The sequence below is a fragment of the Panthera tigris genome, chromosome A1 (genome assembly GCF_018350195.1).
Source record: "Panthera tigris isolate Pti1 chromosome A1, P.tigris_Pti1_mat1.1, whole genome shotgun sequence".
Lineage (NCBI taxonomy): Eukaryota > Metazoa > Chordata > Mammalia > Carnivora > Felidae > Panthera > Panthera tigris.
In genome coordinates this window covers 59752091-59824179 of record NC_056660.1, presented here as the reverse complement: position 1 = coordinate 59824179, position 72089 = coordinate 59752091, and the positions used below count along the sequence as shown (strand labels likewise).

Below are 72089 nucleotides of genomic sequence, written 5' to 3'. Positions count from 1 at the left end.
GCATCTCAGTGTTGCTTTCTTCTTAAAAATTAATATATATGTGTAAGTTATTTGAAAGTCCCTATGGAGAATAAAGAGACTGAAACTATTATAGTAAACATCCATAGTGAAGGTAGATCAGAAAAAGAAAAGACGAATGTATTAGGAAGCCCTTCCTTATCAAAATCTTTTTTAATCTACATATATTTTGGACTTACTTATAATTTAAGATACACACAGATATATGATTCTCATTGCTCCTCTTTTACCTGAGGAAAATAGATGTTTCCAAAGTGATTTTCAGCTTATTTCCCCAATTTACTTTCATGTGAAATCTCGATCCCTCGGTTCCCAGAGCTGGTCTACCAGGACAATTCAGCAGATTCCACTCTTTCTGAAACAGTTGATTTAATATTATAAATTATGTGAACGTATATATTGGCTCCTGAGTTGCCCCACTGTCCTTCTAAGATAGGGAACAAGACATCTGAAGTTAGGAAGGCATCTTGAGTTTTCATACATCAACCGGTGTCAGAACTGCAACTTTATGGCTTCTTTCAACACGTTCAATCCCTTCGGCTCTTTAAGAAAAGTACTCTTGTTAGAATTCTTTCCGCATGAGATTCCACATACGGTTAGGATCTTAAAAGTCACAAGATAGTATCAACCGCATCCTAACAATGAGAAAAAGCCAGATAATCTACAAAATCATAACCTAAAGATTGACAAGTCCCTTCTAGGAGAGATAGGATGCACAGATATATTTTCCCTTTGGAAGAGTGTGGGTGACAACCATAAAAGTGGGGAAGAAGAAAACTAAAGTTAAAACAAAACAAAACAAAACCCAAAAGATTAAAGGCCAAATATGGGCTAGTGTAAAGTTTTAGAATCCGCTCTAACTACAGACACAGTAGGGTCTCTGACCACCTGTCACCTCTTTCCACTGGCTTCCTCCAGATGCACTAGAGAAAGTGTGAGTTCAGGGAAGAAGACCTGACAGAGTTTTCCTCAGTGATGCAGGTGTATAAATAGCAATTGACTTCTGAAGCATAGTTGCAAATTATTGGACTCTTCTGTATAAACAACTATCTGCCACCAGGAGAAGGGCAGAATTTTTTTTTTTTACCATCAAACTTTTCACCCTCAGTCCCTAGAAAACCTCGTGACCACTGTACTATTTGGGGGGGGGGCATTTAAAAATGTATGATTGAATAAATACATATATATGGGAGAAGAGACCAATTTCCCATGCTTAGGAACTCAGTAGTAACTTTCTAGGGCTTCTGTAACAAAGCACCATGAACTGGATGGCTTAAAACAACACAAATTTATCCTCTCACAGTTGTAAAGGTTAGAGGTCTGAAATTAAGTTGTTGGAAGGAGCATCTCTCTATCAAGACTGTAGGGGTGGAGTTGTCCTTGTCTTTTCCTACTTTCTGGTGGTTGCCAGCAATCCTGGCATCCCTCCAACCCCTGCCTCCATCATCAATTTTCCTTCTTCCCTCTGTGTGTCTCTGTCTCTGTGTCCCTTTTCTTCTTGTAAAGGCACCAGTAATATTGGATTAAGGGCCAAATCTAGTATGGCCTCATCTTAACGAATTATATTTGGAATTGCCTTATTTCTGACCAGGCCATATTCTGAGGTTCTGAAAAAGACATTAGCTGCGAGGGTACACTATTCAACCCGGAACAAGTTCCAAATAATTTATGTAAATATCATATGAAACCCTCAGGTTTCACATCCTTCAGAAGTTAACCTTCAGGATAACTTTCCACTCCTTGTATGTAGGCTGCACATAGTGACTTCCTTCCAAAGAAGACAGTAGGGTATGGGGTTGGGATAGAGATGAACTGGACAACTGAGGAAATTGACAAACACCACCTCAGCTAGGTGATCAAGGTCAACATCAATAGTGATAAGTAAAGTTGACAGTATGTACCCTTGCATGATGTGATAAAATGTCAATAAACCTCAGTGAACTTCCTCCCCCAAACCCATAACCCCAGTCTAATCATGAGAAGAATCATCAGAAAAATCCCAATTGAGGAAATCATGTAAAATACCTGAGAACTACTCTTCAAAACTGAAAAGGTCATCAAAAACAAGGCAAGTGTAAGAAACTGTCACAGCTAAGAGCTAAGGAGACATGATGACCAAGTATAATGTGATATCCTAGGAGGGGTTCCAGGCCAGAAAAAAAGGTCCTTACATAAAACTTAGGAAATCAGAATGCAGTATGAACCTTAGTTGATAATAATGTATCAGTGTTTGTTCATTTATTGTGATAAATGTACCATAGTAATGTAAGATAATAGTGGAATCTGAATCTTTAAATATTTCTTTAAATGTAAAACTATTGTAAAACATTTATTTAAAAATATAAATGAAATATAAGTAAGAAAATAATAGAATAAATTAATTTGGATCAAAATTTCCTTTAATGAAGAATAATAAATTAATAAAGCTCGAGCCAGATTGATGAGGGATTAAATTGAGGACACAAATTACCACTATCAGGAATGTCATTATAGATTACACACACTTTAAAAAAGGTAATAGATGAATATTATGAACATCTTTATATCAATATATTCAACAACTTAGATAAAAATATAAAATGATAAAAACTCTCACAAAGAGAACTAGATTACCAGGTAAGCTATATACCTATAAAATAAGTTGAATTTTTGGTTAAAATCCCATAGACAAACCACACTCAGATATTTTAATGTTGCATTTTATTAAATATTCAAGACAGAAATAATACCAATTATGCATAAACTTTACAGAAAACAGAAAAGGGAACATGCCACAGTCCATTCTATGAGGCCAGCATTACCCTGTTTGCAAAACTAAAGACAGTAGAAGAAGAAGGTGACTGCACAATAATATCCTACATAAACTGGGATTGAATAACAAAATATTAGCAAATAAAATCAAGCAAAATAAAAGGATAATAGATTATAAACAAGTTGTTTCCGAAACTGCAAGGTTGGTTCAATATTTTAAAAAATAATCAATGTAATTAGCCATATAAACTGACTAAAAGCATAAATAAATAAATAAATAAATAAATAAATAAATAAAAGACAATCTTAATAGATACAGAAAAATCATTTGACCAAATGAGATATTCTTGCCTTTTCACTGGAGTGGCTAAAATCAAAATGGCCAATAATAACATGTTCTGTCAAGAGTGTAGTGAAAATTGATTTATCATATATTGCTGGTGGGAATGCAAACTGGCCCAGCCACTTTGGAAAGCAACTTGGCACTCTTTTGTAAGATGAAACACACCATATGACCACTGTAGGGCCCAGCAATTTCAAAAGAACCGAAAACACAAGTCCATGCAAAGACCTCCTTGCTAATATTCATAGCAACTCTAACTATAATTGTGAAATGAACTCAAATGTGCACATGCTTGTGAATGAATTAAGAAATTGTGGCCTACTCATAAAGTGAAATATTACTCTGTAACCAAAAGGAATAAAGAAATTACTGACATATGCAACAACGTGATGACTGCCAATAGCTTAGCACTGGTGAATGAACACTAAATATGCATATACTGTGACTCTTTATGTGACGTTCTGGTAAAGGAAGAATTGTGGAGACAGACAACAAATGAGTGCTTGTAGATATTTTGGGGCAGCAAGAGGTATTGGGTGCAAGGAGGCAGGAGGAAAGTTTTGGGGCTATGAACCTATTTATATATTGTTAATGTTGGTGCTGACAAATTCTTAAAACTGTGCTCTTAAAGATGATGATTTTTATTTAGGCCTATAACAGCTCAGTAAACCTGACTTGTAATAAAAAGTTCAGTCTATAATCCTACAGACTGCATCCAAAACACCTGGGGATCTAGGGGTGTCAGTAATTCAGACTTCTGGATCCCAAACAAGCCTACTGATTAAGAATCGGAGTGTGGTTCCTGAGAAGCCACACCTTTTAAAATTACCCCTCCAAGCCCTTGCTTTGACTAAGTACAGGTATTTGTTTCATTGTTAAAAGCTTGGTATTGCCAGCTGAACTTGTTAAAAAAAATCAATTCATCATGTCTCCCTGTGACCAGATAGTAGTTACACTTTTGCTAGTAAGTACAGAACATTATTATACAATACAGTTCTTGCATCTGCTTTCTGGGGACAGATCCATTGATTCTGATGCGGCAAGTGATAACCATAGACTTTTTTTTTTTTTTTTTTGTATCTCATTGGCATAAACAATGGACTGGATTTGAACCTAACTATTTTTAGGGATGCAGAAAACTTCTCACTCTGTCTAGAGCTTCATAAAGATCCACTTAGAAGCATCACGGAGAAGTAAATATAGCAGTTTATTCTGTTTAGGGGTCTCAGATGAATTCAGCACATAACACCTGTGCTCAGCAGCATGCTGGTGACTTATCTGTCTGCAGGTGCAAAGCAGAGTGATAGCTTTGATGTTAAGTTTATTTATGTTACATACAGACTATGTCTAAGCTTTATTCTTTATCTGGATAATTCCCTTTTCACAGTCTTTATATCTTTTTTATACTAAAACTTCAGAATTGTGTTTCAGATTATAGTGGATAAGGAGTTATTTTTGTGGATTTTAATATCTGCATTATGGTCGATGAGGCTGAGGCACTATACATGAAAATACCCTGTCTAAGGGCATTGACTGGTATGGTGCATGGGAAATACGGATGAAAGGAGGCCCTGCTTTCATATTAATGCACATCCTAGTGGTAGAATGGGAAGCATAGTCTACAGGCAACTATCATTCTATTGTGTAACCTCAAAACCTTTTGTACAAATAGAAAATACCAGATGCCAAGGTTATAATGGGACATTCTATAATGACCATGATTTCATTAGAAAAATGGAACTGGTAGTTCTTTTCCTTTAGCATAGATCAACATCACAACTTCCATGAGAATGACAACATTAAGTGCTTATGATTTTCAATTATAGGATGATCTCATTTATGTGTGGAACCTAAAAGAGTTGAATTCATAAAAGCAGAGGTAGAATGGTGGTTTCTGGAAGCTGGGACATCAGGGAATGAAGAGATGGTTGGTTAAAGGGTACAAAGTTTCAGTTACGCAGAATGAATAAGTTCTTGGATCTAATGTACAGCATGATGACAATAGTTAATTTAAACTCTACTATACACTTGAAATTTTCTAAGAAAGTAGACCTGAAGTGTTCTCACTACAAAAACTAAAACTAATAACTGTGCAAGGTGATGAACATGTTAATCGGCTAGTTCGTGGTGACCATTTCACAATGTACACCTTTATCAAAACATTGCATCGTTCACATTAAGTTGCATTTTTATTTGCCAGTTGTATCTCTAAGCTACAAAAATAAAATTATAGTTATAAATGTTTACATGCCATGAGATATTGTCTAATATAAATTGGAAATATCATTTGAAATAGTGTCGAGCCAAACATTACAAAATTTTAGCAGTCATAATAATACCCAAACAGATTTGAGACATCTTTATAACATGTTTTACTATAACTTTAACCTGATTTATTGTTATATCCATAATGTATTTTGCAAACCTTACATAAGGTAATGGGTAAAGAGCTGCAAGACAACAAATATGTCAAGTTAATCTCAGGTAATTTTCCAGTGGACAGCAATTGTGTTTTGACCAAAACAGATGGGCATCCTATTACATTCTAGCAAATGTCAGCCTTACTTGACAAGAGCGACATTCGGCTTGATAAGAAGCCCACATTTCTTCTTGTTCCTAGTCTTCGCTGTCTTTCACTTTCGTGCCTTGGGCTTCACAGAAGGTGTAGAATTTAAGCCCATGTGCCTATGCTCTCTGCTCCACAACTCATGATTGCTGACAGTTGTGTGGACACCTGACTTAAAATAGCATCTTTTTAATCACTTGCAGATAGATAAATAGCAGAGGCACAGACATGAATCTTCCAATACAATGTCATGCTTGAAGAAATAGCATTTAGAGTTGCCCTTAGCAACCAAGCTACTTTATTTTCCTCCTTCCAGGTACAAGCTATTTATCTGGTAAAGAAGAAGTTTCCTATTTTTCAGGTGCCTTCCCCCTTTGAGTTCACATACTTTTTCTTACAGACCTTGTGATCACTCACTATTCCCCTAAGGTTCACCTAGCATCAGCCTCTGTCAATAGAAAGACTATAATACATTATTGTAAGTTTAATAATATTTCTCACTTTTTTATTATTTTTGCCACTGTTATATTCTTACCAGAAATATTCTATGGTATTTATCGAATAAGTTTTTAACATGTGTTTATAAGGGTGGATGGCTACCTAACAAATCTAATAATTGACAAAGAAAAACAAAACCTGAGCTTTGCAAGTAAATGTGAAAATAAAGTTTTGTTTGTTTCAAAAGTAAATGACTCTGTTGATTCCAGGTTAAGTATATATTTGTTTTATTATACTGATCACTACACCAGTTTTTGCCTTGCTAACTATCTTACAAAATATTTGTAACAATAATAATGCATTATGCAAGTAGATATGTACAAAGTAGCTTTAATATGGAATTATGAGAACCTATCACCAAACTGCATTTTGTTAGGCACAAGACTTCTAAGAAATGTTATCAGAGATGAATAACACCTGACATCTAATGTCAGGACAGACTTCTCATATCATCTTCTTTGGATTTACATTTACAATATCCCAGCTTCATTACTGAAAGATCCTATGCCCCTTTTCCTCTTGGGGGATAGATAATTATACAATAATAATATGTTGTTCAAGTGTTAAAAGTGTTATTAATAAGGAGCGCCTGGTGACTCAGTTGGTTAAGCGTTGGACTTGGCTCAGGTCATGATCTCACAGTTCATGAGTTGAAGCCCCACATCAGTCCATTGGGCTCTGTGCTGACAGCTTGGACAGAGACTGGAGCCTGCGTCAGATTCTGTTTCCCTCTCTCTCTGCCTCTCGCCCCCCTCAAAAATAAATACACATTAAAAAAATTAAAATGTATTATTCATAAAAATTTTAATTATCTGTACTTTAATGTAGTCATGCTGAACATTCTCTGAAGTTGGAGTCATTCATCATTATTGAGCTTTCAGTCTGCAAACCTTCATTCTTCTTACCTTTCCAAAATGCAACATCCAAAATAATCTTCCTAAATTTATAGCAGGATAATTTTATTTCCATTTTTTTTATTTAACAATGTGTGCTAGCAGCAAGGACGACAATGGACATAAAACAGTGAATAGCAACCAGTATCTCCATTGTCTCAAAATGTGTTATTCATGAACCAAACATTTAGACATCTAATCCAATCACTGACATACTTAAAAACAAAACTAACAAGGGCACCTCTCTAAAATGCCTTTTTCAAGGTCTATAATGTAAGATTGCCATGTAAGTGAAATTATCCTAAAAGAGGTTTCATTGCTTCTAATATCTCATGTAAAAATACCCACTATCAAAGATTTAAATCATGTTAGAGGATAAAATTATCTCCTGGGTCAAATTTTTCTTAATAGCTTATGCATATGCTGCTTGCTGCAAAGATTTTAGAGATGTTATGAGAGTATAGGAATGTGTGAAATATCCTAGGTCTTAAAATTATCAATAGGTACAGTACTGCATCTAAATACATAGTAATTCACATAGAATGACTTAGTCAGTGGCGAGAGTGAACATTCTTAACCAAAAAAGCTTCACATTTTTACCTAAAAGACCGAAGCCTTATGTATTCACAATTGTTTTAGATTCACTTGGGAACTGAGTGTATATGGCAACCCTGTAAGATTTCTTTTGAAGAAGAGAAAAGGAGGGTTAATAATTTTGTGGGTTCAGAATTAAAAATAGGATATATAGTCAATGAAAATAAAAATTTAGTATACAATTGCAATACTTATTTGTATGTAACTTACAATATATAAAATATTCTCAAAGGTATGATTTTTATTATGAAAACACAATAAGCTCTTTTTTTGAGATTCTAAATTTATACATAAGGATGCCATGTCACTGATAGATTAAATACTTTTTTCCTGATTTACAGAACTAGAAAGTAGAATGACCATGTTAAACTCCAGTTATTCTAATTTCAAAACCAAAGGATTAATTTTTATTTTATTTTTCTATCTAAAATGATTTTGGTAATATGATTCTCTGAGTGGAAGAACCCGAGGCAACTTTATTGGAACAGAATTTACATTAAAAACTTCCCCAACTAGAGTTATTCTGAATTCATTCATTTGCACATTGAGATTTTATGTACACTTTTATCTCAACAGAGGATTCAGTAGCTTAAAAAATTTTAAAAGCACATTATGTGTATATAAAGTGTAAAAATCTTTGCATATATTACTGAAATGTTTACATGTCTATCTTCTGGTGTTGTAACCAAATACTGGCTAAGGTTATCTTAAAACAATTTGTTCTCTAATATTCCTTTAATAATATGAGCACAATTAGACTTGAACAAAGGAATATCTAGACTTAGCATAGTAATATAGTACTGTTCACTGGTTTCATTACTCAGAGTAAAAACAATTCAAATCTGTAGGCTTGGTTGTTCAATAGTAAGCAGACAATACTTAGTTGTCATTGTTGTCTTTAATTATTGTCTTTCTTATTACTTTCTCAAAAATAACAACAACATGATGTCAGCTAAAATAACTTACCTTGTTGTTGGTCCTAAAAACATGAAGAAATGTTTTTGTAACCTTCTATTTGAAATGGAAATACGACTATACATTTGTGATTATTTTTCCTTTTAAAACATCTTACCTGTGTCTATCTAGGGAAAAAAAAAAAAACAGTAAATGAACCATTCTCATCCGTCATTACCCAAATTATGGTTTCTAAATCTCATTTCCAAAAAACAAACAAACAAACAAACAACTAGTGCTCTAGTGCTCTTTGTATAGTGGTTAAAATCAGGTGGTTAAATGTAGGGCAGGGAATATATAAGATGATGCTGTGACACCTTTAGGGCCACCAGGACAAGAGAGATATAAAACCTCAAGGTTTAGGATGCATAAAGGATGCATAGGATGCACACGCCAATTGGAAGAAGCTCCTACTTTCCTAAGATGGTATAATTTAACCAAAAAGAACAATAATTATTAATTATAACACTTCACATATGTATAAATGCAAGAGAAAATAAAAATGGTTTAAAAACAACTAACCCATCCATCAATATTTGAGATTATTTGCAGCACAAACTAGATAGTCTAAATTTTTTTTAATACCCAAAAGAGGGCTTTCTGCCCAGAGGAGGCAAAGGTACAACTGTTTTCAGGCATCCTGAATCCAGGTTCATCCAGACACCAGCCACATCCACTATGAGGCCTAAATTTGATCCCAATGAGATCAAAGCCATACAGCTGAGGTGCGTCAGTGGGAAGGTTGGTGCCATGTTTCCCCTGGCCCTGGAGATAGGCCCCTGGGTCTGTCTCCAAAAAAGGTTGGTGATGACATTGCCAAGGCAACCAGTGATTGGAAAAGATGAGGATTACAGTGAAGCTGACCATTCAGAACAGACAGGCCCAGATTGAAGTGGTATCTTCTGCTTCTATTCTGATTATCAAAGCCCTCAAGGAAATGCCAAGAGACAGAAAGAAGCAGAAAAACATTAAGCACAGTGGAAATATCACTTTGGATGATATTGTCAGCATTATCTGACAGGTGTGGTACCCATATTTAACTAGAGAACTCTCTGGAACCATTAAAGAGATCCTGGGGACTGCCCTATCTTTGGGCTGCAGTGTTGATGGCTGACACCCTCATGGTACCATAAATGACATCAGTAGTTGTCATTGTTGCCTTTAATTATTGCCTTTCTTATTAATTTCTCAAGAATAGCAACAATGAGATGCTAACAAAAATAACTTGTACTTGGTCAGTGGAATGCTCAGCTGGTTCAAAACTACAAAGGGAAATGTTTCAGTAAGGATAATTTGACAACCAAAATATAAATGAACAAACAAACAAACAGCCCCCCCCCCATATAAATACATTTTCTAAATTAAAGGGAAAAGTCAAGTATTTGTCCTGACATTCTTACGTTAACTATATTTGAAATAATCATATAGGTGATGATCATTCATGTAGAAATTTGGGATTAAAAATTAACTATTTTGGAGCACCTGGGTAGTTCAGTCAGTTGAGCATCCAACTCTTGATTTTGGCTCAGGCCATGATCTCAGGGTTCATGGGATCAAGTCCCATGTCTGGCTCTGTGCTGACAGCTTGGATCCTGCTTGGGATTCTCTCTCTCCCTTTCTCTGCTCCTCCCCTGCTCGCTCTCTCTCTCTCTCTCTCTCTCTTTCACTCTTTCTCTCTCTCTCAAAATAAAATAAACATTAAAAGGAAGAAATTAATCATTTTGTAATTCCTAAGGAAATAATTGATTCATGTAAAAATAATCTATATCCTAAAATTTTAGTTGAAAGTTTGATGTATTTTTTTAATGGAGTGTTCAAAGTAACACCTGCACCCAGAAAACCCTACAATTCCCAATGCCATTTAAAAATAAATTTTAAGAACTAATAATTTATACTGAAATTCCATTTTGAAAATAGATTTTTCAAAGTTTATACATACAAATTATAAAATTTGGGGGGAGTGAATTCTGCAAAGCCATTATAGACTTACCTGATGAGTATTTGGTAAAACATATTTCTCCGTAACACTTGAGAAGTTATATCACTTTTTGAAAAACCACTTTTTATTATGGAATAATGATTTCTTTTTACCCCCCAAATATGCCAAATACAATCTCTATAAGCAGTGTCATTTTCACATTATTGTTTCAAGCAGTTACACTCCTCCATTTACTCAACACAACAAGATGACAAGATAAATGACTAAGACACATAAATATTATAATGAAAAGACAAAGCTATGTCTTTTTATACAATATATAATTGTCTTTTTAAATTAAAAAGTCAGAAAATAATTGTAGTATATGTAAATTATGAGTAGAAATATCTAGGAATTACAAAGATAGCTGGAAAAATAATGGAAAAGACAAGTAATTCAAAAGAATACTGAGTACAATATATAAACAAACACTTCTGCAAAGAAGAAATATAATTCAATGATAAATATTTTTAAAATATTTAACTTAATTAACAATCTAGGCAATAGAATTTAAAACAATATGGAGATTGTTTTGAGCACTGTGTATTATATGTTAAGTGATGAATCACTAAATTCTACTCCTGACACCAATAGTACATGATATGTTGACTAGATTTTAAATATTTGAAAAAAAGTATGGAGATATAGTTGTTCATTCAATAGATCTTTAAAAGTAAAAATATGCTTATATCTTATTTAATATTGTCGAGGGAGTTTAAAATGGGCACTTTTATGTGCTTGACTAGAATATAAGGAAATATATTTGAAAAAACATTTTAACTATCTATTAAAATTTTTAAATGGTCAGATTTTTTTGTTCTTGCAGTTCTACCTGTTGGAAAATTATATATATTTTTACTCGTATTCGTCACAATATAGGTACAAAAATAATCAATGTAGTATGTTTGGACAGCAAAAAATGAGGAAACATTCTCATTGTGTAAAAGGGGTCATGTGAGCATGGGAAGAAGCACCTGGTTAGATGTGAGAGTAAGATTGTTCAGGATAAGGAAAGGCTTCTTTCCCAAATAAACATTAACTGAGTTTTTTTTTTTTCAATTTTAAAGATAGAGAAAAGGTAGATGCAAATGTAATGTCAATCTCTCTCCATTGAAAATATACAACAACTGATTCTAGCCTCTTTCACACCTTAATGAGGTTTACCTCATTAAGAGAAGTGATTTTAATGGGAGTGTGTCATAAGCCTCTGACTTTGGGCAGAATATATGCTAAAAATAACTACTATTGATGAAGTGTTAAATTATTTTTAATACTTGTAAAAGATTGATATTGTGTTCTTAAATTCTCTTAAGCCACAACCTTAATTTTATTTTTTCATTTATGACAGGTATTAAGTTTATAAAGTTTACAACCCAAGTTCATTATTTATGCTGCATTGTTACTTTCCTTCCTCATTCTTCTTTAACTATTAAATTGATTGCCTGGGTATGCTCCTTCTTTTTCCAAAGATTATCTTTGGGGAAGTGCAGAAGTATTCCCTGTTCAGAAATTAAATTGACTAGTTAGACAAAATTCTGAGAAATAGATGATATAAACCAATCACATCTTCACAGCTACTTTATTATTTTGTATATAACTTCTTTTCACTGCTTTTACGACTAATATGCTCAGTGGTGTAGAAAACATTTGCTCAAGCTTCTCATAGAAGTCTGCCACTTGCCTATTTGTTACAGACCTGGTCTTCAGTAGGAGGCAAGACAGTTTCCCATTATTGTACTCTGTAGAGACTACATTTTTTTCCATGAACCTGGTGAAATGTTTTCCTTAGCTGCTAATGAATTACTCATGCTCTGGTCTTTGTTTCCCAAAGGGTAATTTGAGGAGGGCATGTGAGAACACAATTCTTTCTTCATTACTTTATTCTTTCATGGAGTAAATGTGAGAGTTGAAAGGGCAAAGTGAAGTTTGCAGATTTGAGAGGCAGAAAATGACTTAAAATCCAAGACATACTTATTTTAAATGTGTGATCCTGGTCAGTTTAGCCAACTTCTCTGAACTGTTTTCTCCCGTTCATAAATAGGGATAACATTCCCTGATTTATGAAGTTGGGCTGTTGCCAATTTAAAATAAAAGAATCTATTTAACTTGTCAAATCACTTAAAGATCACATATTCAAATGTTTCTAATTTATACATCCTAGTGCAAATAGTGAAAAAATAAGTGGCTTGAGCCTTTTTCAGATAAGTTTCTTAATCTTTAAAATGTTCTAATGAACCGAATGTGTAGGTTACTGAGGGATTAAATAATAAATACAAATTAATAGTAATAGTAATTACTTTTACTATTACTAAATTACTCTTACTATTACTAAATTACTAAATAACTATTACTAAATTACTCTTACTAAAAAACCTCTCAATAATATATGATCAATAAATGTTAACACTTTTGCTTATTAAACAAATATTTATAGGATGCCCTCTAAATGAAATGCAATGAGCTAGGTTCCATAGGGGGGGTCGGGAGACTGACATAGGTTTTCCCTTTACATATTTGTAAAAGAGTTGAAGTTATAAAAAAGTAACAACAGCAACGCTGCATAAAAATTAAATACATTGTCTCAATAATCAAACCAAGCAGGTTTAAATTGCTTAAAAACTCTGTGGATTGGTTTTCCAATCTTTAAAATTAGATTAACAATAATACCTATATGATAGGCTAGTTTTGACAATTAAATTAATATTTGTAAAGCACTTAGAATAGTGTTCAGCACATTGTAAAGGTAAAGTGATTTATAAGTTAAAAAATAAAACACATAGTAGGAAATAATATATGTAATTTGGTTACAAAGGTGTAGCTGGATGACCCAGGGAAGTCATGTAACATTTCACAGAGGAGGTTGATTTGACCTAGGCCCCAACTGCTAGGGAAGAGGTGAGTGAGTGGAACATTAAAAAAGAGAGTGCCATGTGTGAAAGAAAATGAAAAGGTACAGATTTGGAAATCCAAGAGTTTCCAAAAGGAACAATATGTCTTTTCTTTGGCTGGAGTGACCAATTTTAAAAGATAAGGGAGGAAAAGAAAAGATTGAAAAGCTGAGTTAGAAAAGAGATCCTAGAAGCTGTTGAATGCCTTTATCTTCCTGGCAATGGGAAGTAGAAGATAATTAATCTAGCAGCACAGTGTAGTATAAAGGCATAAAGGTTGTAGGGGAAAGACCAGTTTTGCAGGATTGCAGCAAACTGGGGCAAAGAAGGCTCAAAAGGAGAACACAGGAAGTAAATGAAAAAGTAAATATAAAATATTGCAGATGTGAAGCCAATAGAGTTTTGCAAGTGATAAAGGAGAGAGAGAATTCAAAAATGATTCTAATGTTTTTAGACTATGAGTGGGAATAGGGTTCTATTACCATAGGAACAGTAGATAGATGGCTAATATTTCTGATTTGACTCCGCAGTAGTATTTTCCTGTTTTTTTTTTCTTCAAATTTTAGTTCTCTATAAATACCAGTAAGAGAATATTTTTCATTGTGATACACCTACTCATTGGAGAAAATGCACCCACATATAGACACACCTCTACTGCCATTTCCATCATAAACACTGTTTTCTAAAAGAACAGGAGAATACTCTAAAAAGTATTGAAATTTCTAAATCAACAACAAAATGGCATTTTGAATAATAAAAATAAAAATATTGTTTCTTTCCCTCTCTCCTTTCCTGTTTTTCCCTTTACCATTCTAAGCAATTCAGTCCCAGAACTATGGAGTGACTCAAGGTGCCAAGGGCATGCAGACTTATGGTCTGAGCTGGGAAGGCACAGAGGGCTAGAGATGATTACCAGAGCTGAGTGACAGAACATGACCAGTGTGAGAGATTACAAAATTTGATACAGTTAAAGGGGATCTTCTTCTGGCCAAAGAAATAATATTAAATGATTTTAACTCATTGAATAAAATAACACTCATGAGCCCATTTTGATATAAATAAACAAATAGAATAGATCAAAAGTTCAATGGGGAACTTGGCTATTTACATTGTTTCATTATACCTGTCTACAAAATAACTGTCGATTGTAAAAGAGAAAATGAGAAACTCTACAATGGAGAATTCTGTTGGATACCTCCTTAATCAACCAATCAAAGTGATCATCATCAATATAAGAAAAAAATAAAAACCACATGCCACCTAATAGGGCACTAAGAAAATGTGGCATAGCTTCTGTGATATTCCTGGAAAAGATAATCATGTATAGATGATCATGAGGTAGCATCAGGCAAACTCAGATTGAGAAACATTCTACAAAATGATTTTCTTATTCTTTGAAAGTTTTAAGATCATGTAATTCAAGGAAACACCGAGAACTATTCTAGTTTGAGGGAAACTACAGTCATGACAAGTGAATGCCATGAATGGTTCTGAACCTGATCAGTTTGCTGCAAAGAACAATATAAGGATAATTGACAAAATTTGAGTGGGATTTAAGGATGAAATGGATATGGTGTATCAATGTTAATTATCAGATTTTGACTTTTGTATTGTGGTTATGTGAGATCCATGTACATGATTACAGGAGATACATATTTAAGAATTTGGGGGTGATAGGGCATCAGCTTAGCAATATACTCTCAAAATTTTAAGAAAAAATATTTGTGTTTTACTTATTACTTTTCTATAATTTCAAAATTGTTCAAAAACCAACTATTAAAAATGAATAGCATTTCCACATATTGCCTTAATAGGAGGTATTGAATAATTACTTTACTTTTTTAAAATTCCTTATTACCCTGAATGAATGAAATGAATGAATGAAAATGAATATTTTCATTCATTGCCAAGTATATACATATATATTTCTATGTTTTACTGAATACTGTATACATTTTATGATAACTTATTCTTATACATAATCTACTGTACACATATGTAATATTTCTATGAATATAGCCACGTAGATATTTTCAAAAAAACTTTCAAATTCACAGTGTTATCAAGCCCTAAATTTTCTATGATTCACTGGAGAGGAGTAATATAATTCTCCGTCAGAGAGGGGAATATATGCTTAAAGAGGAAAGTGATAATAGCTTGTGTACAACCAAATGGTACCTTTATTTTGTGCATCTATGAAATTATGGAACCTCAAATTTAAAAGGACCTCCAAGAGTCTTCAATATTCTATTAAGCTTAAATAGCCAAGCACTACTTTCCTCAGGGTAAATAAATCCTTTATGGAACCCCAATACATAAAATAGTTAACATCAATATGCTCTGCCTAACATAAATGCAGGCCCCAGAGCACCTCTGCTTGGCTTTTCCTTCATTCCCTCAGAGGTTGCTTTGCAACCAGAAAAGAGTCCCTACAAATTCATAGACTACAGTTTGAAAACCATTTTCTATAGCATTTCATATTTAATGTATGAATCCTCTTTCAGCATATCCAGGTCATAATTCTATATTTCCCAGCTTTATTTTTTATAGTTCCAGTAAAAAGAGCTCACTAATTCCTAAGACAGTTCATTCCCATTTAGACAGTACAAAATATCTGTCACTTAAAAGACAAAAATAACTAGAGAAGCCACCTTTGTGATAAAAATAACCATGTTATTTTCTATTATCTATAATTAGAGGAGTAACAAGAGCCAAAAAGAGACATAGCACAAAATGAGCCAAGTCTAAGGTCAATAATAAATCTTATTTTTAATTCCAAATGCATTTTCTATGCATTGTAATTTATGGCTAAAATTTGAAAATATGTATGTATTACAAAATATGATGTATATTCCTAAATAACTGCAGTTTATTAAAGTTTCAATTAATGCTAATAAATAGTTTTATTAACAGTTAACTTGTTCATATTTAATATTCTATACATTTTTGTTCAACTTTGTAATGATGGAATTGTTAATTATCAATTGCCGTTTATTGTGTATTTACTTAGTGACAGGTCCTAATCCACGTGATTGGGATGCACCACAGAGGATAAAGCAAACAGAGTCCCTGGCAGCATGAAGATTAAAGACCAAAAGTGAGGAACTACTGAAAGCAGATATATTACTAAACACATACTATGAATTACAATTTAGTAAACTTAGAGATAGATATTATACATGGATTTAGTTATTTTCCATCTTTTAATTTCTTCATTATAATGATATCACCACAATATGGGTTTTCATGATAGATGTTATATCGTAAATACTAAATGTTTTTATACAGGGTATCTTTGAGAAGGTACCAATATAAACATCTACATTTGCGTTTTCACATTTATCATTCATGCTTATTTTTAATAATTGTAGCAGAAGATTAATACTGTTCTTCAGCATGTCAATTAAACATGCTAAGGCAAATTCCAAAACAATTCATTACATGCTGGGCCTACTTATCTGAATAACCAATGCAGACCATTGAAAAACAAGAGAAAATAAGTATCCTATAATATATATTCCAAACCATCTTTTATTTTGGAATTCATTAACTTGACAGATATTATGTCTAGAAACATGGGAGCTCTTTGTTACAGATAATTTATTCATACAATTTAACTGATTCAAAGTGCAGTATGGTGTTTCCCTTGATACTAAAAATTTTAATGATCAAATATGAGAATGGGAGAAAAAAGGCATTTTATTCTTAAAATAACTTTTATATTAAACTCTCCCAAAACACCTTTTAAAAGAAAAAGCAATTAACAAATGAACTGACCTAATTTTATAAGCCATCTAAACTACATCTCTTTTCTTTTGTTAATAACAAAGCTCTTACTTTAGTACTCTTACTATGAGCTGGTTCTCCATCCTTTTGTTCTGAAATCTCATTGATTCTCACAGTTGTCCTACTGCATAGATAGATAGATAGATAGATAGATAGATAGATAAAATCTATATCTATGTCTATATCTATATCTATCTATATCTATATCTATCTATATATATATATATAATAAACTATATTTGATACCAGTTTCTAATCCTTCTTTTTGAAACCTGGAAAACTATTCTTGCTCAATAAAAAACATATCACAGGTTAATAAAGTAATTGTAAATACATAATCATTTTTCACAAATGTTTCCCAGAGATTTTTGCATTTAATTCTTGCATCAATCACAGCTTATCTTCAAGGATCACGGAGTATGTATATAACTAAGAAATGCTACTGTAGAACTGTTAATAGATTTTGAAAACTAATTTAAATTACATATGAAGAAGAAACATGTATTTAATAGCAATTCTACTCATTAAGTAAATTTGACTTTCTAGTTTTTAAGAAGGTACGTTCTCCAAAGTCTCAGTCTACAATAAAAATAACTTGATGTACTCTTGCATATTAAAAACACAACAGCATCTATTTTTAAAGGATAGTAAACCTCATATCTATCTATCTACCTATCCATCTATCTGCCTATCTATCTATCTATAGACTAGACTGATGTATACAGTGACTCAAGATTCTAAGCCTGATATGTAAAGTTGGGCAAGGCTCAGATGTGTGTCCCTTTGTTTGGTAACCATTTATACATTGAAAAAAGTAATATGAGAGATTAAAGTTCATTTTAAAAGAATTAACTTTGAAATGATCACAATTACACAGATAATCACACATGACTTGAATTGCAATGCAAACCTACATCAAATCTACTAGAATAATACCTGATGAAATCTCAGTGATTGGTGGATAGCTTCCACTGACCTATTAATTTATGCTTGCTAGCTAAGTAGGTAAATACATTTTTCTCAATATTTCTGGGTAAGTCTGGCTGCATCCGTTCCTCAATTTGTTTTTGATAACATGTTGTTTTGATAATATTGGTACAAAACTGGCCATTTATATTCATGATTTATAATTTACTTTGAAAACCAGTCCCAGTAGTCCTGTTAGACGTGATTTTTATCCCCATTTTATAGATGTGTAACCTGAGGCTCAGAGAGAAAAATATTTAGTCATTAGGTTTTTAAGAAAGTAAGCTAAGATCAGGCCTTTGAAATAAAAATGAAATTTAACAAGATAATTTATATGTCTGGAGATGGTGTAAAAGTGAGTGTCCCTAAAGAAAATCTTCTTAAATGGCTTGTATTGAGAAGATGGAGAGAAAAACTTTTGACACTTCTGTGTACACAATAATGGTGACGATCTTATTAATCGCTTACAGAAAACAATATTTAAGCCACTTTACATTTGTCATCTCTCAGCTCCTGCACAAACTTATGAGGTAATCATTATTATCTTCATATTGCAGGGAAGAGAACTAAATCTGGAGAATTTAAGCAATTTGCCCCTAGTAAAAACTTAGTGAATGTGTAAGGTTTCAAGCTCATCACTGACTCTAGAACTCTGGGCTCTAGAACATGAGATCATGAGTTCAAATCAATCCATGTCATGTTATGGACACATTTCAGCCCTGAGATAATGTAATGTCCAGTCATAAAGCTTATGCTTAATTTTAAATACCTTGAATTAAGGTCAGCATGATGACTACATGCCACACGGAAGAGCCTGGGAAAATGTTTTTATTTTGTAGTTTGTCTTAATTTTAGATTAATTAAGTTGTAATAAAAACTATTTTTTTTAACATTTATTTATTTTTGAGACAGAGAGAGACAGAGCATGAACGGGGGAGAGTCAGAGAGAGGGAGACACAGAATCTGAAACAGGCTTCAGGCTCTGAGCTGTCAGCACAGAGCCCGACGCGGGGGTCGAACTCACGGACCTCGAGATCACGACCTGAGCTGAAGTCAGCCGCTTAACTGACTGAGCCACCCAGGCGCCCCTAAAAACTATTTTTAAAACATTACATATATGAACAAATTTATAGAAAAAGGTGATCATGGAGACATTAAATTGAAAAATAGAAGAAAAATATCTAAAAATAATATTGAATACAATGATAAACAAAATGTTAAGAAGAGTCATAAACTGGGAGGAAGTCAGGAAACTGACTACATCCCTCAGACTGAACAAAGCTGTCTTTCTCAGCAAGTCAGACAGAGAGGAGAAAGGGCTTCAGCCCTGGTGCACACTCCAGGGCGCTTGCAGCCTCTGCTATCCTCCACTTGGCCTTTTTAGAGCTTCATCCTCTACCCTGAAAGATATGTTGCCAAAGATAAAGGTTTCTACAACTTGGATGGTAAAGTCAATATAGTAGAAACTCCAAAAATAACTAGAACTGCGTGGACAGAGGTTTAATTTATACCTAAAACTGTTGTTTGTTTTGTACTTCACATTGTATAGTCTGCAAATTCTGAGTTTGGGGGTTAGATGGGGTGAGAATAGACAAAGTATCCCATATAGAATACTTTGAGGGTAATGATCTGGAAATAGTCTTGGAAATAATCTGCCAGAGCCAAAACTAAATGAAAAGTAATGTGTTCACTCAGCAAATCCATGATAACCCCGACTACCTCTCTCTCCCTTCACCCAACACAGACACAAAGCATAACAAGACCCTTTTGTATTATACTGCATATTAAATCATCAGGTCTAAACTACTGGCTGCACACACGGGTACAAGGGAGAGTGTTGTGGGGGAAGTCTTATTGTTATGGGGGTCACTCAGTTCTTGTCACAGATGCACCAAAAAATTAGGGACCCAAGACCAGAATGGGAAGATAGAGTTTATTGAATAGATAAGTATAGTGCATTTCAAGCGTGAAAGTGGGCCACTGCTGGAGAAAGAGTGGCAATGTCACTCAGAGGCTCCAGCTGAATCCTTGTAAGCCCATTTTGGGCATGCTTAAATTTGGCTTTGATTGGCATTTTTGACTGACAACTGGTGGTTATATAATATTTTGGCTTCTGTGCATGCGCCTACCTATGACACCTTCTGTCATAGTTGTCTTTATATATTGTGTATTTATGAGTGTCTAATGGGCTTTTGTTGTGACCTTAAAGGTACTTAAGGGCCAGTTGCAACTTTGTGTTCATGCTCAGCTCTTAGAAGTCCCCTTGTGGCTCTTGAACCACCTCTGTAACTAGGATTTTCCTGTTATTAGCCCTTAGAGGTGTCTCTGAACTTGTGGCTGTTAATCCTCAGTGGTGGCTCCAAGGGGGTGGCCATATCTGCGTTATTCCTCCTTGCTCCTGCCTAGCTACTGCATAACACTATGATCTTTTACAGATGGTCAAAAGCACGTTCTGTTTGTAAAAATACTCATTTGTTGTTCATATGTTGAGAAGCCGAAGATCCAAAGATCATGACATTATTTTTAATTTATTCCAACATTTATTAAAATACAGGACTGAATTACAAAACTTGATACTGTTATGGGTTAAACAGAGCCCCCCCCCCCCCTTCAAATTAAGTGTTGAAGTTTTAACTCTCAAGACCTCAGAAAATGACCTTGTTTGGAAATGGGATGTTGGGGATGTAAATCATTAAGGTCAGGTATATAGGGTGGGCCCAAATCAGAGGGGCAAATTTGTGCACAGGCACATGTACAAGAGAACACCTTGTGTGCATGTAGGCAGCCATCTAAAAGCGAAGAAGAAAGGTCTGGAACATATCCTTCCCTTTCAGCCATCAGAAGAAACCAACCCTGGTAACATCATTGAACTGTGAGACAATAAATTTATGTTGGTTAAGCGACCCAGTTTGTGGTACTTTGTGAAGGCAAACTAATACATATGGCATTATGTCTAAAAGAATTTGAAATAAAAAACTCCAGTATCGCCCTAGTTTCATGGGAAGCACACAGAATTGATCATTAGGAGACTGGTCCTAGTTAGAATTAGTCTTCACTAATTTGCTATAAACATTGTGAAGTCAATTGCTTTGAAATAACTAAACTTCAGTGAAAATATAAAATTATTTAATTAGTTCTCTTTAAAATGTTTCAGAAAGAATGTCATCATAAATGTGCAGTGCTATGTAAAGGTTGGTAATGGAATTTAATTTATTAAACATCAAGATTTCTCCATTAGAATAATCATTGAAATGGAAAACATGGTATATGTATTTTTATAAAGTAAGATTTTTTTAAACTTCTCCTTTAGATTTGCCTGACCAAATCATCTGCTTCCAATTTGGAAGGCGGTGAAATTTATTTCTTAGTTTTCAGAATCAACAATACAACTATTTAAATGGCATCTTTCAATTAAAAACACATCCTTTTATTTCTTTACATTGGTCCTCACTTGCCAAAAAATGCTGATTGAGAATATCACCTCCTTATGAAGGGCTAGGAGGTACAATCGAAAACCCACTGTGCAATATTTTTTTTTATGTAGAACAATTTACCCTCTTTTGCAATGTATTTGCTTATATGTTTATTCTCTACTAAACCTGAGTCCCTCAAGAGAGCAGTACCAATGGCAGTGTGGCCAGCATACTCAGCATTCAGTGCTTAATAAAGGAGAAATGGGAAGTCCTGAAGGATTGGATAGAGAAGAAAAGGAAAAGCAATATTTCTCTTTTTTTTTGTATCATGAAAGATTATGTTTACATTTTTAAATTTTACTTTTAATTTTTTTAAAATTCACATCCAAATTAGTTCGTATATAGTGAAACAATGATTTCAGAAGTAGATTCCTTAGTGCCCCTTACCTATTTAGCCCATCCCTCCTCCTACAACCCCTTGAGTAACCTTCAGCTTGTTCTCCATATTTATGATTCTCTTCTGTTTAGTTCCCCTCCCTGTTTTTATATTATTTTTGTTTTCCTTCCTTTATTCATAGGTTTTGTCTCAGTTCTCATATGAGTGGGTCCTATAATTTTTGTCTTTCTCTGACTAATTTCACTTAGCATAATACCCTCCAATTTCATCCACGTAGTTGCAAATGGCAAGATTTCATTCTTTTTGATTGCCGAGTAATACTCCATTGTATATATACCACATCTTCCCTATCCATTCATCCATCGATGGACATTTGGGCTCTTTCCATACTTTGGCTACTGTTGCTCGTGCTATAAACATGGGGGTGCACGTGTCCCTTTGAAACAGCACACCTGTATCCCTTGGATAAATGCCTAGTACTGCAATTGCTGGGTGGTAGGGGAATTCTATTTTTAGTTTTTTGAGGAACCTCCATACTGTTTTCCAGAGTGGCCGCACCAGCTCGCATTGCCACCAACAATGCAAAAGAGATCCTCTTTCTCTGCATCCTCGCCAACATCTGTTGTTGCCTGAGTTGTTAATGTTAGCCATTCTGACAGGTGTCAGGTGGTATCTCATTGTGGTTTTGTTTGGATTTCCCTGATGATGAGTGATGTTGAGCATGTTTTCATGTGTCACTTGGCCATCTGGATGTCTTCCTTGGAGAAGTGTCTATTCATGTCTTTTGCCCATTTCTTCACTGGATTCTTTGTTTTTTGGGTGTTGAGTTTGATAAGTTCTTTATCGATTTTGGATACTAACCCTTTATCTGGTATGTCATTTGCAAATATCTTCTCCCATTCTGTTGCTTGCCTTTTAGTTTTGCTGATTGTTTCCTTCTCTGTGCAGAAGCTTTTAATTTTCAAGAGGTCCCAGTAGTTGATTTTTTCTTTTGTTTCCCTTGCCTCCAGAGACGTCCTGAGTAAGATGTTGCTGTGGCCAAACCAAAGAAGTTGTTGTCTGCTTTCTCCTCAGATTTTGATGGCTTCCTCTCTTACATTGAGGCCTTTCATCCATTTTGAGCTGATTTTTGTGTATGGTGTAAGAAAGTGGTCCAGGTTCATTCTTCTGCATGTCGCTGTCCAGTTTTCCCAGCACCACTTGCTGAAGAGACCATTTTTATTTTATTGGATATTCTTTCCTGCTTTGTCAAAGATGAGTTGGCCAAACGTTTGTGGGTCCTTTTCTGGGCTCTCTATTCTGTTCCATTGATCTGAGTGTCTGTTGTTGTGCCAGTACCGTACTGTCTTGATGATTACAGCTTTGTAGTATAGCTTGAAGACTGGGATTGTGATGCCTCCTGCTTTGGTTTTCTTTCTCAAGATTGCTTTGGCTATTCGGGGTCTTTTCTGGTTCCATACAAATTTTAGGATTTTTGTTCTAGCTCTGTGACGAATGCTGGTGTTACTCTGATAGGGATTGCATTGAATATGTAGATTGCTTTGGGTAGTTTCGACATTTGAACAATATTTGTTCTTCCTATCCAGGAGCATGGAATCTTTTTCCATGTTTTTGTGTCTTCTTCAATTTGTTTCCTAAGCTTTCTATAATTTTCAGCATATAGATTTTTCACCTCTTTGGTGAGACTTATTCCTAGGTATTTTATGGTTTTTGGTGCAACTGTAAATGGGGTCGATTCCTTGATTTCTCTTTCTGTCACTTCATTGTTGGTGTATAAGAATGCAACCGATTTCTGTGCGTTGATTTTATGTCCTGCAACTTTGCTGAATTCATGAATCAATTCTAGCAGTTTTTTCGTGGAATCTTTTGGGTTTTCCATATAGAGTATCATGTCATCTTTGAAGAGTGAAAGTTTCACCTCCTTCTGCCCAATTTGGATACCTTTTATTTCTTTGCGTTGTCTGATTGCAGAGGCTAAGACTTCCAATAATACGTTGAATAACAGTGGTGAGAGTGGACATCCCTGTCTTGTTCCTGACCTTAGGGGGAAAGCTGTCAGTTTTTCCCCATTGAGGATGATCTTAGAGTTGGGCCATTCATATATGGCTTTTATGATCTCGAGGAACGATCCTTCTATTCCTACTTTCTTGAGCATTTTTATCAAGAAACGATGCTGTATTTTGTCAAATGCTTTGTCTGCATCTATTGAGAGGATCATATGTTTCTTGTGTTTTCTTTTCTTGGTGTGATGAATCACGTTAATTGTTTTGCAGATATTGAACCAGCCCTGCATCCCAGGGATAAATTCCACTTGGTCGTGGTGAATAATTTTTTAACTGTATTGTTGGGTCCGGTTGGCTACTATCTTGTTGAGGTTTTTTGCATCCATGTTCATCAGGGAAATCGGTCGATAGCTCTCCTTTTTAGTGGGGTCTTTGTCTGGTTTTGGAATCAAGGTAATGCTGGCTTCCATAGAAAGAGTTTGGGAGTTTTCCTTCCATTTCTATTTTTTGGAACACCTTCAAGAGAATAGGTGTTAACTCTTCCTTAAATGATTGGTAGAATTCCCCTGGAAAGCCATCTGGCCCTGGACCCTTTTTTTTTTTTTTTTTTTTTTTTGGCAGATTTTTGATTAGTAATCCAATTTCCTTATTGGTTATGGGTCTGTTCAAATTTTCTACTTCTTCCTGTTTCAGTTTTGGTAGTGTTTATGTTTCTAGGAATTTGTCCATGTCTTCCAGATTGCCCATTTTATTGGCATATAATTGCTCAAATATTTTCTTATTATTGTTTTTATTTCTGCTGTGTTGGTTGTGATCTCTCCTCTTTCATTCCTGATTTGATGTATTTAGGTCCTTTCCTTTTCCTTCTTGATCAAACTGGTTGGTCGTTTGTCAATTTTGTTAATTCTTTCAAAGAACCAGCTTCTGGTTTCATTGATCTGTTCTACTGTTTTCTGGGTTTGATAGCGTTAATTTCTGCTCTAATCTTTATTTTTTCCTGTCTTCTGCTGGTTTTGGGTTGTATTTGCTGTTCTTTTTCCACCTCCTTAAGGCATTAGGTTAGGTTGTGTATCGGAGACCTTTCTTCCCTCTTTAGGAAGGCCTGGATTGCTATATACTTTCCTCTTATAACCACCTTTGCTGGGTCCCAGAGGTTTTGGGTTGTGGTGTTATCATTTTCATTGGCTTCCATATACTTTTTAATTTCCTCTTTAACTTCTTGGTTAACCCATTCGTTCTTTAGTAGGATGTTCTTCAGTCTCCAAGTATTTGTTACCTTTCCAAATTTTTCCTTGTGGTTGATTTTGAGTTTCATAGTGTTGTGGTCTGAAAATATGCACGGTGTGATCTTGATCTTTTTGTACTTAGTTAGGGCTGATTTGTGTCCCAGTATATGGTCTATTCTGGAGAACGTTCCATGTGCACTGGAGAAGAATGTATATTCTGCGGCTTTAGGATGAAATGTGCTGAATATATCTGTGAAGTCCATCTGGTCCGGTGTGTCATTCAAAGTCATTGTTTCCTTGTTGAATTTTTGATTAGATGATCTGTCCATTGCTGTGAGTGGGGTGTTGAAGTCTCCTACTATTATGGTATTACTGTCGATGGGTTTTTTTGTTGTTTGTTTGTGATTAGTTGATTTATATGTTTGGGTGCTCTCACATTTGGCGCATAAATGTTTACAATTGTTAGGTCTTCTTGGTGGATAGACCCCTTGATTATGATATAATGCCCTTCTGCATCTCTTGATACAGTCTTTGTTTTAAGGTCTAGATTGTCTTATATAAGTAGTACTACTCTGGCTGTCTTTTGTTGACCATTAGCGTGATAGATGGTTCTCCATCCCCTTATTTTCAATCTGAAGGTGTCTTTCGGTCTAAAGTGGGTCTCTTATAAACAGCATATAGGTGGATCTTGTTTTCTTATCCATTGTGTTACCCTATGTCTTTTGATTGGAGCATTGAGTCCACTGACGTTTAGAATGAGTACTGAAAGATATAAATCCATTGCATTATGATGCTTGTAGTGTTGGAGTTTCTGGTGGTGTTCTCTGGTCTTTTCTAGTCTGTGTTACTTTTGCTATATATATATTTTTTTTTTTTCATCTTTTCTCCCCTCAGAGGGTCCCCCTTAAAATTTTTTGCACGGCTGATTTAGTGGTCATGCACTCCTTTAATTTTTGTTTGTCTGGGAAACCTTTAATCTCTACTTCTCTTTTGAATGACAGCCTTGCTAGATAAAGAATTCTTGGCTGCATGTTTTTCTGATTCAGCACATTGAATATATCCCGCCACTCCTTTCTGGTGTGCCACCTTTCTGTGGATAGGTCTATTGCGAGCCTGATCTGTCTTCCCTTGTAGGTTAGGGACTTTTTTTTCCCTTGCTGCTTTCATGATTCTTTCCTCGTCTGAGAATTTTGTGAATTTGACTGTGATATGCCTTGTTGATGGTTGGTTTTTGTTGAATCTAATGGGGGTCCTCTGTGCTTCCTGGATTTTGATGTGTGTGTCTTTCCCCAAGTTAGGAAAGTTTTCTGCTATGATTTGCTCACATAACCCTTCTAGACCTATTTCTCTCTCTTCCTCTTCTGGGACCCCTATGATTCTGATGTTGTTCCTTTGTAATGAGTCACTGATTTCTCTAACTCTTAAATCGTGCTCTTGCCTGCATCTCCCTCTTTTTTTCTGCTTCATTATTCTCTATAAGTTTGTCCTCTATATCGCTGATTGTCTGTTCTGCCTCATCCTTCCTTCCCACTGCAGCATCCATCCATGAATGCAGCCCAGTTATAGGATTTTTAATTTCATTCTGGCTATTTGTTACTTCTTTTATCTCTGCAGAAAGGGATTCTAACCTATTTTCTACTCCAGCTCATATTTTTATTATCAAGATTCTAAATTCTGGTTCAGACATCTTTGTTGTAACTGTGTTGGTTAAGTCATTTCTTCGTGCTCTTTTTTTTGACGTGCTCATTTCTTCGTGCTGTCATTTCTTCGTGCTCTTTCTTTTGTGGTGAATTCCTTCGTTTTGTCATTTTGAAGGGAGAAAAGCAATTAACGTGGTAGAAAAATTAAAATTAAAATTAAAGTTAAAAAATATTAAAATTAAAAAGTTAAAACACACACACAAAATCAAATAAATAATGATAAATCCTAGGTGTGTTTTTGTGTAGGTGTTGAAAGTGGTTTGACAGATTAGAGAAAAAAAGGGGGGGGGAAAGGATATCATTTGAGATTTTGAAAAAATGAATACACTGAAGTAGACTAAAATGAGGTGATGGGAGTAATATAGAATTTGTAAAAATTTACACGAATGTAAACAATGTAGTAGAAAAAAATTAAAGAAAAATATTTTAATAGAAATTGAAAGTAAAAATTAAGTTTTTCTCTTTCTGTTTTCAAGAAAAAGAACAGAGAGAAAAAAGAGAAAAAATAAAAAATTTTAAAAAAGGAAATCCTTTGAAAATTTGAAAAAGGGAATACACTGTAGTAGACTAAAAAACTGATGGAAGTAAAAAAGAATTTGAAAAACATTTACACAAAAATAAAAAAGTATACTAAAAAAATTAAAGAAAAATACTTTTAATAAAAATTGAAAATAAAAATGATTTTTCTCTTTGTATATTAAAGAAAAAGAAAAGAAGTGAAAAAGAGTAAAAACCAAACCAAAACAAAAAAAAGAAGAAAATTGAACATATGGACCTGCTAACAGATTGAAAAATGACTAAAATTACTTTATTATCCCCTAGAAGTCAGACTATGAAGTGCTTTATAGTCCATAAACTAAGTAGGTGGTGAGACTGTTGTTCTTGAAGAATGTGGTTGGCCAAGTTGGGCAGGGCTCAGTGTAATGCTCCATTCTCCACTAGATGGCGCTGCCACCCTCCTGGGATGGAGTGTTGTGGTGCTTGTAGGTGTATATGCACATGCACGGGAGCGGTGACAATGGTGTCACCCAGCTACCCTGTGTCTTGTATAGGAACTCTGTTTTCCCCAATCAGCAATCGTGCACCCGTCCTGCATCTTCAGCTTTTATCCACTCCCTGCTTTTTCACTGTCTGTGACCAAGCCCCAGGGATTTCCTCTCTTCCGAGTTTTGTCTCAGATGTGGCTCTTTTTGCCGGCCCCTTACTTCTGAAGGACTGTGGCTTTGACCCATTCCACCCCTCTGTGGGAGAGTCTCACTGAGCAATGGCCGAATGCCAGCTGCACCCAGGAACGCTTGGGGGACCCTGTTGTTGCCAGTGCCTCAAGACTGTGGCCAGGTGCTAGCCCACCCCAGAAAATGTTCATGAGATAGTGTAGCAGCAGTGTTTCAGGGATTATGGAAAATCACAACACACATCTGGCACCAGGCTTTGCCCTAACGACCTTGTCCCAGCACCAGTGAATGTGGCCATTCTTTGGGGTCTGCTGGGATCAGGTGGCTTCAACAGTCTCTACCAAATGTCCTTCCTGCAGTGGAACCGCTTTTCCCCGTACAGCCTGAGAACCTCCCGGACCCCACTCTGCTCCTGGAGATTCGCCCTTCCCACCAGAGCACTGACAGATACCGAGCTGTGGAGTTGTAGACTTTGTGCTCCCCTTCTTTACAGTCTTTTTTTTAATGTTTATTTGTGAGAGAGAAACAGAGTTTGAGCGGGGGGGTGGCAGGGGACGTGCAGAGAGAGAGGGAGACACAGACTCTGAAGCAGGTTCCAGGCTCTGAACTGTCAGCACAGAGCCCAACATGGGGCTCAAACTCACGAACCATGAGATCATGACCTAAGCCGAAGTCAGATGCTTAACTGACTGAGCCACCCAGGTGCCCCCCCCCTTGTTTACAGTCTTAATGGAATTTAAACCCTCTCTTTTCTTCTTTCTCCCTCTTTAGTTTAGTCCCTGTGGCTGTTTCCAATTTTCCACTTTCTCTCCAGCTGCTTTTGTGGAGGGGTGCTTTTCCCATATTCTTTCACCACCACCCCCATCTCTGTCCTCTCTCTGCCCTCAAAAGCACCTCCCTGCGTGCTGCGGCTTCTCGCTCCCCAAGTTCACCTCTCTGTGCCATATTCCTGCTTAATTCCGTGGTTCAGGTTGTGCAGATTTTTGTGTTAATCCTCAGATCAGTTTTCTAGGTGTGCAGAATGGTTTAGTGTTGGTCTGGCTGTATTTCATGGATGCGAGACACACACAAAAAACTTCCATGCTGTTCCATCACCTTGGCTCCTCCCAAAGCCACAGAATTTCTAAGGGACTATTGACTCATGTCCAATTAATTTTTCCCTTATATAAGTCTGCATTCTAATTTTCAGTTATCAGTAATCTTCACGTGACACAGTATGACACATTTCTTTCTGAAAATGCAGGAAAGCATCATAACGTCTGCAAGGATACATCCACTGTATGGAACCATATGCTTTATGTATGAGAGGGAGAGACGAGAAGGTTAAATGGGGGTAGGGAGGCTGGTGGGTGTAAAATAACTGTAGACCTTATGAAAAGAACATTGTATTATTTTGGTTCAATTCAGTGTCCTTTTCTATGCTACATCTAATTTTTAATTATGTAATTCCTCCACTTTTGTGTGAATAACTTAGGAAAGAGAGGCCATGGCAAAAGTTACATAACGTTGCACTCCTTCAAGAAAAACTCAATAAATGGTTTTTACTCACTATCTGCTAAGGTTAATTTTGAAATTGCACAATTTATAGCCATAGCATCTCTTCCAAAATTATTGATGCAAATCAAAGATAGCCTATTGAAGTTAATAAATATATTTTCAAAAATCACAGTTCTCAAGCAAATAAAAGGTTTTTGGGCTTAAAAGATTGATAGTGAAGGAGATTTTACTTTACTCAGAATCCGTTTAAAATAGTTTCAGCCTAGTCCTTTAGACAAGGCACAAAATTATGTTTAGGATTAAGAGTACGGTTTCTGTAACCAAACTACTTGTCTTTTAAGTCTGATTCAATACTGATTTTATCAATTTCTAATTATATGATACTGGCCATATAGTTTAATGCCTAAGTCTCAGGTTTTAACAAAAGCAGTACCCGTCATACAGAGTTGTGTAAGTATTAAATAAGAGAATATCTGTAACATACCTAGCATAGTGTATGAGTGTAATAAAATAGTTCTTGTAATTGTTTAGAGCTATGTCCATGTGAGCCTACCATCAAAGGTAAAAATACCTATATTATGCTTTTCATGTTTTTTTTAAGTTCACTTATTTATTTTGAGAAGAGAGAGAGAGAATGGGGCAGAGAGAGGAGAGAGACAATCAAGCAGGCTCAGCACTGTCAGCACAAAGCCTGATGTGGGGCTCAAACTCATGAACCTAAGATCATAACTGGAGCTCAAGATCATGAAGTCAGGTGCCCACCCAGGTGCCCCTTCCTATTTTTTCTTATAAAATATACAATTAAATTCCATTTTGAGCAGACATTTGCAATATAGGAGTGGCAAAAATAAATCAGCAGGGTCTTCTCAAACTGGAATAGGAGTTAGCAAAAGAAAATCCTTTTTCTCTGTTTAACTATTAGGTAACAAACAGGCAGTGATCCTTATTTTCCCAATTAGCACCTCATGCTTCTCCATAAATAATTGAATCTAATATTTATCTCTTAAGATGTCCTGCCACAGACTAGTTGAAGAAACTTGAGTCACTTGGTAGATAGGGAATGCGACTTTCAATCCCAGGGTAAGAGAATCAGAGGTTTGTCACTGTTTCTTACTTCCAAAGCACACAGGTTTTCTAGACCTGGTCCTGCAGAGTAAGGAAGATGAAGCCTGTCCACTGCTGCTGTGGTGCGTGGCTGGTCAGCAACTGTCCAGAACCACAAAGGTGTCCACCAGTAAGGACTAATTTGGATAGTTGTCATTGCTTTCCCTAATCTTCAGCTGGGAAATTATATGGCAAATGGAATATTATGAATAGTGAGTCTCAGTAGTGTTTAGCCGTAAACATAGGCTAAGATTCCCCACAAGAATTGGCAAGACTTTCCCACCAGCTCAGAGTACTCCACTCACCCTGTTAACCTCCTTTGGTGTACTTGGGGTCTCCCCTCACCAAATATATCAGACGTGGCACCCTTTCTCCACAGAAGGTGTTATTGTAACATTGGATCTCAGAATCCAGCAATTCAAGGCAACCCTCCTTGATTTTGTCAAAGCCCTAGGGCTTCATAGATGATCTATCCAATGCTTTCATAAAGCTGAGACACTGAAATGAGTAAGTATGATAATCTACAAGATCTGTTCCAGGTTACTTTCAGCAAGAATACTTCTTAGCAACTGGAAGCCCTTCTCACTTGTAAAAAGGAGGGGGGGCACCATGGATGGCTTAGTCTGTTGAGCATCAGACTCTTTTTTGGTTTTTAAGTTTATTTATTTGTTTTTATCCAGAGACAGAGAGACAGAGACAGAGAGAGAGAGAGAGAGAGAGAGAGAGAGAGAGAGAATCCCACAAACTGTGAGATCATGATCTGCGCAGAAATCAAGAGTCTGATGTTTAACTGACTAACCACTCTGCTGCCGCTACACCTGTTTCTTGGTTTCAGCTCAGGTCATGATCTCATGGTCACAGGTTTGAGCCCCTCCTAGAGCTCTATACTCACGGCATAGAGCCTGCTTGAGATTCTCTCTCTCCTTCTCTCTCTGCCCCTACCCTGCTCACACACATGTGCTCCCTCTCTCAAAATAAATAACTAAAGATAAAAAAAAGTGTTAGTGGTTGTCCTGTTTCATAACTAACCAGATGTTTATAATGCAAAGATGTGTATTGTCATAGAAGTAGGTATGGGGTATTGTGGAGCACTGATGAGGGCACCATGTTTGAATTACAGTAGTAGGCTCTAGAGAGGAAAAGGGGAAAAAAAGCTTTCTTTTAAAGCAGGGTTGAGAGATCAATTCTGGAAGTAACTGTGATCAGCAGGAGAGCAGCTTAAGCATGAGAACTTGAAAATCCTTCATCTTGGCAAGGGAAAAGGTCAATGGCTTTAAGTTTAGACAGATTTGGGGTCAAATTTAGTCTCTACCATTTACTATAAATAAAATGGAAGTCATTTCTCATCTCCTCTAAGCCTCTGTTCATCCAAAATATTAGAATAATCATATGTACCTTATTATAAACATTGAATTTGTCTTATTGAAAAACAGTGGAGGTCATGAGATTGGCTTGCCTGAGAGCTCTCACAGGTTAGGTGAAAAAGTATAAGATCAGATAGAGAGTAGAGGGTAGTGGCTAACCACTTGATGCTGGAGTCAGTCTTTCCAGGTTCCATTGACTCCTGGTTCCATCACCTACAAAATGGACCTTTGACAATTTACTTCATCTCTCATCTGCAAAATGGTAATTTCAGTACTTCTGCTTCCTATGGCTATGGATTGAGTGACTTAATAAGAGTGAACATTTAGAAAGGATTTTAGAGTGTTTTAAACATTCATTTTTAGGATGTGTACCTGTCTCTCTTTTGCTACTTCTCAGGAACAAAGAAGTTCTGCATTTAACTGCTCCTGCCTCTTCTTGGCCTGATTAATCACTTTTCTACATATTACATTCTACCTCTTTATCTTTTCCATTGCCACTGATACAGGCTGAAATCTATCTAGCCTTAAATGATATATATATATATATATATGTATATATATATATATACACACACATATATATATATACACACATATATATATATGTATGTATATGTGTGTATATATATATGTGTGTGTATATATATATATGTGTGTATATATATATGTGTGTGTGTGTGTGTGTGTGTGTGTATATATATATATATATATATATATATATATATATATCCCTTTTCAAGGTCAATGTACTACCCAACTACCACCCTGAATTCTCATATTTAGGGCTCAACTTAAGAAACTTCTTCATGATCACAAGGGAAATGAGGCTGGAGCTGTGGGCACTTTTTCTGTCCATGGTGTCTCAGATTCATTCTTAAGGAACTGAGAACTTAATCTCCCAAAATGTCAAAAAGGCCATCATATGCCCCACTACCTACCCCAGCTACTTCAACACACATGCCCAGTAGGCCAGGGTTTGTGGGATGCAATCCATACAGTCACCTCCCCTACAACAACTGCAGGCCTGGAGGGAACCCAGGCACCAATGCCAGGCCATGGCATCCTCTGGTATTACAACTCCAAACTGTCAAAGCCACCAGATAAACCACTGATGGCCTATGTGAGGTACAGCAGAAAGGTCTGGGACCGAGGAAAAGCTTTCAACCATGATCTAAAGTTCAGAGAAGATTGGCCAAGGTTATTAGTGGCATGTGGAGAGATCTCTGATGAAGAAAAACAAGAATATGTAGACAATACAAAGCAGAAAAAGATAGAATACAATGAATCTGTGAAGGCCTATCATATTTCCCCCCAATACACTGCTTACATAAATGTACAAGGTTGTAAAGAAGCTTCTTTAGAGAAAGAAAGTCAACAGAGACAGTCTTGCATGGCGAAAGGAGAACCTTACATGAGTATTCAGCCTGCCAAAGATCCAGAAAATCAAGATGATGGCTTTTCAGGGAAGTATACAGCCACTGTCCATTTCCAAAGAAACCACTGTCTCATCTGTGAAATCCTTAGTGAGAGTGTGGTGTTTGATCAGTTGTCACGACAACTAGAATGCACGTTCTCAAATGAAAGGCCCAGTCCTTAATGGCTCATCAGCAAACACCAGAAGATGAACTTCAAATAGAGGAGCGGCACCAAGAAGAGAAGAGGAAATTCCTGGAAAGCAGAGATTCATTTAACAATGAACTTAAAAGCTTGTGTGGTTTCAAAGTAGTAGTGGATATGGGGAAAAAATGCTCCTGAAATTGCACAGGCAGAGGAACACACTCACAAAAGGCAGGAGGAAAGGGAGAAAGAGGCCACAGAACAAGCTGAAGGCAGCCAGAGTAGCATGGTTCCTGAGGAAGAGCAAGCTGCCAGGAAGACTGAGGTAAAGAGAGATGACGAGAGCTTCCCAATGGAGACAGAGAAGACATGTCTTGAACAAGGGACAGAAAGCCAACAGAAGGTGAAGGCACATCTACTCCTGAGGACAAGGAGAGTAGGCAGCAGGGAGGACAAGGAGAGTGGACAGTATGACTGAGGAAGGGGCCAGTGATGGTGACACTGACTCAGAGAGCAATAATGCAACAGGGGAGGAACCACCAACAGACTCCCCCTGGAAGATGAGAGGAGAGAGTACATGTTGCCTTGTTCTATGTGTTCTAAATACTTCTTTAGGGGCACGTGGGTGACTCAGTCTGTTAAATATCCGACTTCGGCTCAGGTCATGATCTCATGGTTCATGAGTTTGAGCCCTGCATCAGGCCCTGTGCTGACAGCTCAGAGCCTAGAGTCGGCTTCAGATTCTGTGTCCCCCTTTATCTCTGCCCCTCCTCTGCTCATGCTGTCTCTCTCTGTCTCTCAAAATTAAATAAAAATGTTAAAAAAATAAATAATTTTTTAAATGGGGGGAAAAAAGAAATTTCTTCATCACGGTCTCATTCTTCACTCCATTCTGTCCTGTGTACTCCTGTACTGAGAGAGCTCTTCCTTTCTAGATCACTGTTCTTCATATCACTAAGTTCAACTTTCATCTTGCCTGATATTTCAGAAGCACTTTGTACTACCTTTAAGTTAACATTAAACCACTACCTCTAAATAAAATAACATTCATAATAACAACCATAATAAAAATGATAGCATCTTGCTTCGGTTTCTCTGATACCACCCTCTACTGGCATTCCTCTAACCTTTTAATTCTCCCTTCTCAACCACATGGATGGTCCATTTTTTTCTATCCAATGTTTTTTTGTTTGTTTTTTTTGTTTTTGTTTTTTTGTTTTTGTTTTTATTTTTTTTTCTATCCAATGTTTAACTGTTGAATTTCTTCGCAGTGTGTCATTGGTCATGTATCTTTTCTCCCTCAGTGTCCTTCAGTTAAGTGTGCATGCAATACCCATGGCTTCAGTTGTTAGGAATACGGTCTGACTTTAACTATATAAATATGTGTCTGCATCTCAGCCCTTTTGAATTCTAACCCCATATATCTGAATAACTGTCTGTTTGTATGTTTCCATGTTCAATAGTGAACTTGTAGTGTTTTCCTATAATGTCTCCTATCTGAATGAATGATAACAGCATCCATCCAATTGTACAAGTTGGAAACCTGAGAATCCTTCAAGACACCCTCCTATCTCTCATCCCCCATATCAGTGAGGCCTGATGCTCTATTGATTTTGCCTCCTAAATAGCTCTCAGGCTCTGCATCTCTCAGCATCTTTTCTGCCAGGATCCTAACCCAAGTGATCATCTACTGTTCCCTGAATTAATGCAACATCCTTCTAAGTGGTTCCAGTTTCTGTCTGTCCTGCAAATTTTTTCTCTACAGTACAGGAAAATTGATCATTTAATAGTGAAAATCTGACTGCAGCTTTCTTGTTCATAATTTTTCAGTGGTTTCCCCACTTTTAACATGTGCAGGGCGCATCATTATCTGGTCTGCATTTCACTCTTCAGCTTTATCACTAACATTTTCCTAGTCTTTCTTTTCACTCTGACCTTCCTTCATTTCCTCTAGTGAGCAATACTGCTCCCTGCCTTAGGCTGTCACAAGCACTGTACCCTCTGCTCTGACCATTCTGACTGTTCCCTTTTTTGTCAGTTAACACTCATCCTTTGGATCTCAATGAAAAAATCAAAGTTTTTATTTTCCAGCAAATGCTGAGGACATTTACCTAGACTAAGTGAGATCTTTCATTGACAGCACATTGCATTTGTCCTTCATAACACTTACCTTATTTTAATAACCGCTTCTCCCACTAGGCTGTACTTTTTGATGACAGGCAAAATGGTGTCTGCTTGACTCACAATTACATTCTTGAATTTTTAAAGGGCTAGAAATCCCAAATTCCAGCAACATTTATTAAAGTCATTTTTTTCCCTCTCCTAGATTCTCCTAGAAAAATTTGTCTTTGCCATCTGGGTGTGAGACAAACATACTTTCCCTAAAACTTGTATTCTAATTTATATTCCTTCATCTAGGAAAGTTAGGTCACTGTTTTTCATATCATGTCTTTCTCCTTCATACATTCTCAGGATAAGGAGTTTGAATTCCTCTCTCACTTTAGGGGGACCTTCAATAACAAAGGTACCTACAGTAGAAAATAGAGTAGTATATTCAAGGAATTTCTTGGATATACTAACATATGTAAGGAAAGATCAGATTCTTTTTATATTTTAATAAACTTTCCTAGTGTTAACTTTAAAGTCACTTACTGAATGATCCTCTCGAGCTTTCCTGTAGTGACATAGTGATATGCCATTAGACTTTAACTTGCTTTATTTAGAAAGCAAAGGCGCAAATCTCACCTTAAATAGTTCAGGGACACACACGTATTGGAATAACCAGGGAGATCCCAGCAGCCTCCAGAATCTCAGAGGTTCAATTTCAGGTGACTAGCACCATCCTAACTGTTGGCATAAGCAATGAGATGAAATCCTTAACAATGGCAAATTGCTGTGGACACATAAAAACAAGATTTGGGGTCCACTTGCTAAGACAATGACCCTGGAGTTAACTTTCATTCTTTACCAATTTGTAACAAATCGAAACAATGTAAACCCCAATGGGCAGAAAAGAGGAGGACAGAAAAACATAGATTGGTGTAGAAAAGTGAGATAAATTAGATAGGAAGAAAAGAAAGAAAGAAGGTTTTGTAGGCTGTAGAAATGATAGCACCATCTCTATGACCCAAATAACCACCAGTTTATATTCTATTTATATTATTCTCCCAGAGCACTATGTTTAACTTTTATTTGGCCTGTTTATAAAATGTTTTTTTGCTGTCATTTTTGAATATGTATTAATTCTTTGATTTTAGCCAATATTTATTATGTTTCTTTTATATATATCTTGAGTACAATGGTGTATATATACGTATATATATACGTACGTATATATATATATACGTATATATGTATAATAGTATATATGTAACATATAAGAATACATATTCTCATACGTGTGTATATATATATGTATACACATATACTGAGAAAATAATAATAACTCAGTGGATTCAATAGCTCTTTAAGGGATGCTTCAGTTGATAAAGGGAAATAAAGGACATAAGGACTACAAAATGGACTTCTTTCATGGCTTCAACTGAGCTTGTGTATATACTCTTCTTGGATAGCCACCTTAGGAACATCTCTTGATAAGACTTTATGTAACTTGTGACTATCTAAGGAACAATGGGGAAAGATTTCCAAACAGCTCATAAAGTGAATAGCTTGATTTTTTTTCTAGGTTTCATAAAAAACAAAATGGTATAACTATATACAATTGACCCTAAACAATGTGGGTGTTAGGAGCTCCAATCCCTCGCTCAGTTGAAAATTTCTGCATAGATTTTGTCTCCCCACAAACTCCATTACTAATAGCCTACTGTTGGCCAGAGCCTTACTGATTCACATAAACAGTCAATTAGCACATATTTTGTATGTTACATGTATTTTATGGTGTATTCTTATAGTAAAATAAGGTAAAGAAAATAAAATGTTATTAAGAAAATCATATGGAAGAGAAAACACATTTACAGTACTGTACTATATTGAAGAAAAACACTGACATATAAGTGGACCCTGCACAGTTCAAACACCTGTTGTTCAAGGGGTCAACTCTTCCCTTCTGAGATGATTTTACTTTCTAATTTTGCAACTGCTTGTTGAGTTCACTGCAATATATAATGATATATATATAATTACTCCCCTAAAGTTTTCTATTCTAAAGGTGGACCCATTGTTTAAGTGAATAATTGTAGAAAAAGGTCTTCTATAGAAGAGTCCATAGGCTAGAATCTCTGCAGTGATCTTAAAAGATTAATCTTTGGTGAGGAAACCTCTATTCATTCTGAAGAAACTGCTGTTGTTATAAAAATAAAATGCCGGTTCAATTTATCAGTGGGAAGATACTTTACATGTGTTATCAGAGTCCTGACATCTCTAGCCTCAGCTCACCTAATTTTTCCTGAAAATCAGTGAGCTGCAGAGGGTAGAGAGGCTCTCATTTTGGATTGTCTGCTCCCCCAACCCAGCCTCTCAGCTGCTAATATCCATATTTGACAATTTCATTCCCTACATTTGTCTCTGAATATGAAAGTATTTGGGATCCAAAAATGTGTCTGTAGACCACATGCCTTTTCCCTTTTGAGGAATTGGAAAGTAATTATTGATTGCTACTGGCCTGGATGAAGGCGTATTTGTGGACTCTTCTTTTTTTGAAGCAAGGCCAGATTTTATTCCTATTAGCCATAGAAGATTGTCCTAAAAGAATCTGGGAAAATTAGGCCTCCTTATAATTCAATAGAAAAGCTGCTCTATCAGTGTTTCCCTACCCACACACTTGTCTTAACATGCCCCATACCTTTTGTACCTTGTATTTTGTTGTGATGTTGAAGTTATATCCTGTATCTTACTCCCTATGCTCAACACATCTTCAGTTACAAATTGATTATTGATTCACCAAAAAAGAATAGCATTTGCCCCTAGGTTCATGGAAACTTTTATATTCATCAGGTCAATTTTCCTTTACTACCAAATTATAGAACACCTAATTCAGCCTCCTGACATAAGCCTACTGAATTCCAGGGATACATGATTTCCTTCCTGGGTATTTTAAGGACTTTAACTTCTGAAATCCTTATGTACTCATCACATTTTAAATTCCTATCAGTAGATTTTCCTACTTGTAGATGAAATAAATTGCATTTATGATGGTATGCAAATATTCTCATGTGATCACAGTACCCCTGATCAGACCACAGCCTTCTCCAATAGCTTCATAAAGATAGCTCCACTAAGCAAGGGTTATTATAAATAGGTCCTCCTTTTTTTTCCCCCAAGAGAGAGAGAGGGAAGAGGGGTGGTGCAGAGGAAGAGAGAAAGAGAATCCTAAGCAGGCCCCATGCTCAGCTCAGATCCTGATGTAGAGCTCAATTCTATGACCCTGGGATCATAACCTGAGCCGAAATCAAGAGTCTGATGCTCAACTGATTGAGCCACCCACACAACCCACAGATTGATTTTTCGAAAAATTTACCCAGATGAGGCCATTAATGGAGGTAGTAAGATGAATCCTGAAGTTTGCTGCCCCTACCACCACCACCATCAACCAAGTTCTAGGTTTATGGTACTCTCCTGCAACAAGCAATGAGTCTTTGACCACCTACACTTCATTTCCACATAGCAAAACCCTCAGCAGACATATACTACAGGTGTCTTTCTCATGCACTTAATTACACTCATCATAATATTGGCAGTTATTATCGCATGAAGATTAAAAGTTACATCAGATGTTAATGGGGCCAAGCAAAGTCTTTCACTAATTTCCATATTAGCTGATGCTTTTCTCTTCATAGCTGATTGTTACTGAAAATTAGCTGAACTTAGTACATTGCATCTGAAGTCCAGCTTATTTTCCCATTGAGAAAGATGCTCTCCAAGTTAGACTAGCAATTATTTTTCTTAAATGCCTCAAAAGTGAGGATTGTTACTTTCTGATCTTCTTGTGGTTTCTGTTTGGCATATATTAACAAGACATCATCAAAGCTTTCAATTAACATATGATAGTTCTGTTTTTGAAAGTGTTCAGATAACTAAAGTTTCTGATGGAACTCTTCATGTCCTCTGCCTATCTTTAATGTGACAGAACTTTGCACTGACAACTTCTCCTAAATGATATGGAGTAGAACTGATTTTTCATTTTTAATCCAAGAGAGTAGAGAATATTGGCCAGGAATCCACATCTGTGGGTATGTCTAGGTTATGACAGTAAGGGCAAATAGACTTGGTAGGTTTTTAAGCTCACTGTATTTATTCGTTAAGTCTCTATGCATTATTAGATTTTTATTTTGCAACACCAGATCAATGCAAAATTTAAAAATATGATATTTTTACTCCTTTTCCTTTGAATTGCAATTAACCTACTCCTATGTACCACTCATTTGAGGTTTATTTGTATTAGCTAGCTTTGTTCTGGTAAAACAAACAAACAAACAAAACAAAAGAAAAAGATCCCAAATCTCCACTGGCTTACATTGCACCTGACATTCAGCCTAACAAGTGTACATAGTTTTCTAACTCACATGACACTGTCCAGTACCTGTAACTTGGCTCTTGTCACTCTGCTTCATTTCTAGCTCTGTGCTGAAGGAGCGGCTTACGTTCCGAACATGTCTTTCTCATGGGAAAGGAGATTGGCTCTTTGAACTCTTATTTGTAAATGACATCATTCTTGTATGCTCATACTCCATTGGCCAAATGCAGTCAGGTATCAATTAGTTGATTCCTCCTACAGGGAATAGGTACATGGCAAGTCACATGGCAATGGAAGATAATGTAATTTTTTTTTTTTTTTTTTTTTTTTTGCAGGGAGATGAGAGGTGAACAATTGGGGATAATAATAGATCTCTAGCAGTTACCTATGTGGCTTTTGATTGGCCTAGGGCTTTCAGATATTTTGTCTGTTGGATGGCTGACTGCCCAAATACATATATCAGTTGTCACCCATACATATCCTGATACCACAAGTATAGGAATAGGTTACTGGTGCTACTGCAGATTTCTTAAATGCTGAACATCTTAGTCTACTGAAAAATTCTTTAATGACATTTAGTTTAATTAGTTCTTTAATAATATAATTAACTCAATTGATGACAGTCTTGCCCATCTTATATGCAAAGTGGTTCTTATAAATTGAGTATTCTCATTCCCTCTGGCCATAAATTCAAAGAAGACTGAAACTAATGAAAACCCAAGTACTAATAATGAAATTCCAAGGAATCTGATAATTGACCATCACCTGGAGTATAAGCTGATCACAGTAAGAACCAGAAATAGCATAGACAAGCTATTTTAATGAAACTATCTACTTTTCAGGTGTGTGGAAATGATCTAATCTTTTATCTGGTTTTGCTTTAATTTCCTAAACTTATTTTCTTTAAATATGTCACTTTAATTTCTGTACCTTTTGAAATTGGAGGCATCTTTCCATTGGTGTTTGTGCTCACTATAGTAGTGTTACCATTTTTTTTTCTTGTAAGCTGTAATAAACTGAAGTTACATCTAAAATTTTAGAATTGCTATATCCAGATAGCATGGCTGATTGGTTCTCAATAAATCCTCTTCTTCTCAGAGCATCATAGACCATTTTCATAGTGAGAAGATCACCTGGCAGTTTTCATGGCTTCACATTACTGAAAGTCCTAGGCACTTATTCTTCCAGGTGTGTTCTCGTTTCATCCGGCTCTAATGGCTTTTGGGTTTTGAAGGTCCACCTCCTTCCATCAACATTATTTCACCTTTACTTTTAAATGGTGTGTAGATCTATCTGGTAGACCTATCCTTAGTACAGAAACTGGACACATAGCCACAGTTTCTTTCTCTGTGCTTCTTATATAGTAAATGCATCTTCCTAGCATCCTTCTCCTTTCAGCATAATGGATATAGTAAGAACTATAATGTCAATTAGTTATTTGACTGCCAAAAATATGTGCTATTTGCACAATTCATACACACTGATACCCCATCGAGAAGGATAATTTAATCCAAAATGCAGCCTATGTTACTGCAGGGATAACATATTTAATTTATTTGCCCAGGTCAATCTTTGTTTGTTTTAAAGAAAGAGACAGAGAGAGAGTGCGAGTGGGGGAGAAGAGCAGAGGGAGAGAGAGAATCTTAAGGAGACTCCACACTCAGCATGGAGCCTAACATGGGGCTTGATCCCATGACCCTGGGATCACGACTTGAGCCAAAATCAAGACTTGGACGCTCAACTGACTGAGCCACACAGGCGCCCCAGTCCTGGTTTATATTTATTGTGTTTACATAACTACCTTTCACAACTGCAAGAGTACGCATTTGGAAAACAAATTATATAATTACCCTATTTATTGTAGATACAGTATCTAATACAAATCTCGACTAAACCTTGACTTCCTTTTTGTACATTTCTTCTTAGTACTTCCCTTTAGTAAATCCATACATTTCCTAGTCATACTTTTTCATTAAATGTGCCATCCTTACTTTCCCTCGACTTCATGACAAACTGTGTCACACTGGAGCACACTAAATAGAACCTACGAATGCTGTTTATTGTTTGCTTAAATATTCCTCATTGGTGCAAACATATGAGGTTGCTTCACCCATTTGGAAGAAGTTCCCCAATTGATTCCATTATTGGTTTATTTTTCAACTTTCAAAAGTTATTGTAACCATCTGGGTGAGTCAGTTTACTCTCTAGAATCTTCCCTGAGCCTGCTGTTAATATCAAGCTCACAATTTATAACTAAATATCTGCCTTCTCCCAGCCCCATATTTAAAGGACTTGGGGCACCTGTGTGGCTCAGTCAGTTAAGCATCAGACTTCGGCTCAGGTCATGATCTTGTTGTCCTTGAGTTTGAGCCCCGCATCGGACTCTGTGCTGACAGCTGAGAGCCTGGAATCTGCTCCGGAGTCTCTGTCTCCTTCTCTCTCTCTGCCTCTCCCACACTCTTGCTCTGTCTCTCTCTCTCTCAAAAATAAACATTAAAAAATAAATAAACAAAAGACTAGACCATCTTCCATTGTTGTTATTTTTACTTTGGTATATCTCTCATTTTCTTCCCACATATATATTTTTTATTCTCTAAAACTTTGTATCTTTTCATTACGAAGTCTCCTTTTTACTTTAACTAACGATGATTTCTATCATTTTCGAGGCTGAAGGGCCTACACATTCATTCTCTTATAGGATAGTTTTTTCTACCTTTAAAATTTTGTATTCATTGTGCCCACTGAGGAAAAAAAAATTGATGAAGAAAAAATACCCTCCTCAATAATTTCAAAATATATACATATCTCAAATCGTTACTTTTGTATACCATCAACTTACACAGTATTCTATACCAATTATATTCCAATAAAGCTGGAAAAGAAAATTTCCTCCTTGTTCAACTTGCTAAATACTGTGTAATAGTTTCCACAAGCCCCAACCTATCTCTAAATTCCACCACCTTCAAGCAGGAGAGCCTGTCATATCCACCTATTCCTCATGCAAATCAGAAAATGAGCCAAAATCATACTCAGACACGAAAGAAGGAATAACAAGTGGACCTTGAGTAGAGAGAAGGAAGGAAGGGTCAGTCATAGTGGCTTGGGCTGGGATCCCAGAGTGGGGAAAGTTGGGAAAATGAGAGACTTAAGAGAGTGTGAGGTATATCAGATTCTAGGAGAGGAGGAAACCAGATATAAACTGTTCCCAGGGGTTATTTATTAAATCCTGTTGCTATCCTATAAAACACTGGAATAAAAAGTATAGACTTTTTCACTTAAGTTTTTATTGACTGGTTAGCTCCCCTGATTGTGCAGTATTCTTTAAATGGACCTCAGTCCCTGGTTTGACTCATATAAATGGCTGCATCAATAGTGTTACAAGCACATTAGTGTTACCATGATTTTCAAAAACCACATAATTCCAAGTGCAGGCTTCTTAGCAAATTTGAGGGCTTTATTTGAAGAATATGGAAAGTTCCTACGTAATTAGGATGACTATTAGACATCTTTTAATTAATAATGTACACAGCAACACTCATAATCTGGGTCTGTAACATCTATTGTTATAATTGCCACTGATTTAAAACAAGCCTCAGCCAAGTTGGGCTGACATAGCACAGAAGAAGGATACCTTAGACAGATTTCTAGAAAGCCAGATGCATTCCTAGAGGCTATTTATTCCAACTACAGTTTTCTTTTTGAGACAGGATTTTATTCCACAACAAGGAAAAGAGTAACAAAATTTAAACTGTCAATATAAAGCCACCCTCCTGGACCTAAAACCCAAAACTAAAAATCTAGTATCCTCTAGACCTCTGTGCAAGAGCCAAAATAAACTTCCCAAACCTTACAGGTATATTTACAGCTTCAGGAGATTGTACCACCATCACACACCAAATCTGGTATCAAATTGAATCTCTGAGATTTTCAAGTCAGACGTAGACTACAAATAAGGGACAGAAAATTAAATTGTGCCTTGGGTGGGACCAGCAAAATTCTGTCAATGGGTATATGCAGGAGCAAACAGAGCTACTCCAAAGGCAAACCAAAGAGTACTTCTTAATAGATATTGGAGAAATGAGCAAATCCTAATTTAGTTTTTTTAGTTCAGCATTTATCTTTGTTGTATAGGTTAAAAAGATTTGTGGCAGTTGATTTATTGAGAATGATTCAGTTACTTTTGTAAATGTGCCAATTGATATGGAATAAAAAAAATTTTCAACCAAATTCACTTTTAAGTGTATTTATACTGAAGGAACGAGGTAAAGGAAGCTCAAAAAAGAAATGAAAACAACTCATATATGTCTGGTTTCACTTGAATGACCTACCATATCCATCTCCCCACTACCACTGCCCACTATGTCCCAGGCTCTGTTCTGTAGCTCCATGACATTATTAATATAATTAGAGGTCAAGGTGTCCAATGAATTGGTTAACTTGCACACATATGCTAAACTTAATAGTTAACTATCCTTCACATATTACTCAAAAAGAAACCATTACTTTGCGTATGCTCACAGCCTTGACATGGGCCAGATGTTCTCAGTATAACATGCTACCAAACTAATGAGCTGTTAGTGTTTGTGTTCATGGAATCCGTAGCAATTTTGCTTTCGTTTTAGATATTTCAGTCCCTTTTATATTGATATGAAAAGTTCAATGATACCTAACATTATACAAAAATGAGAGACTCGTAGAGTTTTTTGTTTGTTTGTTTTGTTTTTATATCAGTACCATTTATTTAAGGAATATGTTACAGAAAGCACAGAAAATTAGTATCAGACTAATTAGGCCATAACTGAAATGATGTGGACTCACACTGCAGGTTTTTTAATAAAGTAAAAAAAGGGAAGTGAGGATGCTAGTCTATTTTATCTAAATCAAAAGGATTAAAAAGGAACATTTTTCTTTGCAATGGAAAAATGATGCTTTGGTTTAAAAGGCAATTTGTTTTGTCAGTTTTAAGGTACTAGTTGGATTGTTCTTATTCTCTTATTCATTTTAGGAATGTCTTTTTTTATTCTCTGCTAATTTCTATTTTTCTTTCAGTTCTCATTTGGAAAGCTACCTATTCAGAGAATCCCTCTTCACATTAGGTTATGCCATAAGGGGCCTGGACTTTATTTTCCCAGTTAGTTATTTCTTTTTTCGAATAATTTACCCCTTTCTTCTGGTAGGTGCTTGAAGCATTCTTCCGTTCCAGACTGAAATCATCCTCCATGTACTTAAGAAACTTCTCCAAAGGAATATTATACCTATACTTTGCTAGTTGTTTTTTCTTCTCACTTCCTTAATGAAAAACAATTAATTTGGAAAATTTATTATATTTTTTTTTAATTTTTTTTTTCAACGTTTTTTATTTATTTTTGGGACAGAGAGAGAGAGCATGAACGGGGGAGGGGCAGAGAGAGAGGGAGACACAGAATCGGAAACAGGCTCCAGGCTCCGAGCCATCAGCCCAGAGCCTGACGCGGGGCTCGAACTCACGGACCGCGAGATCGTGACCTGGCTGAAGTCGGACGCTTAACCGACTGCGGCACCCAGGCGCCCCGAAAATTTATTATATTTTTAATGGAGATTATTAAACAATGCATACTTGCTCTTTACTTGATGAAGCATCAATGAACAGATATTTGGCTATAAGGAATTAATGGAGGCATAAATTAATCCGATTGAAAAGCACCCGTCAAACTTGCAAATTAAGGATTTGAGCGACTTCATTTTGACACCAGTTTGCAGTCATGGTCTTTGTCTTTATGTTTTTACAGAATAAAATTGTTCCAAATTGCCTCTAAATTCTTATGCTGAAGCCCCAATGCCTGATGTCTTAGAATGTGAATGGATTTGGACACAGGAACTTTAAAGAGATATTTTTGGTTAAATGAGGTTATAAAGGGGGGGGGCCTTATCCAATATAACCAGTGTCCTTATATGAAAGGGAAGACACCAGAAAAACACATGCACAGAATAAAGGTCATGTGAGAACACAGTGGCAACATGGTCATCTGTAAACCAAGGGGAGAGGCTTCAGGAGAAGCTGGAACTGCCAGCACCTGGACCTCTGGCTTCCAGCCTTCAGAACTGCCAGAAAATAAATTTCTGTTGTTCAAAGCACCCAGTGTGTGATATTTTGGTACAGTAGTGCTAGCAAACTAATACAATAGGTAAATACTGATGGCTACCTAATATAGGAAAACATTGACATTTTATAAGATTTAAGTAAAACCCTACACTAGCTGTCTCTAAATAAATCAAAGTAATCTCTAAATGTTTGTAAATGTGTGTGTGTGTGTGTGTGTGTGTGTGTGTGTGTGTGTGTGTGTGTATTTTTTTTTTTTTTTCCTCTGCTCAAATGTTGCTTTGGGATTTCCATACCCTGGGGATTTAGTACAATTTGACTCAAACTCAAGTTCACCAGCAGAGACAATTCAGTGCTCTCCCTCAGATTTTATAGCTTCTGTTTTTTGTTTGTTTGTTTTGTTTTGTTTTGTTTTTAAATTTCCACAGAGCTACCTCATGCTTCTACATTTACCTAGGGAATTTGATTTCTTCTACCCCATCAACACATACACACTGCATTTCAGAGCATAATCCTAGCCATCATCAAATTCAATCACCAGATATGTCATTGTATTTGTAGTTTATTGAAGATTTTTTCAGATCATGGGAGGTGACTTTTCAGGAGACCTCATACAGACATGGGGGTTTTGATATGTGACAATATTCATTATATTGCAGACCCCAAGAACACTAATCATTCTTCTAGAAACTCAGTCTCTCAATAACTTCCTAATGTTCAAACTCCAGGAAGATGATTCTCTCTGATTTGCATAACCCCTGTCTCCCACTTCAATTCTCCATTGTCTTAAGCTATTTATCTCTTGGAGGAGTTTCCCAATAAGCCAATTTGTCATTCTCACTCTTACCTCTTAATTTATCACCAATTTTAATGCACATATGAATGCAATATTTTAAAAACAGAATCTTGATCCTATGTTTTATTAATGTTAGCTTTTCTTTGTTCACTAGAATTATGTGGTAAGCATGTCTTAGGATCATTAATTATATTCTAAAATATTTACAATGGTTAAAATATTATATTATTTGAATGCTCTATGATTTATTAACTGTTCTTCTGCAATCAAACATGTTAGGTGGATCAATTTTTTGCAATTAAAAATTACACTGATAGAATAATCTTTGAACATAATTTTTTTGGTAAATTTTCGCTATTTTCTTATCATTGATATCTTACAAAGGAATTCTAGATCAAAACTATAAAATATGTTGTTTCCTTATTAATAATTATAAAAGTAATCAATCATTCCCACTAGAAATCAATAGATACTGTAATTTATTTATTTATTTATTTATTTATTTATTTATTTATTTATTTTTGAGAGAGAGAGATAGAGCAGGGAAGAGGGGCCAGGGAAGAGAGAGAGAGAATCTTAAGCAGGTTCCTTGTTCGGCATGGAGCCTGATGTGGGACTCAATCTTACAACCCTGAGATCATGATGCAAGCTGAAATCAAGAGTTAAACACTGAACCAGCTGAGCCACCCAGGCACCCCTGTAATGTATTATTTTAACAATTTATAAAATTAATATAATATAAAACATAATGAATTACAGCTTATTTTGATAAACTCTATCTTAGAAAAATTGTCTATAAATATCTACAAATATATTGTATATACATATGTTTATATATAATACATAGTTGTATATATATAGTTAAAGGTGTTTCAAAATATGAATAATATTCTCTTCAATTTTAAAGCAGCTGCACACATTTCAACTTATGAAGATAAAAAATAATCAACTTTGTATTAGTGGAGATTTAATGTGTTTCGTTATTTTTCTCACAAATCTTGCTGCAAGTAATACCTGTTATGTATAACCCTCTGCGTAGCTAGACTGAATTTGATGGTTCAAAGCATATTCACATTTTAAAATTTAATGAATTTGAACAAATAATTCTCCAAAATTGTTCAATTACTTTCCATTCAGCAGAGCAGATGCTACATATTTCATTTTTTTCTAACAGTCATATCATATATTTTATTAATATAACAATGACTTGATGGATAAGAGTTTGATAGAATATTATCTTTATATTTTTATTCCACAAAAGTAAGCAATATTTCTTAAGTGTAGATACTATTTAATTTCTTCTTATATAAAATATATTAAATATATATATACAGATATGCATGTATAACATTAGTCTGATACAGTTATAGCAATATTTTACAATTATTTGGGATCACTCCAATCATTTTCATGCTCTAGTTCACCTTATGTAGCCCAGAAGTTTCCTGTCTCTTCAAAATGATAAGAACTAGTCTTAAAAAATATTCTAGCCTCAGAGCCTTTGGGGAAATTTTTATTTTATTTTTTTCCATTTTCCCCTATTATTCTTATTTTCTTGTTTATTTGTTTGAGGAGCTCAGTTATCTTTAAAACGTTTATATTATTTTGCTCCAGTACATAAACAAAGCTCATGCATTTCTATTTTTACATAGCTTTTGTCATTATCAGCTTATCTGGGTAGCTTTTTTATTGTTTTTTAAAAAAAAACTTTTAGTGTTTATTTTTGAAAGAGAGATAGAGTACAAGCAGGGGAGGGGCAGAGAGGGAAGGAGACACAGAATCTGAAGCAGGCTCCAGGCCCTGAGCGGTCAGCACAGAGCCTGATGTGGGGCTCGAATTCATGAACCATGAGATCATGACCAGAACCAAAGTCAGATGCTTAACCGACTGAGCCACCCAGGGACCCCACTTTTTTTTACTGTTTAAACATAATAGAAGTTATCACCTTTTTTATTAATATAATTAATAATTTTTATTGTATGACAAATATTTAATATATGCCAACTCCCTGCAAGTGTCTAATTAGACTCAGATACAGGTGGATTTAAGATAACAGCACTTGAATAGGTGAGAAATCCCTCATGCCATTCTTCATTGTGCATACTGTTGGATTAAAATGTGAATAGTCAGTGCAAGCTACTTCTCTCAATGTATTGATTGTGTTCACATCGAAAAATGCTGAACCACCTATTCTTCGTATCTAGAGGAAATTCTCCCACTGCCAAGTAAAGTGTGTACATTGAAATTATTACATTTTCTGCACTGATTTCCCTTTCATTGAGTAAGTGAATGGGGATTGTATAGGCAGAGATAATCTGGATACTTCACCGATGAAGATGTCTCTAAGTAGTTTAAAATAAAATACTAATAAGAGCAAAGTGTTCAGGTTTAAAAAAAAAAAGTTAAGTTGTACTTACAATTATTGTCACATTGTGAATTATCAAGCATAATGTAATGGAGAAAATTATTGGTTACCTTACCTAAGAAATTTATTAAAAACAATTTTTTTTAATGTTTATTCATATTTGAGAGAAAGAGATGGAGCGACAGCAGGGGAGGAGCAGAAAGGGAGACGCAGAATCCAAAGCAGTTTCCAGACTCTGAGTTGTCAGTGCAAAACCCCACGTGGGGCTAGAAATCACTGACCATTCAATCATGACCTGAGCTGAAGTCGGGTGCTTAACTGACTGAGCTATCCAGGCGCCCCTAAGAAATTTATTTTATATCCATACATATCACTGTATAAATATATATTCCCTTAGTGGAGAACCACTAACAGGATTATATTAATTATTTTAAGATAGTTCAATATAAGTCAATGGTAGTATTCTAGCATCGTTTGTATTTTGAGATGTACTGCTAATATTTCGGCGATTGTCTTCACTGAATATTTATTTGTTTATGTATTTATGTATGTATTTATCATGTATTTTTAATGTTTAGTTATTTTGAGACAGAGAGAGAGGGAGAAAAGAGTGTGAGCAGAGGAAGGGCAGAGGGAGAGGGAAAAAGAGAATCCCAAGCAGGTTCCATGCTCAGTAGGGAGCCCAGCAGGGAGCTCCATCTCACCACCATAAGATCATGACCTGGACCAAAATCAAGAGTCAGATGCTTAACCGAATGTCAGCCACCCAGGCATCCCTGAATATTCATTTTTCTGTATATATTTAAAATTGTGATATTTCTGTGCCTAGGGATTAATTTTTTCATTTAAACATGTAATGAGAGTTGAAAGGAAAATATAATTCCTTAAATAATATTATGTGTCATAATATTTCCTGGAATATTTATTTAACTTATATCCAGTATATCCCATAGATATATATATTAAAATGACTCAGTTATTTTTTAAGAATCAAAATTTCATTTTTTTCACAAACCCGTAATTAATTGAATAAGAGAAAAAAGTATATTTAAAAGTAACCCTTCGGGTAGCTGGGTGGCTCAGTTGGTGAAGTGTCCAACTTCAGCTCAGGTCATGATCTCATGGTTCATGTGTTCGAGCTCCACAACAGGCTCTGTGCTGACAGCTCAGAGCCTGGAGCCTGCTTCAAATTCTGTGTCTCCCTCTCTCTCTGCCCCTCCCCCACTTAAGTTCTATCTTTCTCCCTCTCAAAAATAAATAAGGCATTAAAAAAATAAAAATAGGGGCGCCTGGGTGGCTCAGTCGGCTGAGCATCCGACTTCAGCTCAGGTCATGGTCTCACAGTTTGTGAGTTCAAGCTCCACATCGGGTCTGTGCTAACAAACAGCTCAGAGCCTGGAGCCTGCTTCAGATTCTGTATCTCTTTCTCTCTCGCCCTCCCCTGCTCATGCTCTGCCTCTCTCTGTCTCTCAAAAATAAATAAATGTTAAAGAAAAAATTAAAAAAAATAAAAAAATAAAAATAAAGTAAATCTTTAAAGAAGATTCTATTTAAAAAGGGGGGGGGAGCCTGGGTGGCTGAGTCAGTTAAGTGTTGGACTTCAGTTCAGGTCATAATATCATGGTTTGTGGGTTCGAGCCCCATGTGGGCTCTGTGCTCCAGCCCAGAGCCTGGAGGCTGCTCTTGATTCTGTGTCTCCCTCTCTTTCTGCCCCTCCCCTACTTATGCTCTGTCTTTCTCTCTCAAAAATAAATAAACATTAAAAAAAAGTAAAAGAGCTTCAATTGATACTTGTTTCACTGAAAGAGACAAACAATTACAATACAATGAGGCAGTGTGAAATGGAGACAGCCCTATAAGACTAAAGGAAAATGGGCCCCTGACTGAATATCTAGGAAATCTTCCCTGAATAGAGGGCAATTTAACTGACATGTGGTAAAGGTAAAAAAATTGTTAGGTAAATAAAAGGAGTATGTATCCCCTGGATAAAAGAAACAACATATGCAGTGACACTGAGATTTTAAAAAGCGTGGCCAGGTATCAGGTAGAGTTCCCTAGAAGTAGAACATGAAATGGAGTTATTAATTCAAGTGTTCTCTCTGGAATGTGTTCTCAAGAGAAAGGGAAGCAGGAAAGTAAGACAGGGAGGGTAAAAAACAAACAAAAGAGTGTAGTTTTTACATGGACAGTACCTAGTATCACACAGGAAAGCTTTGGGGACAGAACTGCAACAGAGAGTTAGTCCCGCCTTCAGACCATCATTCATTGCCTTCAGTCAGTCCCTGCCTGAGGTCTAACCTCAGAAGTGGGATGGAGCTTCTCAGATAGGGTGGCCCCTGTGTAATGTGGCCAATTCTCTAGGGAAGGAGGGAAATTGTGAGTTGTTTTTGGCCAACAAACCCAAAAGCAGCCTGCGGCATTGTACTTTGTGTACTCAACTCCATTTGTTTCTTACCTTGACTTTGTCAATTCTGATAATGCCTTTTTTTTTTTTAAATTCTGGTTTATCACAATGTCTAGGAAAACTTACAAGGTGGGGAAGAGTGGGACCAATAGCCTTTTTTGCTGCAATTTCTATTGAGGTCTTTTCTGCTGCTCATTATTGCCATTGTCCACCACCCATTTTGGATTCTCCTTTAAGTCTATATTTCTGTTGGGAGTGTAGTACGTCTACTCTGTTAGGTGGCTTATCAGTTGGTTTGACCCAACCTTTAGGAAGGGCCAGTCACTGGATACCATGCCTTCATCAAGCTGTGATTATGGTACTTAGCTACTTACAGTTAGAACCAGAGCCAAGGGCACCAAGAGATGCTCTGGAGGGGTCACCTAAGGGCAAAGTGATTTCTCCTTCTGCCTTTTATGGTGTCAGTTTATGTCCTCATGGCTATCATGGTCAATTACCTGTACCAGAATATTAACTCCTTTCTTTTCTATTAGCAAGAGAAACTCAAATTGGCTAGATGATGGCTTTAGCATAAGGTTCAGTGGGACTCGTATTGTGCCCTACCCTGTGGAAGCACTCCCTGTCTGGAGACCAGAAATGAGAACTGCAAGTTTCTCAAGCAGTTCACTGGAAATGGTGTCATGAGGTCACTCTGGCTTATACCTATTGTTTCCCAAACCTATGATTGTATTTCTGGGGGACATAGCACCATACAATGGCCATATATTCTATCTTGAAAGATAGAACCTATTTTCTCAAGATGTCATCTCCTTTCTGGCTTCTCAGCTGTGTTTTCAAAAGGCCATTTATTATTCCATTGCTGTAGTAAGAAGCAACTTGATAATGCATTATGTGGATGTGTCTAATGGATTTTATCATCCTGTGCTCACTACACTTCCTTTGCTGTAAAGTGGATTCCTTGTATGAGGAGATGCTATGTGAGATCCCGTGTTGGTAGATGAGATTCTCTGGAAGCCCTTGGATGTGGGCACTTCCAACAAAAAAAAAAAAAAAAAGAAAAGAAAAAAGAAAAAAAAAGGAGGGGGCAAATTAATCCAAGAATATGAGTCAGTCTCAATCAATAAGGAAATTTGTCTGCTCAAGGCAGAAGGGACCTGAGCCAATCAGCTTGCTATTAAATAGCTGGCTCTTTTCCTTCAGGATGGTGACTTATTGGGGACTGTATTGCTGGCAAATTGTTTATTCAGCAGCACCAGTAGGTAGTATTTGGTTTGAAGAAACCCATGCTATTGGGCCTATACATATCAAATACCTCTGCCACTATATTATTGATTTTCATGATTCCATTGCATAATGGAACACATAACTGGATTGGCATAGGCCAGAGATGGACTGAAATCTACCTGCTGAAATCTGTTGTCTAATTACTTATTTAGTGATGCTTCTGCTGGGCACTCATTTGTGATACAAAGATCTCTGTGCTTTGTTCCCATGTCTGTAGGCCCATCTGCCTACTTCTTCGCCAGGTCTCCTTGTCATCAGCATTCCAATTTCACTCTTTCCAGTCCCCTAACCAAAAAACTAAGCCAATCTCTGTTGTCTTTAGTATGCATACTCTTATTAAGGTCTTCTCTCTGTCTACTTAAGCAACCTTAACCCATGCTCATTGAGAGAATTTCTTCACTGCTCTCTTCGAGGGCCACTTTTGGGAAGAGCTTCAGTGAAAATGCAGATAAGTTTTAGCTTACACCTTCATACCAAGCTATTCACGAAACAAGTTCCTGTGTTTTCATCCTTCATCACCTCCTCCCCAGGAGGCCATTAAGCTATAGTTAACAACTAAAAGAGAAAGGCACTAGTGCAATGTTGGCAGGTGACACTGGGGACTGGGCAGCTTACTTGCAGAGCTTACTTATGCTCTTTAAATATGCTTGAGTGGACTTCTATTTTATGATGGATTGACTTTAAGCCCACCCACACTTATGACTTTGTGGATCTGACAGTATCTACTTCATAGTGGAAAGTTTGGGACACATGATCAGTTGCTGTCTCGTAGTCAGACACTTTTTCTACTACTGCTCAGGAACATGTGAAGAGCTGGTGTTAAAATGTTGCAGAGTTCTCTGCTACAGAAATCATTGCCTTCCTCCAGAGCTCCAGTGTCTGTCTACACCGTGACTATTTTATTAAGACTTGTCAGTCTTAGAATTACTTAGTAAATTCGTATGATATATTTTTCTACCACTGATACCTCACATACCGTTGGATCTGTAGGATTATAATGGCCGAAATGGTGAAGCTTCTTACATCACAGCCTAAAACTGCCTTAAACCCATTTTTAATTCTCCCCTCATTCAAATCTAGTAGTACTTACACTACTAGTAAACAGTATGGAATATGTTTATATCAATACCTAAAGGGGTTTGGGGCTCCTTGGGGGCTCACTGGGTTAAGTGTGTGACTTTGGCTTAGGTCATGATCTCGCTGTTCCCAAGTTGGAGCCCCGCATCGGGCTCTGTTCTGACAGCTCAGAGCCTGAAGCCTGTTTCAGATTCTGTGTCTCCTTCTCTCTCTCTGCTCCTCCCCCACTTGCTCACTCTCTCTCTCTCTCACTCTCTCTCTCTCTCAAAATTAAATTAAATTAAATTTTAAATAAAAAAAAAACTAAAGGTACCTTCCAATCTTTGTACTTTTTCTTAGTTGTAGGAGGTACAAGGTACAATAACTTGCCTTTTACTTTGGAATGGAATGTCCTAGCATGTCCCCAGACAATTGGACCCTAAGAACTTCACCTATGTGGCAAGACCTTAAATCTTTGTAAGTTTTATCTTGTATGTTCTAGAATAAAGTTATGTTACCAAGTCATTCAGAATGCCTGCCACATCTTACTCATCAGTTACAATTAATATGATGTCATCAATAGAGTGGACCAATGTGATGTTCTGAGGGGTATCCAGCACATCAGAATTCCTTTGGGTTATTTTAGGAAGGTGAGCAGATGTATTACATAGCACTGGGGGGAGAGAATTAGTGTATAGTATATACGTGTGAACTGCTTCTAATCTTTCTTGATGAGTATGCAAGAGAAAACATTCTACAGATCAAAGTTGCATATCTTTTGGTAAGGATACTACAACTTGGTAATAATACTTGGTAAGAATACTACAACTCACACTGGTGTTGTGATTGGGACCACTACTTGGTTAAACTGTGCTAATCCACTAGCTCCTACCATTATCCATGTGATATTTTTTTCATGTACCAGATGTTGAATTAAATAGGGATTTAAGAGGGGCCAACTCCATCTTTTACGTCTAAGAGGGTGCCAACAATTTCTGCCATTTCTCCAGAGATATAATATTGCTTTTAGTTTATTACCTTGATCAGAGTGGGAAGATTTGCATCATTTCAGTGGCCTCTACCTTGCCTTATCCACAATAATAGCTTCTACTGTACAGGTTAAGGAAACAACGTGAGGGCTCTGTCAGCTGCTAAGTATGTCTGTTCCAATTTTATATTTTAGAAGTAGGGAAATCATCGCTGGAGTTTTCTTTATAACTTAGACCTAGTGCAGGACACAACTTATTTATTTTTCTTTCTTTCTTTTATTTGAGTGTAATTGACACACAATGTTACATTAGTTTCAGGTGTAGGATACAGTGATTTGGCAAGTTTACACATTATGCTATGCTCCCCACAAGTGTAGCTACCATCCATCGCATTACATCGCCATTACAGTATCATTGGCTGTATTCCTTATGCTCTACCTTTTGTTCCTGTGACTTATTCACGATTTATTACTTAGGTTGTATGCCCCTTTCCTCTGATGGGTTTGATGATGCCTTATGGTCTCAGGTATCATTGTCAATTTGCACTGTATTCACCAACTCTTGAAAGGTCTGGAAAGGTCTGGGTATTCTGATTTCCCTATAGTATGGTTATACAGGTAAATGACATTGGGCCTCTTCAGAGAAGAACTGAGGGAATCACTACTTAATATAGTTTTTGAGTGCATTCTTCTTCTCTCTCTTTCAAACATTGTTTCTGATTCTGAAAACAGGATCAGGTCTATAAATTAAGCACAAGGGATCATGATTTTTTCATTTGGGTTGGCTGACCTCAGCTTTCTGCTTGTCTATTTTTAAATATAAATATACAAAACATATATCAATATATACCTACATATACAAATACATATATTGAGTACAGTTATTTTTGGCTCTCTGTCTTGCCTTGAGCCATCTCTATATTCCTTTAGCAACAACCTGAGTACCATTCTGACCTTGCTGTCCAATTAATTACATTAACATTTCCTATGGAAGTTAAGTGTTACCATCTGTGTTAACAGGAGTCCAGCTCTCTAATTTCTCCTACCACCCATACAGACTTACAGAGGATAGTCATTACTGAGCTTAACACTTGACACTGCTTTCCTTGTTGCTTTGGTAAATGGAGTGGGCTCTTCGCCCTTTCAAGAAATAATGTCATTGTGTGTGTGTTTCATGTCTTTTTTAGGAGCCCCATTGTAGCACACTAAGTTCTCTCAGCTTTTTGATCCTTTTCTTCAGAGATCGTGACTGATGTTCTTGCATTTCTGCTTCATTTAATTGGGATTGGTCCTTTTTCAAGCTCTCCAGAGCAATCCCATCTGTTGTCCTTGTTGTTGTTGTCATTGTTATTGTTATTATTTTGGAGGTACTAAAGTCACTTTGTGTACAATGCTTTTCTCCATTAGCAGGCCCAGCACCTTCTCAGTCTGATAATGCTGCAATTTCACCTTAATTATGGCCAGAGAAAATGGAGAAATGGAGATAGACCCTGAAGAGGGAACTTATTGTGTTGTAAAGTACCTGTCTTATTTGAAGCCTTCCATAGTCTTCAATCAAAGAAAGCCTCTGTTTTTCCATATGATGCAATGAGCCACTTCTGAAGGACCAGAGGTTAAAAGCAACTGTGTATACAAGGTTTTCAAGTACATACACACAGATCTTTATTCTAAATCTCAAAGTCCCACTTTTTGGGTGGTCCCTGTCAGGACCCTACTCCAGCATAGCAAATTTACCTGAGCTGAAATTGCCCCTTCCCTGGTCTCCTTGCTCTCTTACAATTAAGTCTGGTACATTTCTTTCAAATCTGCCTGATCTTTGGTTATAGGAGTTGTTTTTCCTTGGTATTTCCAAGGAAGCCCTTTGATGCTCACATTTTGCTTTATTAACAGACCTGAGCCTATACTGTATCTCTTCCACAAATCAACTGTGCCTTATTTCACTTGATTTCACAAGTGCTTGTATTTAGTAGACCCACCTTCATATGCTGGTAGGAAGGTAGTTATGCAACAGTGTTCTATATATTAGTTGAGAAAATACAACTGTGTAACTATGTATTTAGTACAATGACAGTAATGTATGCACATTCCTTGACGGGGTAGTGATTGGTTTTTAGGGATGACTCAGGAGTCACTTTATTGAATGGTGATATTTGAGCTAAGTATGAAGTGTGAAGGGAAATTCTCTAGTATATATGCAGAGGAAAAGTAATGTGATTTGTCATTGAAGGACTTTAATCTGAGTAAAGAGATAATTCAGTTTGTTTTCTAGATATATTATCTTGAAAATAGTTAGCTGGCTATTGAAATAGTCTAGCCAAGAACTGATGATCGTCTTAACTAAATAAAGCCTAGAGACAATGAAGATTTGATTTATAAGAGTGACTCATTATTTTTTGTTGAATGACTAGACGGATAGAGGGGATGATTTCTAAAATGAGAAATGTAGGAAGAAAAAGGCCTGAACTTGTGTTTCATCTTGTAAATTTTGAGTTTCAGATGATAGTAAGAATCAGAGGTGAAGATGTCAAGCCATTTGTTTTAGATGTTGCTAAGTAATCAGAATCTTTTAGAATATTTCTCAACATTGTTAAGTACAGGTATGGAAGAGGGATGAGGTAATGGGAAATGCACAGGTTTGAGGAAAAAGTGGAAAAGCATTTAGTTGTGACCATATTTACATTTGAAAGATCTAAAAAGGCGAATAGAAAGTTTTTTATTTTATTTTATTTTTTTTTACCTCTCATTTTCTTTTAAATTTGGCAGAGTCCCCCCTAGCACTATTAAACACAAATCAAAGAACTAAGCTCTTGAATAAGTTTGCAGTGTGACAAACTTTCAGGCAGAAAAGCATATGAAAGTTGTCTAGAAGACTCATCTATTAGCTAAACTTACCAAGACAGCTATCACAAAAAAATTGTGTCATGCGCAGAAGAGTAGTGAGAACAATGGCTTTAACCTTTGCAGAATGGGTCATTTTATTTTATTTTATTTTTGAGAAACAAAAAGAAGAATAACTATTAGACAAAAAGGAAAGTAATTTTTCTAAATGAGATGTAATTTTCAAAACATCTTTTGAGAAGATAGGAATAGCAACCTTTAATTATGATGGGTATTTGTACAGAAATTCTGGCACACCAATTTAATCAAAAGCAGATGTTCTACTTCCAGTCCTTTTCCAAAATAAGGAAGATGACAATAGCAACTTAGTAGCAAAAATAATAGGAAATGTACTATCTGACTAATATTCATTTTGCTCGGATGAAGACCTTGCTATGGGAAAATCTTTTACTTAAACTAAGCCTGATTACTGTAATAGTTTGCTAATTTTGCTTTCTTTGAAGTCATTCCAGAAGCTTAAATTCTTGCAAAGCGATGCTATCATTTTCCATCTCTTGCTCCTTCCCCACTCACAGCGATGCTTTTGCACTTTGTTCTAAATATCCTAGATGGATCTATGACAAATACATTAGGCATGCATCCCACACATCGGATTATCATCAATTCCAAATTTTCCTGGGCATCAATTTTCTAGTTTCAAGATTTGAAGGTTATATCTTGCTTCTCTTTAATTCTTCCCCGTTTGAATTAGCTCTCTACAGCCCGTTAGAGGTCATAGGAATTCATTTGAGTTGCTTTTCTAAATTGCTCTGTCATTTACTTCTAAAAGGAATTTGATGTGTAGAGCAAAGTCCACCCGAAAATATAAAAAAAGATTCTTTTGCTCTAATCAGAACCTGTTTTTTTTCCTTCTTCTCTTTTCCACCTGTCTTGTAATCACCTCACTGCTCATTTGCAACAAATGGAAAGATACATTAATAAAAGCAAGTTTAATAAAAACATTTTTATATAAAACTCAGTTGAAGGAATGAGAGAGGTCTTAACTCTCTCCCTGTACTTAAAGACATGAAAAAAAAAAAATAGGTACCAAGCTTAGTTCATTTTAAGTCATCATACAAAAGAACAGATAGCACAAGACATTTAGTGTATTTGCCAAGTAATATAAAAAGTTATGATGAAACAACTTAAATTTTAAAATTATAAAAATTAGAAACATTTTAACAGATAAGTTACTTTGAGTTTTAATTACATATCACATCATGCCAATAACTACATAGCTTGATAATACAGTTAAGGAAGTTTTGATTTCATTTTTGAAGAGTAGTCACGTATTTATAAGAGATTTTTATTAACACCAAACTTTAGGAAAAACAGGATGTCAGTTTTTTTATGATGATAGTAAGATCTGTGTTAACTATATAATTTATTATCAACTAGCTAAGTTTTGAAAATCTAACACCTTTTAAAAAGAAAATATTACTATAAAACATTTATATCTTGAATGATTATATTTTATATTGATTATTACCTTATAACATATTTGATAAAAAACAACTATTACAAAAAATGTATTGTTCTTTCTGTATGTCCACACTTTGACCAGTGAGCGATCCACCAGGCCATATTTCAAAGGGAAGTGTTTGGTCACTTTTTTCTGTAAGGGATCATATGAGAGAGAGAACTGTGGCCCCAGGTAATTTTATGAATGTAGCTAAGTTTTAAAGTGGGACTATTAGGGGAAGGAAAAAAAAAAAAGAGGTTAGAGTGGGAGAGAGCCAAAGCATAAGAGACTCTTAAAAACTGAGAACAAACTGAGGGTTGATGGGGGGTGGGAGGGAGGGGAGAGTAGGTGATGGGTATTGAAGAGGGCATCTTTTGGGATGAGCACTGGGTGTTGTATGGAAACCAATTTGACAATAAATTTCATATATTAAAAAAATAAAATAAAATAAAGTGGGACTACTAGAAAAGACCATGGAAGAAGCTAGTTTAACAAAGCAGAATTCTACCAAACCCAGCTTGGTTTATTTTAATGCAACATTAATACTAAGACAATTAAATTGAAAAGATGGGTGAGTGCTAAAATTATACATCCAGAATAGTTCAACAGGTATAAAATGGGGAGTCTCCTGGCCAGGCTTGGATTTGTATGCACTCAGAATCAGATAGAGAATAGTATATTTAAAATATACCGGGATACATAGCCAGAGAAGAAATTTTTATATTCTGTAAAGTGTAAAGGTTTGTTGTAAATGAATAAATCAATGTAAATATTTTATTTGAAATATTCCTAACCATGACAAATAGACCAAAAGTACTGTACATTAAGACTTAATTTTCAAGGCTTTAGTATGGAATGCATTGTTTTTTATTTTCTTTTATTAAATGTTTATTTTTTTATTTTTTTATTTTTTTTAAACGTTTTATTTTTATTTTTGAGACAGGGAGAGATAGAGCATGAACAGGGGAGGGTCAGAGAGAGGGAGACACAGAATCTGAAACAGGCTCCAGGCTCTGAGCGTCAGCACAGAGCCCGACGCGGGGCTTGAACCCACGGACCGCGAGATCATGACCTGAGCCGAAGTCGGCCCCTTAACCGACTTAGCCACCCAGGTGCCCCTTAAATGTTTATTTTTTGAGAAAGAGAGAGAGAAGGTGTGCACGCAGGCACGCGAGTAGGGGAGGGGCAGAGGCAGATGGGGACAGAGGATCCAAAACAGGATCCAAAGCAGGCTCTGCACTGTCAGCAGTGAGCCCAAGGTAGGACTGGAACTCACGAACCTCAAAATCATGACCGGGCTAAAGTTGGTCGCTCAACCAACTGAGCCACCCAGGTACCCCAATGTGGTGTTTTTTTTAATGAGCATTTAAGTTATTCTACCTTTCTGATTCCTTTAAAAAACAGTTACACACAATTTCCTAATCGAAATCTGAGAATTACTAAATGGCCTGAAAACTTGTGTTGTTAAAACAATGTCTCAATGTTTATCTTGCACTCACAGGGAATAGTTGTATTTCAATAAATTATTTTTACAAATGGTAAAATAGGATTACTTTCTGAAACAAAACATATGTTGAAATCATATGATTTCATTTGATTTATTTCAGTAAACTCAATAGTCTATCTTTTTTTATTACGTGTGATATAATTTACCTTACCAGGCACTTTATCTTCCCTTTCCACTTGTACACACAAGGCCTGTGTCACTTTTGATAACTAGTATTAAGGACAGCCAATATCTGTAATTATTTATGTTAGGAAAATTGTCCTAGCTACAGGATTGACACTTATGGTAGGCCCATATTCATCATTTTTCAGTCAAAAAGTGATAGCACGTGTGTTCTTTGCGATTGCTGCGTGGCTGTACTGATTGTAATTAGTGCACTGAGTTTTTATGTATTACCCCTTTCTGACCGTATTTAATGATCTTCAAATGCCTACAGTTTAAACAGTTAAATTCTAAGTGTAATGTTTCTCCTGTTACCTACTTTGAAAAATTAGCTCTCTGGCACAATCTGATTTTAAAACAGTAATTCAATAAATTTTTATTTAATACATTTAAAAATATTCTTAAGGATAATCTACACTAAATACTTTTGTTGTTGTTTGGACCAAAATACATTTTATTGTAAAAGAAAACATGTTGCAGACAAACTGTAAAACACAGAATTAAAAAAAAGCAAATTCAGTATAAATTTACTATGTATGAAAACACTGATAGTATTTGGCATAGGTCATACTTATAGACAAAAAATGTATTATAACTTTTTGTAATATGTTTCTAACTCAAAATACATATAAAATCAGTTAACATACTCCATGTAAAGAGAATGCTTCTGCCACACCACTTTTAGAGACTCATTACCCTGAAATACCATCATTTGTTTTATAAATTACTCCCAATTTGTTTAAGAAACTTGTATTTCGTTGCTACAATGATTATCATTAAGATGGGAAAATCTTTAAATTTAAGACTTTGTCAACATTTTATTTATATTTTTACAATATGTTCTTAAAATTGTACATATAAGAATGTACAAACTTCTTTATTTGTTTATATTGATATTCATGTTTCCATGTCTGTACATGAAATGGGCCTTCACCTGAGCTGTACCCAACATTTAATATATATAATACCCAATATTTAATATGATAGGAAGAAGAAATGATGACAGTGTTGTTTATTTTACTTTTTTTGAAAAATTAAGTTTAAAATAGTTTTATGTATTTTTTAGGAATAGCTTATTCATCTAACTTATGTATTTTATTATTGGTTGCCTCACTTTTACTGATTTGAAGAGATTTTTTACATCAAGGAAACACATATTTATGTGTTTTTTTTTTAATGTTTATTTATTTTAGAGAGAGAGACATAGAGTATGAACAGAGAGAGAGGGAGACACAGAATCTGAAGCAGGATCCAGGCTCCGAGCTGTCAACACAGAGCCCAGCACGGGGCTTGACCCCACAAATCGCTTATTTACATATAGCTTATCTTTTTCATGCTATTTGCTTTTGGAGTCATGCATAGAAAAATTAAAGTAATATTTACTTATTTTTTCCCTGTGTTATTTTAATGATTTTACATTTAAAATTAAGGTCATTCGCCAATTTGAAATTTATTCTAGTATATTTGCTCCTCTGTTTTACTCAGGTTTAGAACTACTCCTGGAACTTTTAAGTCTGTAAGCTGCTAATTTTTGTAATATAATTGCATAAAGTTTTCCATATATCATATGAAGTATCTTACATTTTAGAAAGCTCTCTGGGGGCGCCTGGGTGGCTTGGTCGGTTAAGCGTCCGACTTCGGCTCAGGTCACGATCTCACAGTCCGTGAGTTCGATCCCCGCGTCGGGCTCTGTGCTGACAGCTCAGAGCCTGGAGCCTGTTTCAGATTCTGTGTCTCCCTCTCTCTCTGTACCTCCCCTGTTCATGCTGTGTCTCTCTCTCTGTCTCAAAAATAAATAAACGTTAAGAAAAAAAATTTAAAAAAAAAAAAAAAGAAAGCTCTCTGTACGTTATACAAGTAAATTCTTCAAAAAAGTTCAAAGGCACTGACTAGTATTATAACCTGTTTCATATTTTTACATCATGTCTGATGTACTCAAACTTTGTGTTATATAGAATACAAAAAGAGAGCAATATGGAGAGAGAAAAGAAAACTATGTTAAATGTACTGTTTTGAAATAAACCTAAAGAATGTCTATAAGCCAGCACATACTCATTGCTATAGAGATGGTGAACAGGACTGAGACTCTTGGAAAGAGTACTTAAGGTGTGTAAGTGTATAAGACTGAAATATCACTGTTCATCTGTTGAAGTTATTCATAATGCTGATCTTCCAAAAACTGAAAATGGTGGAATAGTAGCTTTTCAGACCATTACATAAAGATCCACTTTCACAGGACGAAGCACCTATCAAACTAAATATGATATATTCTAATCTTTTAAAACCATTTAAAGCATTTCATAAAAGGTGATTTTAAATAATTTTAAGTATTTATGTTGGGGTCAATATAAGGCTAAATGTATTGTTCTGATTATTATAAAAATAATATAAAATTAATTTGTATTTTATCCTGATTTTCTGTGGAAACATTTAAAAACAATCAATCCCTCGGGAGCGCCTGGGTGGCTCAGTCAGTTAAACATCCGGCTTCAGCTCAGGTCATGATCTCACAGTTCATGGGTTTGAGCCCCGTGTCAGGCTCTATGCTGACAGCTCAGAGCCTGGAGCCTGCTTCCAATTCTGTGTCTCCCTCTCTGTCCCTCCCCAGCTCATGCTCTGTCTCTCTATGTCTCTCAAAAATAAATAAACATTAAAAAATTTTTAAAAACAATCCCTCAGGCTCATTTCATTTCTGGTTGTCTTTTCTCCGTAACTTAGTAACACCTGTCAGTGGAGATTCCCCAGGGAATACAAGCTACTTCCAAATCCTTAGTCGTTCACCTAGGCAACAGTGGGATGCAGGTGGGCAATGCATAACTGGCTGTTATAGATGATCTCCATGCCCCCACTCCCTGAAAACAGAGTTTATCGTCCAAATTTGCATTAGCCTGCCTCAAAGGATGCCCTGGCAGCCTTGTTGGCTCTCTTCTCCTAGAATCCACATCCCTTCAGCGGCCACCAGAAGCTCTGTTTTGTTTTATCCATCCCATGTGTGGGGCTATAGGAACCAGGATATATATTTATAAACACACATATATAATAAGTGCATATGATTATTCTCATTCTTGGGATTATTATGTCTGGACAAAGGATTCTCCAACTGTCACTCAACTATACAGTGACCAAGAGCCTGAACATAAGACATAGGCAATTGAACTCATATTTAATGAATTTCCCATAGACTTCAGAAAGTTACTATAAAAGGGAGAATAAAAAACCAATTCTATAGTAACTTTCTTGCACTCAGGGGCACTCACTTGAAATTTATTTTTATTAGTATAGAATCCTTTTCACACTATTATCAATTCTTAAATTATGGCCTATCTAATATAGCATGCCCTGGTTCCTTTTGTTCTCTCTTAAGATAAACTTGAAGATAATTTATTACTCAATCTTTTTTTTAATTAATTATTTTGAGAAAGAGAGTGGGGGAGAGGCAGGGAGAAGGAGAGAGGGAATTCCATGTAGGCTCCACGGTGTCAGTGCAGAGCCTGACATGGGGCTCGAACTCATGAACTCATGAACCATGAGATCATTACCTGCGATGAAATCAAGACTCGGACACTTAACCAACTGAGCCACCAGGCACCCCTACACAATCATAATATTAACTTCCTGATCCACTTTTTCTTCCCTTGGTGTGTTTCCCTTCCTTTCTCCTTCTCTCATCTTTTTCTCAAAAATGAGAGGCAATGTGGAGTAATTACTGACAGTCCTAGATTTTCCAGAGAATTGAAAGAGAGGCCCATACATCCAGAAGCATAAAAATATACAACTTATTAGATACCTTTATTTTTCTATTTAATTGCCCTCTTTTATCTGTAAGGATTTCATTTCGACCCACACTTCTAAAGTGTCATTTGGAGACACCCCTGGAGCAGGCTGTCAACCACACCATTCTATAGGGCTAACAGTTACATTTCACATGGTTCTCACAATCAGACAGATATCACTAATGTAAAGGGGGAGTCCAGCTACTGGTTAGAAACCTGTTTTTTGTTTTTTGGTTTTTTTCCAGGCCCAACTACAGGGAATAATAAAGAGGAAAAGCTGTCCCTGCACCAGACTAGAGCAGGGTACCCTGCTGTCTCAGAGGGGTGCTGTAGTCAAGGATTCAGGCCCTCTGCCAGTCAGGCTCAAGGTAGCTTTGTCTTCCCTGCCCCTGGGCTCCATTCCTAGGTTTCTTTACCTTAGGTCTTGGGTAGAGGTCTTCTTGAGTACCTCTGTCGAGGCTTCTTTATGGAGGAGAGAGGGGTAAAGTCTTGAAGACATTCTCTTTCACCCCCTGACTCAGCACCCAATATTCTTTCACTCCTAGCTTTTCCCTTCCCCTCCCCACTGCTCCCACTCCTGAATCCATAAAACTGCTGAAACTTCTTGTTCAGGACTGCCTCAACATTGGGTTGACTCCTCCATCCATGTGGATCTACATGACCCTCAACCTATATGCCATTCTGTGGACAAAAATGGAATAAGAGGAGTCAACACTTCCTCTGGTTTTAGATTCCTGTTTATACCATTGCGGCAAGTGGTTGAAGGCTTAACTGTTTCATTTTTGACATGTTTCAATTGGCTACTCCAATACCTGGTAGCTCTGTTTTCTCTTTTCGACCTCAGTTGAGCTCCTGAGATAAATATCCATCACACTGAGCATGAAATAACAACACATGAAACTAAGGGATCAACAGGAGCAATTGACTCTGATGCCAAAAATCTTTAGCTCACGAGTACTCGGCATTATGTGTTGCTGATTCCGTACATTTCTAATAGGCACTTCAGTCATCTGTTACTATACCGGTGGCCATATCAATTGTGAATGTTCTCACACCACTGAAACCCATCAGCATTCCATCTTCTTTCCCTTCTTATTTGTATTCTATTTCTTCTTTCCTTGGAAGGAAAAAATATAATCATTGCCAATTCCCTTGGCAATTGACTTTATGCCAAAAAACATTTAGTTCAGATATAATCTGGTGATGTATGTCATGAAAGCTGAGGGAAAAGAGTCAGTGCTATGAAAAAATTAATATAACAGTATGTCTCCAGTAAATTGTGAACATTCAAAGAGAAAACCAGTGTTTAATTGCAGACCATGACCAGTAATGATAGTTTAGTTAAACGCTTTAGGAAAGCTCTTGGTATACATATGAATATGACATAAATTTTAAAGCATATATATTTCTAAATCTGGTCAAATACTGATTTCTCTCATATAGGAGTTCAATAACTTTATCAAATTATACTTATGGTATAATTATCTAATTGTGTAATTATATCTATAATCATCAATAAAAACATTCACAAGATGGTAAATTTTAATTCCATAAAATTATTTTTATAGTCTCATATCACACACAGAATTATTAAAATATTTAAATGTAGATTTATGTTTTTTGATCAATTAATCCAATAAACATCATAAAGATATTAGAAAGTAGGCTCCTAGTTTTTAGATGATTTTTGTTCTACTAACCCATATTAGAAATTTATATATTTGCATTTGATCATGAAATGTACTCTAAGAATATTACTTATTAAACATTTTTACTGTGATTTATGTTATTACTTTTCATGACAGCAGCAAAGTTAAATATGAAATTGTGCTAGAGGAAAATGATAAATTCTAAATTCTGATTAGTTTACTCCTGTGATTTCATTTGAAATCTTTTACTTAGATACTTTTTTAATAACCTGGAAAAGTAGTTTTTTAATTAAACTCAGTTTATGTTAGGGGCGTCTGGGTGGCTCAGTTGGTTAAGTGTCCAACTTCGGTTCAGGTCATGATCTCGCAGTACATGAGTTCAAGTCCCACATCGAGCTCTGTGCTGACAGCTCAGAGCCTGGAGTCTGCTCAGATTCTGTGTCTCCCTCTTTCTCTGCCCCTCCCCCCCGTCTTGCTCTCTCTCTCTCAAAAATAAATAAATATTTAAAAAATTAAAGTCAGTTTATAATAAAATACACAAGGAAAGACAGAAAATATTACATTGTAAAAAGAAAAAAATCATTACAAGAAATGACTGGGAATATATATTTGAAGAAGAAAAGAGGATTAGTATGTATAATTTTGCTTCTAATTAGAGAGTGTATTGCCTATGTTTTCATATTTTAACTTGTATTACTTTTAAGAAGCTGTTATAATATATGTACATATGTATAATAAGGCTCAACAATACATACATATATATGTGTATATATATATGTGTGTGTGTGTGTGTGTGTGTATTACTTGCCCCTTTGTCCTTATATCAAATAATAGAAGAAATTTCTGTGCCCTGAATTCTCTCTTTTTCCTTTTCTAATGTGAATTAGAGATAGGATATTGTTTTTTAAGAGAATCTTACTTTTCTCTTAGTTTCAATGTTTCAATTTTGGAAGAAAAGAAGAAGGGTTTTAAATTATTAAGACCAGAGCCATTTTCAGAGAGTTAGTAATGTCTTTGTAGAAAGAATAGACTCCATACAGAGAACAAGAAAATGAAAATGGGTGGTAAAAGAGAAAATTGGGGATAGCAGCTGAGTGCATAACGGTACATGGTTCAGATTGATGCAAACCCACTAGGTTATTCTAGGAGAATTTGACGGTGTTCTAGAAGGTAATGAAGAAGACAAAGTCATCTGTTCACCTAGTCAGACAAGTGACAGGTGTGGGAAGAAGACAGACAAGTCATGACAGAATATATAAATACTTCATGTAAATTCTAGTAGCTTAAAAAACTGGCTAAGAAGAAAGAAACATGATGTAGAAAATATTAAAAATAAAGAAAATCACTTGAAGTTTTAAAGAAAGAAAATCACAAATATTACCTAACAGCAGGTAGTAAATTATGAAACTTATTGCCTTTCAGAGTGTGGTTCAAATCAAACACCAAGATAAATTTAAAGGTTTGGAACCTTTCAGTATGATCATTCTCTAACAGATTTCAGGAAAACTGCAATATTTTCTTTTACAACTCATTGTCTGTTAGAGGCACAAATATTTTCCAGCAACATTGGGAATTGTTTGGATATACAAGACCAAGATGTATTCATGTTGTTGTTTTTCTGACTGCCTTATGGGATGCAGAAAGACACTAAGTAATGTACAGATTACTAAAATCCCTATGGAGTATAAAGCAATTAAGTTGAACATTTAATTTTAAATCATGAATATTTAAATCACTAAAAATATCTGACTTTTTTTTTACATTTTCATCCAACCTTATAGTCTTGAATAAAATATACTTATTTGAACAAGTTCAGATTTTAAGAGCTTTGGAAATGTATGAAACTTTCCTTCATAAAGCTATCTGATCTAGAAAACATGCAAATTCTCAAAATTTTTCTTTCTAACATTTCAAAAATATTATTGAAATCCAGTGGTAGTATATACAAGATGATTACATGTGGATGATGATGCTCTGTGTGCCCCACATACTTTATCCTTGTTTTAATAAGTAATCAGATAATTTTTTGAGTATCTTAATTCAAATAGAATCAGATTAGGCTATCTCAGGAAACAACACTTTGTCTCTTCATTTGTAGTGAATGTTTGTACTAAAAAAAAGTCCCCATAGACTAGAGCACAATGTTAATATAATTGAAGTCTTGAGTTCCAACTCTATTGTAATTAAATGTCCATTGTTCACCAGTCATGGGCAGAACTATAAACTTCAATATAACATGAGGCAGTCTACTTCTAACTTATGCCCTTGGTCACAAAGAGAACACTGATGAGAGAGGAAAGAGCAGTACAAATTTATACACTCTTCGGGAGAAAATATTTTTTGGCATAATCTTCATTGGCAGTTCATCAATTCTGTCGCCTTCATCTATATGCAATGGAATTTTATGTTTCAGAAAGGTAGCAATTTAAAGTAAAAAATCATGTAGGCAGGATGATAAAAACAAAATAAAATGTGACATCTATATAATGAAGTATTTAAAAGCAGAACATTTGGGACAGGCAGATTTGGGTTTCAGCATTGGCTTTGCCAATTAATTTCTTCATGAACTTGAGAGAATGATTTACTGTCTCTAAGTTGTTTAATGGGAAAAGAGGATAATAATAGCTCTTTTTGTTATTTAGTTGTTTTCTTATTTAATAGTTATAACTGTATAGTGAATTTAAATGCTTAGAATGGTATTTGGCACTTGGCAAACACTCAATAATTATTAGCTAAATTAGTACTTGTGTTCAAAAGTGATTTAAATGTTTTCAAATTTATTTGTAGCCCCTTTCATAAAAACACAATGCCACTTAAGAAAGACAAGAAATATAGATTTCAACACAATAATTATTATTATAAGTTGTGTCGATTTATTAATAGACTCTAACATCGTCACTAGATTGAGGTTTTGAGATTGGAACGTGTGCTTAGTTGTTTGCTAATTTCTAAATGGCGCAGAGTAATTAAAAATATGTTTTATCATAAAATTTTATAAATATACTTTAAAAATTAAAGAAGGCATTACTGCTGACTGTAATGTTATGGGGCAGTAACTTAGAATGATGTTCAGTTCCTAAATTGTTGCCTTCATGCCCCTTAGTAATATTAACCACCTCCCCACAATTGTTTGAAGGTATTGAATGGATGACAACCTTATTAACAAAACTTGTACCTAATACAAATCACCCTTCTCGATTTTGGAGATCTTATTTTTAATATGATCCCACAGAGATAGGGAAGATGATTGAATGGCTTGTCAAGAAGCTTCTCTGGCACAACCTTTTCCAATTTTCTTCCTTTATGCTTAACCCTTTCCATTTGAGTTAATGCCTAATTTTTAAAGAGAATTGATGAGGTGTTTTGTCATGTAATCTTTTCAAGAAACAGCTCCCTGTATATAATGACTTGAATTTGACATGTAAAGAACACATATATCTCAAAATCACTTACTATGCAATGCAGAAATGTAACGACAAACCACAGTAAATTAAATAAGAAGTTAATGGGGTATATAGATTGTCAATGGAAATACATATATTCTTCCTAAAAAACACAGGACTTTTTTTTTTCTGGCTCATTCTGTGTATGTATATGGAATAATATTGCATTATTTGCAGATTTTATTGTTTTTGTTCATTTATTTTTGCACTTCTCTAATTTTTTTTATTTCTTTCCACTTATAAATTGGTATTATGTATCTGAGAACCTCCTTTTCCTTACATTTTCCAGTGTTTCTCAATTCTAACTCACTTATAGTAAAGAGCTTATTTAATTTTTTCTTGTTCCTACACTTTAGGAATTGTCCAGTAGAGTTTTACTCTGCCTTGTTTATTTATTATTTTTCTTCATTTTGACCTATTGACTTGGTGTTTCACTACTATTTGTCTTCAAATATGAAAATTCCCCTGTATATTTCTTCTTATAGATGCTGTAGTAGTCTTTATGTTTTTTAAATATTTATTTACTCTTGAGAGAGAAAGAGGGAGAGAGAGAGAGAAGGAGGGACAGAGAGAGAGAGAGGGAGACACAGAATCTGAAGCAGGCTCCAGGCTCTGAGCTGTCAGCAGAGCCCAATACAGGGCTCGAACCCACAAACCGCCAGATCATGACCTGAGCTGAAGTAGGACACTTAACCAACTGAGCCACCAACGTGCCCCACTGTAGTAATCTTTTAAAGTGTCTTCACCAACTCCATGAAAAGCAGACTACTTCTAACAACCTCGATTTCCTTTCTTACTGTAAGATTTTTATTTTGAAAACAAATGAAAAAAATTTGTTTTCTCATTTATAGAGTGACTCTATTAATGAAACAGCTTTTAGAAACATTGCAAAAGAAAGATTTTGAATTGAAATTATATTTCATCCCAGAAACCAAATGTATACATAATTAACCTTTTTAAATGATTACAGTTTTTTAAAAGAATTCAATTTTATGAAACTATGTTGAACTTCTACCAATTATTATATTTTTATTCAATTATTTTACAGAATCTTGAAGTTATCCCAGAAAAAAATTAAATATGTAGTTTGTAGTTCCTAGGATCCTTTTTGGATCTCTTCTAATGAATGAATACAAGTTTTATTTTAAAATATCAGTTAATTCTTCAATGCACTGGATAACTATTGCAACAAATAGTTCCATTTAAGTTACCTCCAAACTTTGAGATTGGTTCTTGCAGCAGAATATTGGTCTTTCATAATAGTAGTTAAATATAAATACTTCCCCTTGTTATTACAGCTTACTTTGGCTCTCAACCCTGTCTACTTTAAAGATAATAAAACATTTGGACTTTGAATTAACTTAAGGCTATCTAATATTTAATATCAGAAAACAGAAGTTAAATCATATTTCCAATATGTATTCATTTCCTATAGCTGTTGTATCAAATCACCACAAATTTAGTGGCTTAAAACAACATGAATTTATTCTCTTACAGTTCTGAATATTAGAAGTCCAGACGGGGTCTTCATGGGTTAAAATCAAATTGTTGATAGGCCCCGTTCCTGCTGCAGTTTCCAGGGGAAAATTCTTGCCTCTTGCAACTCCCGGAGAGTGCCAGGATTTCTTGACTATACCACTCCAATCCACATCTCCCCTTATATTGCCTTGTCCCTCCTTTTACTTTTCATATCCCCGGCTTATAAGAACATCTGTGATTACATTTAAGGCCCACCTAGAGAACCCAGGATAATCTCTCCATCTCAAACATTGTAACTGGATGTCTCTTCAACCAGGCAAAATAGTTCATTCACAGGTTCCGAATTCCAGGGATCATGATGGAGATATCTTCAGTGGGGCTAAAGAGAGCCTTAATTATTTTATCACAGTCAATATTATTTAAAGTATAAAGTATGTGAAATATCACTACCATAAAAAATAAACTGGCATTCTATGAAAATATCTGCCAGTTAGAATTAGGACTCTACTTCAATGTTTATTGAGGGTCCATTACACTGTTAGATACTGCAAGACACAATACAGTTTCCCAGAACAAAGGTAAAGATCCCATGATATTCACTACAGTTGCACAATTATTCCCA

The 72089-nt window shown here is 35.7% G+C and overlaps 1 long non-coding RNA gene and 2 pseudogenes across 1 annotated transcript; 2 read left to right on the top strand and 1 right to left on the bottom strand.

The window, feature by feature from the left end:
* The first annotated feature begins 9295 nt into the window (after window positions 1-9295).
* Window positions 9296-9782, top strand: LOC102964023 (annotated as a pseudogene).
* Window positions 9783-33017: 23235 nt separating this feature from the next.
* Window positions 33018-34300, top strand: LOC102963742 (annotated as a pseudogene).
* Window positions 34301-36439: 2139 nt separating this feature from the next.
* LOC122231051 lies at window positions 36440-54541 on the bottom strand. Its single transcript, XR_006208164.1, has 3 exons — window positions 54462-54541; window positions 40210-40398; window positions 36440-36564 (listed from the first exon to the last, which is right to left on the bottom strand). It is a non-coding gene; the product is annotated as an uncharacterized LOC122231051 (long non-coding RNA).
* Window positions 54542-72089: the final 17548 nt, after the last annotated feature.